The sequence below is a fragment of the Papaver somniferum genome, chromosome 1, assembly GCF_003573695.1.
Source record: "Papaver somniferum cultivar HN1 chromosome 1, ASM357369v1, whole genome shotgun sequence".
In the NCBI taxonomy this organism is placed as follows: domain Eukaryota; kingdom Viridiplantae; phylum Streptophyta; class Magnoliopsida; order Ranunculales; family Papaveraceae; genus Papaver; species Papaver somniferum.
Genome location: NC_039358.1, coordinates 203,955,618 through 204,017,612, shown reverse-complemented (window position 1 = coordinate 204,017,612; position 61,995 = coordinate 203,955,618). Strand labels below are relative to the sequence as shown.

At 38.9% G+C, this 61,995-nt stretch overlaps 4 protein-coding genes and 5 non-coding genes across 9 annotated transcripts; 2 read left to right on the top strand and 7 right to left on the bottom strand.

The window, feature by feature from the left end:
• Nucleotides 1-3,301: 3,301 nt before the first annotated feature.
• On the top strand, nt 3,302-7,255 carry LOC113312846 (DEAD-box ATP-dependent RNA helicase 53, mitochondrial-like). Its single transcript, XM_026561583.1, has 8 exons — nt 3,302-4,021; nt 4,211-4,338; nt 4,437-4,848; nt 4,934-5,032; nt 5,189-5,413; nt 5,902-6,063; nt 6,197-6,850; nt 6,957-7,255. Exons 1-7 carry the CDS (start codon nt 3,614-3,616, stop codon nt 6,836-6,838), a joined length of 2,076 nt encoding a protein of 691 aa, XP_026417368.1. The 5' UTR covers nt 3,302-3,613; the 3' UTR covers nt 6,839-6,850; nt 6,957-7,255.
• Nucleotides 7,256-8,888: 1,633 nt separating this feature from the next.
• LOC113335622 lies at nt 8,889-10,924 on the top strand. The gene is made up of 2 exons (XM_026581649.1): nt 8,889-9,125; nt 10,132-10,924. The coding sequence occupies exons 1-2, from the start codon at nt 8,930-8,932 to the stop codon at nt 10,416-10,418; spliced, it is 483 nt and encodes a 160-aa protein (XP_026437434.1). The 5' UTR covers nt 8,889-8,929; the 3' UTR covers nt 10,419-10,924.
• A 1,004-nt stretch (nt 10,925-11,928) lies between these two features.
• Nucleotides 11,929-14,398, bottom strand: LOC113358569. Its single transcript, XM_026602169.1, has 4 exons — nt 13,423-14,398; nt 12,359-12,450; nt 12,065-12,236; nt 11,929-11,999 (listed from the first exon to the last, which is right to left on the bottom strand). The coding sequence occupies exons 1-4, from the start codon at nt 14,396-14,398 to the stop codon at nt 11,929-11,931; spliced, it is 1,311 nt and encodes a 436-aa protein (XP_026457954.1).
• A 438-nt stretch (nt 14,399-14,836) lies between these two features.
• On the bottom strand, nt 14,837-22,437 carry LOC113312840 (DEAD-box ATP-dependent RNA helicase 46-like). The gene is made up of 9 exons (XM_026561577.1): nt 22,236-22,437; nt 21,656-21,866; nt 19,795-21,005; nt 19,156-19,374; nt 18,205-18,273; nt 17,351-17,620; nt 16,907-17,257; nt 16,293-16,570; nt 14,837-16,169 (listed from the first exon to the last, which is right to left on the bottom strand). Exons 3-9 carry the CDS (start codon nt 21,001-21,003, stop codon nt 15,008-15,010), a joined length of 3,558 nt encoding a protein of 1,185 aa, XP_026417362.1. The 5' UTR covers nt 21,004-21,005; nt 21,656-21,866; nt 22,236-22,437; the 3' UTR covers nt 14,837-15,007.
• A 21,876-nt stretch (nt 22,438-44,313) lies between these two features.
• LOC113342215 lies at nt 44,314-44,400 on the bottom strand. Its single transcript, XR_003356514.1, has one exon. It is a non-coding gene; the product is annotated as a small nucleolar RNA Z102/R77 (small nucleolar RNA).
• Nucleotides 44,401-44,454: 54 nt separating this feature from the next.
• On the bottom strand, nt 44,455-44,545 carry LOC113342203. Its single transcript, XR_003356508.1, has one exon. It is a non-coding gene; the product is annotated as a small nucleolar RNA Z101 (small nucleolar RNA).
• Nucleotides 44,546-44,994: 449 nt separating this feature from the next.
• Nucleotides 44,995-45,099, bottom strand: LOC113342283. The gene has a single exon (XR_003356562.1). It is a non-coding gene; the product is annotated as a small nucleolar RNA snoR109 (small nucleolar RNA).
• A 202-nt stretch (nt 45,100-45,301) lies between these two features.
• LOC113342222 lies at nt 45,302-45,387 on the bottom strand. Its single transcript, XR_003356527.1, has one exon. It is a non-coding gene; the product is annotated as a small nucleolar RNA Z102/R77 (small nucleolar RNA).
• Nucleotides 45,388-45,454: 67 nt separating this feature from the next.
• LOC113342200 lies at nt 45,455-45,544 on the bottom strand. Its single transcript, XR_003356507.1, has one exon. It is a non-coding gene; the product is annotated as a small nucleolar RNA Z101 (small nucleolar RNA).
• Between the last annotated feature and the right edge of the window lie 16,451 nt (nt 45,545-61,995).

Here is a 61,995-nt window from a genome sequence, read left to right as displayed (position 1 = left end):
ATGCTTCTAACCTGTAGGGCCAAGATCAATTCCGGATTGTCCATAATGAGTTTACATGTCCTTATAGGACAAGGGTTAGTCTTTTGAAAGATCACTTTATATCCGGATTTCCATATGAACCAGCATATTTTGGTGCATACAACTTTCTAAGGGTCAAAAGGGGTTTGAGGATGGGAGGATAGGAACCAGCTAGAGCATTTGTCATTAAAAAAGACAGTCGCGAATAACATTTTTTAAATAGCATTTTCCAGATTTAAAAAACAAAATGACCTAACAACTTTAGTAAAGGAACAATGCATAAGGGAATGTTCCTCTGTCTCAAATCTCAATACCATTCCTGCGCATATAACAGAGTGGGTCAATATGATCAATATGAACATGCAAAGAACCACTTTAAGGCACAATATTGTTCTTATCTTTCCAGATAAAGAACTGGATTTTCGGCAATACATCTGAATCCCAGATTTTCACCGCCAGACTATCTGTTTGTTAATGTTTGTTGTTAAGAAAATCATATAGAGATTTACTGGTGAAGTTTCCTTGAGGCTCGTCAATCCATCTAAGGATATCATCTTTATTCCTACCCGGGGTGATCGTTAAGATTTTCTCTATAATGTACTAGTCAAACATTTGTTGTAAATCATGCACATCCCAACCATTTTCAGAGATTAAGTGTTCAACTAAAGTATGGTTTCCATAGTAACCAGATTTAAGGTCAGATGACGGACGGACGGCCATATCAGATATTCAGTTATCTTTATGAATATAAACACTATTGCCTCTACCTATTTCCCAAATGCTATACTCTTTAACTAACATCAGACCAGTGTGAAATCCCCTTCCAAGTCCAAGAGGCACCATCATTAAAACTAGCATGGAAAGAGTTGTTATGAAGAAAATATCTACTTTTCATAGTCTTAATATAAACCGATTTAGGTTAGTGAAACAACCTCCAAGCATTCTTAGCAATCAGAGCAAGATTCATTTTATTAAGATCTTTTACCCCATTTACCCTTTTTTCTTTACTAACAACAAGATTAGTCCATTTTTTCATATAGACACCCTTAGATTCACTAGGTTCGCCCGATATCCCACCATAAAATTTTAATTATACCCCTGACTGTCTTATAAACAGGTAGGGTTTCAAGAACAAATTTAGCTAAGATTTCCTTACCGGCTAGAGTAATAGATTTCCCTTTCCAACCTTTTAAACGACCACCCATCTTATCTAACAAATTATCAAAGCAAGCAGTTTTCGATTTATTAGTGAATTAGGGAACCTATAAGGTATTTATCATGTAGTCTAACTTTCTTCATGTTAAGAATGTCAATTATGGACTTGCAGAAACTGTTACTGATGTGGGGTGTGAAAAAAATCCAGATTTGAAAAAATTAATCATTTGACCGAAGGTGTTACCATAATCCTCAGGAATTTTTAAAAGGTTTGAGCTTTGAGTGGTAGTGTCCTTGGTAAAGAAGATCTTTTAACCTATTTCCCCCTTTTACTTTACTAACAATGAAATTAGTCCATTTTTTCATATAGACGCTCTTAGATTCACCAGGTTCACCGGATTTACCGAAATCTCCAATTATGCCCGTATTTCTCTTAGTAATTTTCTTAGGAAGAACAAAAGTATACATGTTATAAGCAGGTAAGGTTTCAAGAACAGATTTAGCTAAGATTTCCCTATCATCCAGAGTAAAAGATTTCCCTTTCCAACCTTTTAGACGACCACCCATCTTATCTAACAAATTATCAAACAAAGCAATTTTCGATTTATTAGTGAATTAGGGGGCCTCCAAGGTATTTATCATCTAGTCTAACTTTCTTCACCTTAATAATGTCAAATATGGACTTAACGAAACTGTTACTGACGCGGGGTGTGCAAAAAATTCTAGATTTGAAAAAATTAATCATTTGACCCGAGGTGTTACCATAGTCCTCAAAATTTATTAGAAGGTTTGATCTTTGAGTGGTAGTGGCCTTGGTGAAGATCAAACAATCATCCGCAAAGAGCAAATGCGTTATAGCCGGTTAATGTTTATTTATCTTAAACCTTGAGATTAACCCCTGACTTTCAGCATTGGTAAGAGTCCTAAAAAGGACTCCATACACAAAATAAAGAGGTAGGGAGATAAAGGATCTCCATGCCTCATGCCTCTATAACTAGTGCTAATGCATTGGTGTATTAGGTTACACCAAGCATCAGAGAATCCCATTTTTTTAGGATACCAATCAAAAAATCTTACTCCAGGCGGTCAAAAGTTTTGGAATATCAACTTTTAGGCCAAGATAATCAGTTTTAGATTTCTTTTTTTTCCTCATGGCATGTATTATCTCATGAGAAACAACGATGTTGTCTGAGATTAGCTGATTCATAACAAAAACCAACTGATATGGGGAGATAAGCTTGTTTAAAAGAGGTTTCAACCAATTATCTAAGACTTCAGATATAATTTTAAAGGAAATATTACAAAGACATATAGGTCTATAGTCTTCTGGAGTGGTAGGATGCGACACCTTCTGTGTCAGGGATAAAAGTTTGGTTCAGTTGAGTAAGCATGTGCCCACTACTCAAAAAAGGCCTCAACAGTTTTGATTACATCACTACTGACAAGCTCCCAATTATAATAACATGAGAAGATGTGGTAAGTAAATTTTCAAAATGAATATTCAAGGAATTTTCAATATTATTCCTACCTCTATCCACACATTATTGCAGTCATACAACCCATTAATCTGGTTACGCCTTTGTCTAATAATAACATTCTGATGAAAACAGTGATTGCTTCTATCTCCTAGAAAAATTGTGTTTTCTCTACCCTTTATTTTCGACATTTCTTCTTCATAATCAAACATTTTCTGAATTTCCAATTTGGTATTCAAAATATTAGGATCGTCCAATCTAATGTTAGGAGTGTTCATGATATTATCAAGTTTATGAGTAAGAGAGAGCAGTAAGATTATTTTGAATGTTATCAAAGTAAAATTTGTTCCATTGACTAACACCATGTTTGACAGTACAAGGTTTGTTACCTATAATAAAAGCATGAGAATCCTGAAAGTGATCACTCCAAAAAAAAAATGGATTAGATCTCTACATTTCTGATTAGAAGTAAACAAATCAGAAGCTAATCTGGGAACACAATTCCGAAATGATTTTTAGAAAACGAAAAAATAAATAAATCATTTTTTCAAAAAGTAAATTGTTTTTGTTTTTGAGATTGACATATGTTTCTATAATATCTGAAGCAAAAGAAGCAAAATAAGCAGGAGCATTTGGACATCAGGTTGCTAAAATCCTAAAACACCCTTTTAAGCTTTGTAGCACTGCTCCCCGGAGACGGCTAAACCTGTAGTTCAGTCCTGTGGATCAGTAACATTCCGGTGGTGGTGGCTGAACTTGTGGTTCACTCTGTCTAGCTGGATCAACAATTGAAAAGGTCGGTTCCATCCTTAATATCCAAACAAGCCCTAAAGCAAAAAGTCCCTAAAAACCCATGAATTACACTTAAGTCCTCCTCCTCTTCAAAAACCCTCGATTGATTCGAGGTTTAACAAAAAGATCTAGCCTCTTTCTTCGTCTTCTTCATATCTAGGGTTCTTCCAAACATGAACCACCTCTTAAGGAAATCATGTTCTTCTTCAATTGCGTCAAAGCAAACACTCACTGCTTTGATGGTTTCAATTGAATCACTCCATATATTCCCATCTCCATCAAAACCCACTGTTAACAACGAGAAAAGGAGAGATTTTTCTAAGGTTTCTGAGAGATATGGAGGAAATGGGTTTCTGGGGGTTCGTCAATTTCATTTTTCAACTACCCCTTTAGAAATTAGAGCATCATCTACTTGTTTAAAATCAGCTCCGTATGCTGCTGCTGTTGCTGCTGATTTCACTGATCAAAGTGGTGTTGGAGTTGTTAGTGATGAAGGTCTTGAAATTTCTAAACTTGGGATTCATAATGATATTGTTATGGCTTTGGCTAACAAAGGAATCACCAAACTGTTTCCTATTCAGGTAAGGGTTTCATCTTTATTTTCTAGAAATGCTTTTCAATGAGACTTATTATTGGTAATGAGATTGACTGATTGTATGTTACATGAGTTCAATTCAGTATTCATAAGTTTGTTTCCTATGGTCATTTTTCGACTAGTAGTTTTTGTTTGCAATTTTGATGTATAATGTGATGATTTTGTGTTTGTGAAGAAAGCTGTATTGGAGCCTGCGATGTCGGGGCGTGATATGATAGGCAGAGCAAGAACTGGTACAGGGAAGACCCTTGCATTTGGGATTCCCATCATGGATAAAATCATAAAATTTAACGAGGCACATGGGTATGTTGTGTTTTTATCTTGTTTTATGGTTGGATCGTTGCAGTGGATGGTTGGATCGTTGCTGTGGATAAACTTCTATCGTGTTTTTGGATGTACAGGTTAGGAAGAAATCCACTGGCTCTAGTTTTGGCTCCAACCAGAGAACTTGCTCGTCAAGTTGAGAAGGAATTTCATGAATCGGCACCCAAGCTTCATACCCTATGTGTTTATGGTGGTGTGCCTGCACACCAGCAGACACGTGAGCTTGATTATGGAGTTGATGTCGTTGTTGGTACTCCTGGACGTATTATTGATCTGTGTAACAGAGGGGCGCTAAACTTGTCTGAAGTTCAGTTTGTTGTTCTTGATGAGGCCGATCAGATGCTTGCTGTGGGTTTCGACGAAGCTGTTGAAACAATATTGCAGAAGCTACCAACAAAGCGTCAGAGTATGATGTTCTCAGCCACAATGCCACCATGGATTAGAAAGCTTACCCAAAAGTACCTTCAAAATCCTTCAGTAGTTGATCTGGTGAGTGGTGAATCAACTCCCAAATTTACTTTCCTATACCTACCCGAATCATATCTATATTATTCAAGTTTACCGTGCTCTGTAGGTTGGAGATTCAGATCAAAAACTAGCTGATGGTATTACGTTGTACTCAATTGAAGCAGAGATGTACGGAAAGGCATCAGTCATTGGTTCTCTAATTACAGTAAGACTAAGAACCTTCAATTAGTTTGATGTATTCTTTTCATTTTATTGTGTGCTCTCCAGTGATATCATCACGGAATGGGTTTTCAAATGCTTCGTTTCTCGTCTTTTTGAGCTATCTCTGTCTTTATTATTTTAACTTCCTTGTGGTTGTTAGGAACATGCAAAAGGAGGGAAAACTATAGTTTTCACACAAACAAAAAGAGATGCTGATCGACTGGCTTACTCTATGGGACAAAAGTTTAAGTGTGAGGCACTGCATGGAGATATTGCACAAAATCAAAGGGAAAGGACACTATTAGGCTTCCGAGATGGGGCATTCAATGTGTTAGTTGCTACCGATGTTGCTGCTCGTGGACTTGATGTTCCTAACGTTGATCTCGTAAGTATTTATTACCAAGGCCATTGTCTTTTTTGTTATATCACTTCCTTCTCCATTGCCCATTTGATGAGTAATGTGTTCATGATTTCTTGTATCTATTGTTCTATCTTCATTACGCTAGGGACTTCTGCTGAATTCTTGTGTCTATTTTGAATTTTCTTCCAAAATAAATATTAACCTGTATTCCTCCAAAAGTTTGGATGAGGTCCTGGATTGTAGATTTGTCTTGATCTTGCTTTATTTCCAGAGCTTTGATGTTGCAACTTTACTGGTTACTTTGATGCACACCCATGCATTTGTTTCTAACTGGTACCCAGTCTCATCATACTGATTTTGGGACTTAAAGATATTCTTAAAACTGTCATCATTTCCCTTGGATACATCTTCATAATTTCGTAGAAGTACCATATATTACTTGAGGCAGATATATTCTGTAGATATTGTATATTCTTTTTGGTTACGCATCTGAATCATTTTATTCTTGTCAGGTTATACATTATGAGCTACCAATGACCTCAGAGATATTCGTTCATAGATCTGGTCGAACAGGACGCGCTGGAAAGAAAGGTACTGCAATTCTAGTCCATTCTGGACAGCAGATCAGACAAGTGCAGGGTATTGCGAGAGATGTGGGATGCAAGTTCATAGAGGTTACTAACTGTCACTTTAGACATAAGACTGAGTGGAAGTTCAAATTTTGTATGCAACTTTGTTATTGCTTTCTTATATGGTTCCATTCAATAGATTAGCCACCTCAATGTTCTTTTTTTTTTCCATCTTCAGCTCCCTAAGATTGCTGCTACGGGTGGAGGTGAGGACATGTTTGGAGGCATGGGTGGTGGTCAATATGGATCAGGTGGTGGCGGATCACGAGGTGGGTATGGTGGTGGGTTTGGCAGTGGATCACGAGGTGGGTATGGTGGTGGATCATCTAGTGGTTATGGCGGTGGATCACGAGGTGGGTATGGTGGTGGGTCGCAAGGGGGGTATGGCGGTGCATCGCAAGGTGGGTATGGCGGTGCATCACAAGGTGGGTTTGGCAGATCATCTGGTGGGTTTGGCAGTGGATCATCTGGTGGGTTTGGCAATGGTTCATCTGGTGGGTTTGGCAGTAGATCATCTGGTGGCTTTGGTGGATCGGGTTCTGGATTCGGTAACAGTAATTCAGGTCCTTCGGGTGGATATGGTGGTCCTTCATCGAGTGGATTCGGTGGTCCTTCATCTGGTGGGTTTGGCAGTGGATCATCTGGTGGGTTTGGTGGACGTTTTGGTGGATCAGGTTCAGGTGGTAACAGTTCTGGCTCCGGTTTTGGCGGTAATTCTGGATTTGGTGGCAGTAATCCAGGTCCTTCATCAGGTGGATTCAGTGGTCCTTCAGCAGGTGGATCTGGTTCAACCCCTTCTCGCTTCAGCTTCGAAGAATGAGTCCTCTTAAAGGTATGGAAAAATTGACCTCCATTCCTATGCCAAATCTCAGGCAGACATATTGCTGTTTACGTACCTGCTTTGTCGGACTGTTGTTCACTTGTTCTATTTGAAACAGGGGGGGTGCAAGGGTTTTCATGTTTTGGGCACAAAGGAAATGCCAAGTGTTATGTAAAGATTAGGAAGGAGGAGCTGAAGGGGGTGCAAGGGTTTTCATAATTTGATTGATATTCTTATATTTAGGTATAGTCAGTTCGTAACCAACGCCTCGGTATTTTGTGGGGGGGAAAATGGAAGAAAAACATAAGCTCATGTTTAACGAAAAGTTATTATTATCTCTAATATATCTGTTTCTAAAGTGGTAATCGTATCTTCTCGATCTTCGCCTGCTTAACGTGTATTTAACTGGTTCTATTAGAAATTTGTCTATACTCCTCTAGTTTGAACTGTCTTTGCAAGTCTCTGCGGTGATTACAAGAATAAATTTCTAAATTGATGGAAAAATCCCAAAACTCAGTAGTCAGTACACAGCACTGCCCAAAATACGCCCTGCCTTTCTCAGGATAAACATAGGCGCCCAGGGAAAAGTTAAAAACCACGAATTTTGTACACATTTCTGCGCTTATGACGTTTTTGTTTTCTACTCGTGCGCCTTTTACAACATATCCAAGTATACTATCGCCACCTGTACACTTGTTCCCTTACTCTCTCGCCAAGACCGAAACCCATTCCATTGGTTGTCCCAAATGGCGTTCTCGTATAGCCTCCGGCCATGATTCCTTGCAAGTGTTGATGCCTCCTCTAGGAGGCGCGGCACGACCTCTCCCTTGCACAGGGTTCATCTCCAATCCGATGCTCGTCGCATAGTCCTTGACCGTTCAGTATCTTGACCTAATTAATCTCATTTTGGGGTATGTACGCAACAGAATTTGTTAACTTAAACTCAAACTAGGGCAGAAAGAAAGAAGAGTTTAGTAGTGATTATTAGGTTAAGTTTTTTTATCCAAGGTCTACATACAACAGAATTATAGGCCAAGGTCTACTTCTCAAATCTCACAACTCAAATATGATGCCTTGTTTTTCTCTCTCTCTCAACCTTCCTCTCTCTCTCTCTCGACCTGCCCTTATATTTATAGGCCAAGGTCTACATACAACAGAATTACAATGTTGGTCACATTACATCAATTTAAATGTTCCCTATCGGACCTTCACTGCTCGGGCGACTTTCTGGCTTGACCGATAATTCTTCACCCGATGCCGAGTCTTAATCGTCATGTTAACACGATGTCGCCCTTCTCTTCTTCTCGTTCCTTTGTTTGACCATCTCCCTTCGTCTGACCGAGTGTTTTCTGATTGTTCGCCCGACCTGTCAGAGGATAAGGATCACGTCACATCCGACCCACGTGATACCTCGCACCTTGCGCCGTCTGGTTCTATCTTGTGCTTCGCCGCTCTTTGTTCTTTGGTGTATCACAGCTTAGAATCTTGCCACCTAGCCCTGTGGATTATCTACACCTACATCTTTCAAGCAAAGTTTATCCATGCACCAACCTGGTACCAAATATTAAATAGCCCAATATATAATTAAGTTTAGCTGAGTGCACAATAAACATGCATGTTTATAGCGTCAAGTTTGCTATTGTAGGAATGCACATAAATTGATGCAAAAAATCTCGATGGTTTAGATGCGCATGCTCTTTGTGTTTCTTATCCATTCATGCACTTGTTAGCACCGCAATCCTTTAGTCAGTGACATACTAGATAAAAAAAAAATAGAAAAACATGCGTAAACATTGATCTAAAACTCTAATACGGGTAAATCTCCAGTTTTTTAAAGAAAAGAAAACCTGTGAAGGACAAAACCCCATAAATTTTTGATGGGTCTGTGAATGTATTTCACACCATACAATATATTTGCTAAAACCAGCAATTTACTTTATGCGTATATACGGTCATAATTTCTAGAAATTTGTTAGCCGTATATTATACTGATTCTTCAGAGAATATGCTTTTTGCAATTAGCCATTATTCGTTGTATATATATATATATATACGTACATAAGGCACCAACATGCTCATTCAGATTCAAAAATGGGTGCCAGAAACCATTGCAGTATAAATTTCTTGTTGTTGCTATTGTTGTCAGTTCTAGTTTCCAAATGTTCGTCGATTCGGTTTGGTCCCGTCGTCGTACACGTACAGAATGATATCGAAGGTTATGAAGCTGCGTTGGAGTACCATTGCTTTTCCGATAATGACGATTTAGGTCAGCGTATTCTGCATCAAGGTGAGGAATGGCACTGGAAATTTCGTGTAATACCTGGTTTTACAATTTTTGTTTGTGATATGCGTTGGTATGATAACTGGAATTATCGTTGGTACGACGGAAAGTTTGAAGTGTACTATGCAAATGGGTTAATAGGGAACAGATTTAACGGCTTCTGCGGTGGTAATTGCCAATGGTCTATTCGTCGAGATGGAGCTTATCTGTATCGCAAGGATAGAAGGGAGTGGCAGAGAAGAGGGGAGTGGCATTGATGCAGCTTGATTCCAAGATCCACGAAATCATCATAAAGTTTTTTTGTAACTTGCTAGCTAGTATATTAAGTTAGTCTTAATGACGAAATAAAACAAACCATTAATATGAAAATGTTGGACGACGACAGTCTTTATAGTGATCAGAATTGTGCCTGAATTTGTCCGTCACACATTTTTTCCTCAACTTTTTCATATTCAATTTTTATGATCAACACTGTAATATAAATCATTTTGGCTTTGCACATGAGAACGTCCACATAAGATATGCATGCCTCTCTGAAGTCGCGTGCATTGAGAAATATATATATATCACACAATCAAAAATATGATCCTCAGACCTATCGTTAATATAAAACATAATAGGAGTGAATCATCATAATTATTTTATATTCTTACGTATACGTACACCACATATTGAAGTCAAATGGTTGCTTTCAAGATCCGATTAATAGTACCTTAGCAGATGCTAAAAACTAAATAATAATCGGAGTCGCATTAATCAATCTAACTAATCCATTTTCTTGATTCAGATGCATGTTCATTCTGGATCTTCATGTCTATAAACTGAGACATGCATTTTTAAAGTGAAACCAAACATTTCTCTTAAATTTCTTCACAAGTGTTTTGATCAATCATTTCATTTCTTCTTGCTCTTTTTTTGTTGGCTTTCCTTTCTGATCAGTAAGTTTTTCACCCTTTTTCTTTTGATTAATTTCTTGTGTTATACGTATAACTCTCTTTTGATTTGTTTACAGAGGAGGTGTACGTTTGGTCAATGCGGACTCCTATGCCTTCCCATGTTCTGGCGCCGGGAGAACAAATCTTGGTATCGGGAAGGCCCCTGATTATAAGGGATGTGCCGGCCCAGGCTGGTGGTATAACAACGTCTACTGCGTTGCCTGATTATGGCTGTATAGATGCCTGTAAAAATGCATATGGGGTCAACTATGTTTTCAGAGTGAGCATCTGCAGTGTCAGTAATGTTGTTAATTGGTGTTTCTGTTGTGGTGGTGATATGGTGTTGCGGCCGAAGGAGCCCTAGGTGGGACAAGATCTCACTTCCGTTTTAGTCATCCATAGATTAATTAGAGAGATTGCGAATTAGTTTTTATGAAGTTCGAACTCTCGACTTCCATAGATCTAGCTAGCTTTTGTGCTGGTTTGGTATCATCTTGGGTTTGGTTTTTTTAGTTTTCTTTGTTTTGTTGTTAGTTTTTTTTTTTTGCTTTTAAGAGTAATTGTTGTCATTTTCCCAAGTGCATGGAGACGTGAGATCCTTTGATATAATAACATCTTGCAGTGGCATAAAACCACACACTACATCCAAGGAAGTAGAAGATGGTTTAACACGAAGTAAAGATACACAAGCAAACATAGATACAAGGATATACGTGGTTCGGTATGATTACCTACGTCCACGCGGTGAAAGGATGAATGTTATTGTTTCTTTTCTTTGATTACTAGTTGTTCTCTCCCTTCAAATGATGAAGCTCAAAAACTCGAGTATGATGCCTTCTTTTTCTCTCTCTCCACCTGCCTCTCTCTCTCGACCAGCCCTTGTATTTTTAGGCCAAGGTCAACATACAACAAAATTACAATGTTGGTCACATTACATCAATTTTAGTTGTTCCCTATCGGACCTGCACTGCTCGCCCGACTTTCTGGTTTGACCGATAGAATCTTGGTTTTTGATAGTTCTTCACCCGAGGCCGAGTCTTGATCGTCTGGTTAACACGATGTCGCCCTTCTTTCTTCTTCTTCCTTTGTTTGACCATCTTCCTTCGTCTGACCGAGTGCTTTCTGATCGTTTGCCCGACCTGTCAGGAGATAAAGGTCACGTCACATCCGACAACTGTTGGGCCATCACGTCCGACCCACGTGATACCTCGCTCTTTGCGCCGTTCGGTTCCATCCTGTGCTTCGCCGCTCTTTTTTCGTTGGTGTATCATAACTTAGGATCTTGCCACCTAGCCCTGTGGATTATCTACACCTACATTTCAAAAGCTGCCTTGGTTTTGCGGTGGTGAAAGATAATCATACCGTCCACGGGGTTAAAGATAATCTGTGAATAAACATTTTGCAAATTATTTATGAAATTGCCTTGGTTTTGCGGTGGTAATTGTCAGTGGTCTATACGTCGAGATGGAGCTTATCTGATGCAGCTTAGAACTCCGCCGAGGTCAGGGTATGCAGGAAGGGGCGAAAAAGAATTGCGGACAAGTACGGTGTCGTGGTGGTCGGAACCTGACATGAAGCCTTACGTAGGCACAACCCAGGCTAAAACAAGTTCTAAAACTATAGCTTAAACTTTTGTATGAAATTTTAAGTTGATAGAAAAGTAAAAGAGAAAATTACACCTAACAGGAATATGCTATGCTCCCCACAACAAAGAACTGTACAAAAGCATATATGAATTGGCAGCCATTGTCGTACTAAAATACAAGATTTTTCATCATGATCAGTACTAATATTTCCATAAATTCTTTCCTTGTACAAATTAAACTGTCCTTCTGGATCCAGTGTAGCTCAATATATATGAACATCCTCCTCTTTCACAATACTCCCTCCTCACCTTGTTGTTGCCTTGGTGGCTGATTCTTGTTTCGGTAGAGATATTTAAGTACTACATCATCAAAACTAACAAGATTAAATCGTCAGTCATGTATAAACTCAGGATTAGTGGCATACTGAATGAACCCTCATCCAGCGCATCTGATATTACTCTTATCTTGTCTCTGTTATCTGTTGCAACTAAACCATCAGTCTCTTGAACATATAGTATGTTACGACCAGAGCTAAGCTGAACTCCAGGTCCTAACTTCTGACCGCTGAGGATAGTATCAGTAGGATAATCGAAACTCTGCCAAACAATTAGAGATTCCAAACAATATAAAACAAAATTACCATTATCATGCATCATTGCATATGACACTGGTTCATGTACATCGGATATTAAGGGTTTGTGTTTATTATCTGCATTACCCGCAAAACCAACTTTCCGTCGTCAGTGAAATGAATTGAAGACGGTTTATGTAAATGAAGATCTTTGTGGTTTGCTGTCCAAACTACGGTTTCTAAGGGAGATTTAACAAACCATATACCAACTACATATCTATCACTACAATTGGGGGAAGAAGAAGTCATGGAGATCTAACAAACCATATACCAAACTAGGGTTTGCTGAACCTACTGTTATGTTGATGACCGAAGTATCATTCAGAGATGAGGATTCAACAACAACTAGTAATGGAGCAAGAAGAAGTAATAAGAGAATCACTTGTACAAACATCATGGTTGGACGACTTGTACTGAAAATCAGCAAAGTTGTTTGTGTTAGCACCTATGTTGTATTAGGCGAGGCGCCAGGCCCCTCGTCTAGCGCCTAGGCGCCTTTTACAACATAGGTGAGGACAAACCTTGGCTATCAATTCCTTATATACAGATAGACTCGAGAGTAATAACACTTCATGACTAACAAGTAAATTAAGAAAGAAAAAATATACTAGCTAGGATTAGGAAATGGAAATCATCTGAATTTAGAAAGCAATACCAAATATGGAGACTAAGAATTATTTTAAACCACTTCGGTAGATTTCCTAAAATGGAACAATATGGGGAAATAGAGAGGGAATGACATTTATGCATAATAGAACTGTCTTAAGATCAGGGTCTGCATTATGCAACAAACTATCAAACAGGGATACTATCAAACAAACTATCGCTAGCATATGCCACATAGAGAAACTGACAAAGAATACAACATCTGAGTGTAATTAGAAGCCAAAGAAGCAAGTTTATAACAAGTATACGAAAGTGAGATATTAATATATTATCATGTATCGAATGAGAGACGCTACAACAAGATTTAGCAAGAGTTCAAAAGACAGTACTGTGCACCTTTGTTTTACAGAACAGCCTCAAAAACTCCAATTCCCTAGATCAAAACTTCAGCTCGCCTTACATTTTCTCAGTTTCAGGGAGCAAAATCAACCACCACAGAGACTACTATGCCCCCAATTGTTACTTTTCAATGTAATTCGACTGACCATGATACACATTCAACAATTCAGGAGCCTCTTTCTCAAACTTACTCACAAACAATTCCAAAAACACCTTGTCAGACTTCGTGGCTATCGTATTTATGTTATACTCTTGCTTAAGCAAACCCTTGGATCGCAGAATCCGAATAACCAAACACCTCGGAGCAATCCTCTTCTCCAAATTATAAGTAAACAGTTCAGGACAATGTACAATAGCCTGTGCAATATACCCCATTTCATTCACCAAAAAACTCATAACCCCATTAATCTTCTTCTCAGAAGCCATCATACAATAAGGACATTTCCTAAACGCTGTCAAAATCTCATCTTCAGACCAACCCCATGTCTTATAAACACCAACTTTCATCTCCCAGGTGGATTTACTCATCGCAAAAATCGCATGAATCGCTACAAGAAACGCAGTCTTCGATGTATCGAACCCCATAGATTTAAGCTCTTCAACAACTTCTCTAAATTTCCCAGTCTCCATTGTCAGCACCCTCGGCCGTGAAATCAGAAATTTAGACACATTGCATTCAGGCACACCTTCTTCTTTCAAAACCTCAATGTTAACCAACATATTCTCCATTAAAACATAGTTTCCGAAAAACCAAGCTCTTCGTCTCAGCGTTGTAATCACATTCTGATCAGTGTGAACAATTCCTTTGAGTATATCAAAGAATGGGATTAATTTATCTTCTAAACTAGCTATAAGAAGTGACGGGTCAGTAGAAGTTAATTTGGCAATGTCAAATCCAGAGAATCCTCTAGATTTGAAGAAATCGAATTTGGGTCTCAATGTTTTCTCAGGATCGGATTGGAGGAAGGTGGGGCGTTTATTTATGAGTTTTGTAATGTGGGGCTGAGTGAATCCGTATTGTTTTAGTAATTTTATGACTGAATTTGGTTTTGTAGTGGTATTGAAATTTACCTTTTTTGATGCGGAGATTGCTTCTTCTTCTGATAATCCACATGAATTCATTAAGAAAGTAATTACCAAGGAGGTGGAGGTGGCGGCGGTGGCGGTCGAGGAAACGGATCTGAAGCCATTACAGTTTCTTGATTGAAACAGAGTACGGCGAAGAAAACAGAACATATTGGTGATGAAGAAGAAGATAAGGAGTTAGGGTTTACGAAAGTGGTCCGTCCTGCTGCTTATATACTAAAAAGCCCTTGTTATAAGAGTTTTCAGACCATTTTTTTTCCTCACGGTGTATCGGTATCCTTTTCCGGTGAAGTGTTCACTCCTGAAAAAACCTTTTTCAGCTTTCCTAGAAAGGGAAGTATCACTTTGAAATTTGGGAGTTGTATTCTGTAGGCCAAACTCCTGAAAAACCGAAAATATAAGATTTATATTTTATATAGAGGATTTTACTTTTGTAATTCTGGTAATACTAATTAGATGAAGCAATCAAGTATGTTGAGCAGTTTAAAAGTTCACTGGATATTAAAAATGTCTGAATAACAAAATTTCAAGATATGAGTTTATATGTGAAAGAAACAGATGTATAGGAAATAATGATAACCCCATGAGAAGTTGAGAGCAATTGCAGGGACTTCCTTGGATGAAGTCCAATAGGGTTGGTTGATTTTAGCTCGAGATATCATCACTCTCAGCAACAGGAAGAAGATCAGCAGCAATGGGTTCAACATTATTACCCACAGCAGCTGTGGGATCAAAATTGTCACTTTCGTCAATAAGATGAAGATCAGCAGCCATGTTTTCGACATTATCACTGTTCTCAGCAATAGGAAGAAGACCAGCAGCCGTGGGATCAACATTATCACTCTCAGCAGTAGGAAGAATATCAGCAGCCATGGGCTCAATTGCTTCTGTTACTGGCACACACAGTGGTTCCCCTTGTGTGCCTGGGGACATGGGTTCTTCCAGTGCAGGAGCTTCATTATCTCGTTTGGTGTTTTCTCCATTTGACTTCTCAACTCTATCAGGGTTACGGTTGCGACTTCGGCTACGACTCCTACTACGGCTACGACTCCAGCTGCGGCTTCTGCTTCTGCTTCTGCTTCTACTTCTACTACTTCTACTTCTATTTCTACCTCTGCTCCTGCTCCTGCTCCTGCTCCTGCTCCTGCTCCTGCTCCTGCTTCTGCTTCTGCTCCTGCTTTGACTTTTTCGCCTGCTGCTATAATCCCATGTGCGAACTCTATCAGGACTCCTACTGTAACTTCTTCCCCTACTCCTACCATCTGAAATTCCCCTCCTGTTGTTAAAGCGCCCTCGCCCATCCATATTGTCATATCGATCATGTCCACGGTCATTTCGTCCACCGCCGGGACCAGAGAATCCCCGACCACCGCGGTTTCCACGCCCGCCAAAGAAGTCGTTTCTTCCACCACCATGGCTACCAAAACCACCATCTCTCATGCCACCACAACCATTAAAGCCACCATCTCTCATGCCACCACCTCGGTCACCAAAACCACCATCTCTCATGCCACCACGACCTCCAGAGTCGAACCGTCCACCACCTCCACCACCACCACCAGAATCCCAACGATTCATCCCCGGGCGTGCATTGCCAAAACTAGATCCACCACCGGCCATGTTGCGCACTTCTGGTGGCACTTGTTGGTTGGCCCCCTCCAACAATTTCACAAGATCAGCTGCATACTTACGATCTTGATCGCAGAAGAAGGTATATGCTAAACCAGTTGCACCAGCTCTGCCTGTTCTTCCAATACGGTGAACATAATCCTCAATTCCCGTGGGAAAGTCATAGTTAACCACCACCCTGGGGAATACCAAATTGTTATTCTTTTAGAAGCTAAAGACCATTGAAAACCTAAGTGTATTGGCACCTAGTAAACAAGATAGATAAAGCAACCAAAATCTAATACATAGAATAAGAAGTAACCTAATATCTTTAATGTCAAGTCCCCGAGCAGCAACATCAGTGGCAACTAAAATCGGGGATTTTCCGCTCCTAAACTGGTTCAGCACATAATCTCTTTCCCCCTGAGATTTATCTCCATGAATTGCAGCAGCACCAAAGCTACGGCCAATACTGCGTGCAAGTTGGTCACACGTCCTCTTGGTTGCACAGAAGATAATGACCCTGGAACCACGTTCTTGGGATCGTAGAATCTGCTCCAATCGCCTTTGCTTGTTCATTTGTGGGACTACCTCAACGTACTGCAAATTACAAATAAAATGATATTTTTAGAGACACGAGAAAACACATGTAAGCTAATTGAAATCGAAATGAAAAGAGAAACTTTGTAATATCCGATGAGACATATAATGGAACCCTTAACAAATTAATAGAGAAGTCCACGATGAACCATGAAACTTTGTGCAGTATTAGTTATAACTTTTACTGCTAGATGAGATTTCTAATCATCGACATAAGATTTCAAAACTTGACAAGTGGAAACCAAAAAGTAGTATGAAGTGATATTCTGAACTCAGGATAGTGCAGATTGATTGGCTTAGCTTATGTAAGTATTGTAAAGAGTCCATATAGGTCACCTGTGTGATAGCTTTGTTTGCGGCTAGCTCGTCAACATTGCCAATGTTCACCTGAACAGGATTCACAAGAAGATCCCCTGCTATTCTTTTGACCTCCTTAGGCCAGGTTGCTGTGTACATAAGAGTCTGTCGGCGTGGAGGTATCTCATTCACAATCTTGCGGATTTGAGGTTCAAAACCCATATCAAGCATTCGATCTGCCTCATCAAGCACAAGCAGAGAGATTTGGCGGAAGTCAATCTTTTTCATTTCAAGGATATCATTTAGTCGACCAGGAGTTGCAACAACAATGTCAACCCCGTGCTCTAAGTCCCTAAGCTGGGGACCCTTTGGAGCTCCACCATATAAACACTGAACAGGAACGTAGAGCATATAACAATATTCAGCATTCCCATAGTACTAAAAAATAAAAATCACACTAGTGCAAGGATCAAAATCACTCACTGTGCATTTAACCCTGGAAGATCGTCCAAACTTGACAGCTTCATCTTGTATCTGTGTGGCAAGCTCACGAGTCGGGGCAAGAACCAACACTGTTGGGCCATTTTGGGTACCATTTCGGCACCTCCTCAGATGCATAAAGGCAGGCATTAGATACCCCAAGGTTTTACCAGAACCTGTTTTAGCAATAGCTACTATATCCCTACTTTGCATTGCAATTGGCCAAGTCTGAGCTTGTATTGGAGTTGGAGAAGAGAAACCAGCAAGATGTATCTGCAATGGAGAAGGGGATCGGAAAAAGAACAAAAGAAAAGAAAAAAGAGACACATGAGTATATCCTGTAACACTAGATGCCCACCAATGTTGTAACTTAACAACTTACTAGATATAACTTCTACACATCAACATTATTAAGGATTGCAAAAAAGCTAATAATTACAAAAATAATTGCATGTGTCAACGGTTGCTTACTGAAGCAACTCGAGGCAGCAAAAGCGGGGGATTTCAGACTAATTGGACGAAGGCCAACCACCCTCTCAAAAATTGTCGAAAAGAAAGGAACTGAACATACATTCTGCTGTCCTAAAAGACAAAGCAATTGCCTTGTATTGGGTCCATATAGCAGTGCAGCGTACGACATATGCTCCTCTTCTGGAGCAAATATCGCACCTGCGACAAGCGACAATAGATGAGTTTAAACTTTATAATGCAAAAAGAAGGAAAAAAAACATAACCCAAGAGGAAGAGAAAATACTGTTTGAACAGAAAGAGTATACCTTACTTACAAATGCAATCTAGTAAAGTGCCTTAAAAGTCAAGAATGTTTATCAAAAGTTCACAGCTGAAGTAAAACTTACCTCTCTAAGTATCTCCGGAGGGAAACCAGTGGCTTCAAAGCTCATGAAGGGAGCAGGAACATTGTCACCCTAAGTAATTAATCAAAGTTATAAACCATTGGATAATATCAAATTGCAATTAAATAGAGTCAACCAAGCAGGATTTCACATAATAACAAGGGAAGGTTTCTAGATATCACACTAGTAAGAGTAATAATGCAAAAGTAAAGATTAAAAAGATACAGAACAGACAATAACACTAGAAGTGTAACAACTGATGAATACCAATCTGAGCTACAGTGCCAAGGAAACGATGAGAAAGTGACGATAAATCATAACCACTCTAAGTAGGAAGGCATGGATGAAATGATCAGGAAAAAAAAACTACAAATAATGATCGAGATAGACAAAGAAATCATGGACCTCCAAGAAAATATATCAGCAAGAACCAATTGTGTTCCTAGGGTTGATAGGTCAACTAGAATATTCATGAGTGACACTAAGATTGTGATATTTTCAGCAAATTAAACCTTAGGTGTCCCTTTCAGCAACATAATAAACAAACACTGTTAATTTATGAAAAACTGTTTATTAAGAACGTGCAGTGTGCAATATATCACGGATTAGACATTAGTTTCTACTGAATAAGTCTTCATTGTGTCATAAGTTCTCGAAAATCCATTGGATGCTCTTCTCTACGTTCAATAGGCATTTGACTAGAAGAAAGGTCCCTGACTCAGAATCATATATGTATCCATAGTTTCTCCAGGCAATGCCTGTACATGGCCATTTTCAGCAGAGCTCGTAACTAACTATGATTCAAACAGGCAAGTATAGCAGCATAAAACATGAAATTAGATAAATTCTACTATGCAAAACCCTGACACTTGAATCCATCCACAACTGTCGCATGAAAAAGTTAAAATTTCCGGGTAAATTAAACAAATAAAATAGATTAAGTGGCTAACAGACCGATGCAGTAACTTCATGTTGTCGTAGGTATGCGTCTACTGGTGAAAGATTTGTGGCATCTGTCATGCCAAGCATGTTTGGAGGTGGTCGTGTAGGTGTATTATTAGGAAATGCATTACCACCACCAGCATGGTTATACATGTGAGAGACCACCGGGCCAACTCCATTATTCGATCCACCAGCACGAATGGGTGCAACATTTTGAGAAATCCTCGGATCCTGGTGAAAATAAAAGCCAACAACGTTAGTTAGATATCTTTAGCGGAAAATCCTAGAATGCATCCATTAGTTAGTTATCAATTCCTTCCCCACAATGAAAAAAGTGAAATATGTATAGTAGCTTGTCATTTTCATGGTCAGTAACTTATTTCGGAGGATAAGAGCCTACAACATCTATTAGTAACAGATGATGGATTCCTCTAACATTTATGATTAACGCAACAAGTTGACAATCATTTCCAGTAAGCAGATGCTACTGATGAACCCTTGTCTTGTTGGTCGCATACATAAGGAGGATAAACAAATCAACAAAGTTATGACAACGTTATGTTTGCCTTTTCCTGTAATCCTAAACAACTATTGTCCAAGTAAACAATGAGGTAGCAGACTAGCACAAAGAAAAAAATGATAAACCACTACCTGTTGATTCCTGGTCATAGGGATTGAAGCAATCTTTGGCTGTTGAGAAACCATCATGGAACCCTCCTTGTCAGCATTAAAAGATGACCCATTTCCATCTCTTCCACGTGGATCTTCTCCATAACCCATCTTCATCCCAATAGGATTCCCACTTGGTTGCAAATTTGGTTGCCCCATCTGATTATGAACCATGGGTCCACCCATTTGTTGCCAATGCACTGAATCTGCTCCAGTTTGCTGAGCTTGAGCCCGGGAAGAATTACTTTGTGGTACATTAAGAGAAGAGCCACTAAATTGATGCTGGTTTATCGCATGATAACTCATATTTGGAGTATGAATAGAGTGGCTTTCAGCCTGAGGGTTGTGAAGGGATGAGCCACCCTGCTGTGATTGAGACCCAGAAAAACCAATTTGATTTCCTTGTTGGTGTTGAAACTCAGCTTGCTCCCTCACAGGATACCCTGAATGCTGCCCTTGTTGAGACGAAAACTGCTGCACTTGTTGAGACGAAAACTGCTGCCCTTGTTGAGGAGGAAATTGCTGCCGCTGTGGAGGCGGATATTGCTGTCCTTGCTGATTTGCAGTGTGCTGGGGCTGCGACTGTGGATGTTGTTGCCCATAGAGACTTTGCTGATACATCATCTGCTGTGGCTGTTGATTCAGAAATTGGTGTTGAGGCGCTTGCTGTGTTTGATGCTGTGCAGGTTGCTGTGATGCTTGTTGTTGTGGCACGTTATGCACTGGCTGATGTGCCATTTGCTGCCTTATCTGTTGTTGCATCATCTGTGCATCGTGTTGCATTCCTTGAGCTTGACCCAATTGTGGACCTTGCTGTGCTATTGGCATTCCTTGTTGCTGCGACATATAGTGAGTCTGTGGTTGCAGGTCATTCGATACTTGTTGTCCTTGTTGTTGCTGTGTATACGCCACTTGATGAACTTGCTGAACCATCATGCCACTAGACTGCACTGTCTGGGTCATGGGTACAGCAGAAATTTGTGGTACAGAAACAGATGGAGGTTGACTAGAAGATAATGGAGGAGCCACGCCCACAGAAGCTGGCCTCTCATACTGAGTAATATTTGTCTCAGGATTCCAATAATACAAAAGTTCAGTACTTCCATCAATCAATCCTTTCCATGGTTTTGGAAGACTCGGATCCTCGGCTGCATATCGAGGTCCTAACGAAGAAGCCTCAGTAGTTGACATACCTGAAAAATTGAATAGTTTATTGAAACGGTGCAAATACTTTCATAATTAAACATGGTACCATAACTCTGCATCTGAAGTTAAATTGTTCAGAAAGGAAAAACTGAATTGACCTCCCAAAATTTTCAAAATTTCAATCTCTCAGTGTTAGCAACAGCATCCTAAGGGAGAAGAGTGGAAATTCAGCCCATCCATAGACATGCATATCCCCAGCCTAATATATAATAGAGAAAGAACAAAACACTCATGGAAAAAATTGGCCCTCACCCACAATATACTATGAAAGATGGAGAGAAAAGGAAACTCAACAAAAGTTTAAGAATTGTTTGTTCAATAATCATTACGCTCATTCATGATTATCACGAGCAAAAAGTTTCACTAGAAGAGACCTTATGTTTGAAACAATACCCTTCAATGTGGAACAGAGATACTCTCAAAAGAAACAAACAAATATCACCAGCATATGCTGAAATTAAGAATCTGATCTCCAACTATACCAGGAGCTTACGAAGCGGTTTCATATGAGTTCAGTGGAGATAACAAGTTTAAGAAAGTCTTCTAGTGTACTGTTTTTACAATTCTGAAAGTTATGAGCCAAATAATGCTATATGTCACGAGGCAGATAGAAAAAAGAATGAGTAGAATTCAATACCTGTAAAGTTAGCTTACAGATACTAGCGGTGTGGCAAGCACGCGTAGTGTGCGCCCACAAGCTATCCTTTTTCTTCTTCTCCCTTTAACGGAATCTCTTCCCTAACTAATTTAGAAGATAACAAATATTGAGGATAGTGTTGTGTGCCCCCTCACAGTATCAAACTTATTTCGTTTCAGCTGCAGGCTAATTGTATTCCAACATATGTGACCTGCTTCGAACAAAACCAATTCAGCAGAATGAAATTCAATGTATTACAAAGCAATTACTAAAACTCCACACAGATTATCAACAAACCACACAATCTCAACTCATATAATATAATTGAACCAATTGATAGTATTGATGAAATTCTTCACTAATTTTAACCCGGAGAAAAGGCAATCGAGTTAGGGTTTCAGAAAGTTTAAGCAAAACTAGGTGATTACAGTTCGAAATTTATATATATATATATAGATTATAAACTACAGAATCAGCTCTATCTTTCAACAAATTTGCACAAAAAAACTGAGGTTTAGAAAAAATCATGATTTGAATGAATTGATGGAGAAATTCGTAAAAACTGGATAAGAAATTCTACCTTTTTGTCGATAAATCGTTTGAGATATTGAAACGAAGAAGAAGATAATATCGATACCCCAAATTTGAACCCTAAATTTCTAATTTATAGTTTCAGAGAAAGTTGGGTGCGAGAATTCGAATCTGGTTGTACCATTCTCCAACTCTCTCTGGAAAGAGGAAAAGAAGGAAATAAAAAGGACTGGTAAGAGGCTTTTATATGATTTAGGGTTTTTTCTTTGATAATAATAATAATATTGTGGTGGTGGTGGTGGTGGTGGACAGTAAACTTGTGTTCGGTAAATTTTTTGTTTTTCAACGCACAACGGTGTTTTTAAAGTTACCGAACAGATAAAAAAGCAAGATGGTTAAAGGGTAAGGCTCGACAATCTTTAAATTTGGTGTTAGTGGTAAAATTATTGAGCCATACATACTAATGGTTTGAGTTTGAAAAAATGGGAATTCTTTTACCAACAAAATAACCGGAAATTTGGTTTGTGTTAGAATTTTGAGTGAAGAATAGAATGTCTCTCTTATGGGAAAGTATTCCAATTCGAAGTTAATGACCCCAAGCGGCAAGTTGTTGTTGACTTTCCGACCATCTCATAACCTTTTTTTTTTCTTTTGAAGAAACAAGGGGAATTTGAAAAGCCCCTAAATTTTAATTATTAACTACCTCATTCAAATTGAGGTTCGAAGGATTACATAGAAGAGGTGGTACATAGATACACCCTCCTGGTTGATCATGATCAATTCCATCAAGAAACAGGACAACACAGATAGTATATGATTTACATTTGAAACTTAAAGAAACAAGATGTGAAAATCGAATTAAACTTTTGCGGCCCGTTGAAGGATTGGATATCCTTATAATGGTTTCAAGCCATTTTGTTTCCTGGTCATCATGGATATTAGATGCTTTCATAAAAGGGAAGTAATACGCCCCAACGATCTCCATATCTGACAAAATAGATCGTTTTCCTCCACAACATGCTTGATGATGATGCACATCCACCAGAAAAACCTAATAAGACAATAAGAAGACAAGTCCCGATAGTATATATTGTGAAACCATCAGACCGATAAGAAATCATAAAAATTGTTTAGAAACAATTTCTTTTATTTTTGAAGCATGTGTATTATAAAAATAAATTATATTGTTATTACACGTGAAAATTTGATACAGATAAAGTCACTTAAGAGAATTTGATTAATGAAATGTGGGGTCCCGGCCCACAAGGTTTTTAAATCGTGAATCGTTTTTAAATTTGCGAATCGAATCGTATATTAAATCGTAAATGTATGTCTATAAATATAGTTGAAGCATACAAAATAAATCCTAAGGTTTGACATAAATATTAAATAGATTGGAGTCCTAGCACCAACAATTAAGCTTGAACATTGGTTGGAGGCATGCGTGTGACGCTAGAGGTCATGTCTTCGAAACACAACACTCTCCTTTTTATAAAAGTTTTTTTGGACGATTCACAACGCTCTCTTTTTTATAAAAGTTTTTTTGGACGATTCACAATGTTTTTGTAGGAAATGGAGCGAATCGTGAATCGCACGATTTTAAAAACCATGTTGGCCCGTATTGTGGTCGAGTAATTTGTTGTTTAGCTTTCGTCGACTGCATAGTTTGTAAGACCATCTGCCTCTTAGTTTCCTTCTCGATAATTATGTTGTATATTGCAGAAAGGAATTTGCGGCATTCTTTGTTTTATTTTTTGTAATCATTCACGAGATATACTAAGGAGATTATGTCGGGATCTTATGAAGCGCGTGAAATTCTTTGAGTCCGTTTCAAACAGCACTTAGTCCACTGTCTTAACGTTGCTTATGAGGAAATGAATGACTTTCACATGAATAGAATTATATTTCCATGTTTGGTAAATAGGAATAGAGTGCGAACAAAATATGATTCCTAAAATATAAAGGAATTCAAGATCCATGAGGGCAGTGTGTTAAGGATTCCCTCTCTACAGAGAATATGATTACTGAAATGAGATTTTCTTTTCACTATCCAAACACGTCGTATCCGGAAACAAATTATTTCACAAAAATATGGAATATGCCATTCATTTTATGAGTAACTTAGAATGAAAAGAATATACAAAACTTCCTTATTGGGTGAATACTAACAATTAGCTGCCTAAATCCATGTTATTATTATGGAAGAATGGCTATTAAAGGCCATGTTGATATGGATTGCACCATCAGATCCACCTGGACATAAAAAGATCTTTTCGTAATGATTCTTGTGATAGGTAAACAAATCCCATGTTCTAATATTTCTATGAGAAAATGATAATTACCATCCGGTATCAAATAAATTCTAAAAACTCTCAAACAAATATATTAAACTTTCAGATTTTAAGAAGATATCAAAAAATCTGTTTTTAGACTTGAATATTGTTTAGTAGATGCATAACAACACGATATTTTTGAAAGACTCGTAGATAATCCAACATAAAAATCACATTTTTGTGTTTTTAGGTATTGTTTTATAGATGCATATTCAACATTATAGCTAGTAGGGATGAGAATGATTTTCCCACCTGTTATTTGTTCACGTACTTTTAGATGGGCTAGGCACAAGTCAAGCTCGTTATTTTGGCAATTAGCAAATAATTATAGCCCACTCTTGGAAGTGGGTGTGATAGACGCATTTTTGTGTCTAATTCGTCCTCAATGTTTCGTATTATTAATACTTGTTTTTGTCCTTATTATGGTATTTTGTGTGTTTTTAGGTATTTTTTGGAAATAAACAATTTTGGAAAAATCAGCTCGAAAAGTTGCCCGGGGCAACCTTGAAGGACAATTGTTATTCAGACTCTCACTATCGGTTAAGGGGCACCTCAGTTGGACACCTTCTATTCGCACCCCAGTTCAGGATAGGGGGACACCCTTCCTTCTTCTCAAATTCAAATAAACTTTTTGGCGGGAAAATATTTTTACTCTCTGGAAGATTTTCAATCAACAAAATGAAGGTGTTATAGGGAGATTAAATCGCTGAAAATTTGTGGTATTGTTCCTGGGACATTTAGAAATCTATTGCGAGTGTTGTGGTCGATTAAATTTGGCTAGAATTGGCTAGGGAAGCCACGAACTGGAAACAGGGGAGAACGTGCAGAGAAGAATTATTCACGGGATTTCTTGTATTTGCGTATGGCTGAGATGATCTGGGAGAGTTATAACTATTGTTTGATGCGTATAAAGTCTAAAAAAGGGAAGAATCAGAGCTGGAAACGCGTGGAGAAAGAAAATATCTCAAAATATTCTCTCTTCACTGCCCGAGTAAAGAAGAATTATTTAGAGTTATTGTGAGGGATTTCAGCGTGCATGTAAGTATATAAAGGCTCCTTGGGTCGACTACCAGGGGTGTCGAGAGTTGGGAGGAGAAGAGAGGAAGCTGCAGAGGAAGAATCACGAATTCTCTCTGTTGTTGTTGTTGTTCGTGATGAAGATGAAGAACATGAAGAACGGACCCGCAGCAGCAGTCGTTTATCAATAGTGAAACGACTCACAGCCGTGGGTCGTAGGTGTGGGTCTTGGAGGCACTGTAACAATAGCACTTCTTCTGTGTCGTTTATTTTGGACGCTTTCTGTGGGTCGTAGCTTCACTGTTTTATTATTTCATCTCCATTTTCATCCTTGTAAACACCCCTTGAGCAATAAATAAATATTTTGAGCGTGTTTTTATCATGATGAGCTAAACCCAACACTAGGACGACGGAGGAGGCCGAGCTTCATACATGGGTAATTTAATTAATTCTTTTTGAGACTTTTGCATTAAAAATTAATTGAAATATGATTTGATTAAATTGGGTGTTATTTGATTAGATGGGTCATGCTTAGCTTAGGTGATTTGATGTTCCATGCTTAACACTTACAATCAATTTTTTTGAGAATCTACTTTGGCAAAATAAGAGTCCATATAACTTATGTTTTGAGCGATTATTGTCGAGAATAATTCATTGAGCCCTATTTATGAAGATTGGCCGAATCATTAGTCCCATTACCTCTCGCACCAGTGTTAATATTTTTATTGTATATATTTATCTTTTTTATTAAGTTTAAAAAATTTTCCTTCACAAGTCCGAGAGTTTGAACCTCATTACTACAACCCCATAAAAATCTATAATCAGGGTGCAAAGAATCCTTCATTTATCATAGTTAAAGTTTGATTAATACCGGTTTGAAGCTTACCATAAGTATAAAAAAAAGTGTACCAATTGAAAATTCGGTGAATCTTCGATTTTAAAGGACAGATAGAGCATGGTCTAATGGAGAGAGGTTCTCTTTCTTCTCAAATGTCATTGTTTACCATCCGAAAACTAGTGTGGATAGTGATCATAATCCTATAATATTAAGTATCAGAAAAGATAATCCAACTAGAATACCTATTTGGTTTAACAACTGTTGGTTGATGGAAAGTACTTGTAAGGTTGTGATAGCTAGAAACTGGATTTCACGTGGTGATGTTTTCTATGCTTTTAGGCATACAAATGTTTGTACAATGTAAAGATGGATTTTCATTAACAGAAATTTCGTTATTTTTGAAATATTCAGAGTCATATAATAATATTTAGTAACAACTATCTGATGTTAATATAAATAGGAATGCCAATACTAGTGATGAACAAATTATTAATTTGGAGGATAGTCGTAAATATTGGTATAATGCCCCGCAAGAGTACTACATGCAAAGGGACAAGGAGAATATTTTAGCTTTTGAAGAGTAATACTAGGTATTTACATGCATGATAAGCTTAAGGTTCGGAAGAGAAGGACTCAGATTGCATAACACCCGCATTTTTCGCCTGATGCATACTCTAGGTACATCAATTGGGTGATTGTTGCTGGTGAAATTGAAAGATATATACGCTTTTGGATTAGATTTCTTTAGTCACTAATCTTTGAAAAATGTTGTTCCTTGTTGGAATACAGATTAAGTATATGCGTATTTCTTTTATGCAGATTCTCTTATAAATTAATGCATTTTTATAGTTTGATGAATGATTAATTTTACTTCTTTGCATACTTCTATAAATTTTTGTTGTTGGATATTGATTTTGTTATCGTCGTTGATAATCACAGGTAGATGAGGGACTCTGGAGTTTTTATGCCCTACTGAAACACAATATTGTTTGCTTTTAGGGTTTGTTTGTAGAGTTCACTACACCGATGATAGAGGTGGAGATTTTTTTTTTTGATGTGGGATGGTAGAGTTTGGACGCAATAATGTTTGTTTTAGGGTTTCTTTGTATCGAGAGAGGCGGAGTTTGGAACTTTGGATGCACTACTAGAAGAGTTAAACTTATCGGCTACTAATTCAAGAACTTGTGAGATTTACCGGTCTCTCAAGGTAATCTTTATAGGTCAATAAACAAGGCATGTCGATATGAGTTTACTCCGAATTAGATAGCCTATTGTTTGTGAGTTGGTTATCCCTTACTCTATTCTGTCATAACACTATGCCGACATTGTTTATTTTACAATCTCAAGTGAGAATTGTATATTCATAAAAGTTTTCTTCTTAAAAAATTTAATGTCAAAGAGATAAAATAAAGTTATTATATCTTTCAAAAAATAAAAGTCTTAAACTGACTATTTGGAAAAAAAATTTGCCATGGTATTTTTTAGCACATAAGCCACATTTTCATAATTAAGTTTGTATTTTATACGAAGTAAATACGTAAAAATATCACAAATGCATTATATGGTTTTACCATAAATTTTAAAATTTAATATTTGTAGTAACATTTATGTGGTTTATTGATTTGTTGATTCTTAAAATCGTCGGCATTAAGGTTCCGGCTTCCGACGGAACTCGGTATTACTAGTCGGACGACGACCGGAGGAGTCCTTTAGGGATGAAAATTTGTTTGTTTGTCAGTTACAATCTGTGTGCAGAAAAACGCAAAAAAAAAGAAGTTAATTTCTGGAATTTGAGAAACGTTTCGAGACATTTGATTAAATTGATGACAAAAATCCTTCATGTACCATGAAACAAACATATTTTTAGCTCAAACTTCTTACAAAAAAATCATTAGATCGATGGGATGATTCCGACTCTTATGCGGATATTTGTTTTCTGAAAAAACAGTGTTCTTCAACTGTCGGGTTAAGAAGATGAAATCTCGGTCGGTTAAAAAGTAGAAGACCCGTAAACAAACAATTCGACCCATATCCAAATGTTAGGCCAAGCAAACCCAGTTTTATAACCATTCAATTCATATTTCTCTTTCTTCTTCTTCTCCGGTGGTTAGATGATAATAATAGTGGGAGTAACAGTGTGGTTTTTAGAGAAGAATAGTTGCTTGATGAAACAGATCATATTAATTTACAAACTAAAGCCGGTGGTGTTGAGATTTGTTTGTTGAAATGCAACAGAAAAAGCCCATGGAATGGTGTGTGATTCAAAATAGATTTAAGATTGTTAGTGAAAACACAATCTGGATGATAATCTTAATTTTGAACTATTTTTTTTTGGGACCATGATCTTATTAGGTCGCCTTCCCTATAGTTATAAAAGGTGTCGTAAAGTGTTGAAATGACTAGCCTACTCTTAATCTAATTTAATTTCAAATTAACCTAATAACCACCTCTATATATATATATATATATATGGGTAAGGATCTGATGACATGGTTAGGATAACATTATCATATGACATGTGATGAGTGCCAAATATTGTATATATTTATCCCTTTTTGTTGGCATTTTAACTCATCTTTTGTGCAGTAATTCTACATTTTACCCCATATTCTGTATTTTCATTGTTTTCAAGAATAAATATTTTTATTAATTAATTTTGCATTTTTAGGTAATAAATAAAGTTCGGATGAGTCGCGGAGCAAAAAGAGCAGAAAAGTAGTGAAAAGCCGGGAGAAATCACGCAAGGAAGCCGCGAAGAATGGTGCGCACAACCTCATTTTCTACACACAAAAACGCCTCCGTTCTCAGCCATCAGATCAGTTCTCAGAAGCATCCGACGGTCGCTCCTTCATAGAGCATCAAAATCTGAAGTCTCTGCCGAGCACCACAGCGCTGAAATTCCAAGCCTTCAGATTAGATGGTAGTTGAATCCAACGGTCGCTCCCTTGCTGTTCATCAACGTTTGATATCTCCGCCTTACACTACAACACCTAACCCCATCTAGAGCCGTTAACTTCGTTGTATCAAAGCATTCGACGGTCGCTACCAGCCTCTTCAGGGATAGCCATCCGATTCACCTACCAGCTTCGTATCCAGTGGCTTACCTTCGCTGGACATCGAACCTTGATATCCCGCCTAACACCCGAGCCCTACCACCTAACCAAACACCCCCTTCTCCCAAACCATCGAGCCCCTCTCCTCCATCACCTCCCTCTGCAGAGACACCATGTCCGCCACCGTACACCACCACCTTCTCTGCCACTGCCACTCCATATCCGCTACCACCTGCTCCGCCACCCACTCTCTGTCACCACGTCAAACAATGATAAACCATCATTGTTCCCATCTCCCTAGTCCATCTACTTTACTTATTCCACACATTTTCAACCGAAACCCTAAAGTGTGAAATAGGTAAATTAGGTCGAGCTAGAGTGAAATTGAAGGCATGGAGAGGTAGAGAAGGACAAATAGAGTAATGGGTCGAGTTCAATTTAATGTTGCTACATAAAATTAGGTGAGTAATCACAAACCCTAGCCTACTGTTATTTTGGGAAAATGGGTAGAACCCTAATTGTCTGTGGGTATAAATATGTATTGTGGGATTGTTGTAAAAACTATGCTTGGAGTAGCCGACATCCAGGACTTTCATGTCCTGTTAATTTCAGTTCACATGTTAATTTCAGTTCACTTGTTAATTTCAGTTCATGTTGTTTTTTTTAGTTCAATTTGCTGTTCTGTTAAATGTTCATGTTTCAGCTCAAATTTCAGTTTTGTTCATTGTTAGTGTTTCTGTTAATGTGTTCATTGTTAGTTCAGTTAGTTATGTTCATGTTTGTTGTTGCTCACTGTCAGTTACATGTTCACTGTTGTGTTTAATTTGCTGTCACATTTGATGGAATGCTAGGCTAGATATCTGTGAAGCATTGATGTGATTGTGCAATGGAAGAAATCAGTGCTCATAGCAAGCTGATTATCTTGCCATTCTTGTTGTATGCTTAGGTTGCACTGTTGATTGAGCATTGGGAGAAACTAGTGCTCATAGCAAGCTAGTTCTCTTCCCATTCTATAGGAATGCCTGTATTCTTGCCTTAGCCTTGCTCCATTTCAGTTTTTCCTCATCCTTGCCCTTGGCCTTAGGCCTTGGTTCATCTTGCACTGTTTTATGCTTGTAGTTGCTGTGTTCTTTCCCTTTGCTATTTTGCATTGCTCTCTGCCTGTTTAGTCATTGTCCTGTAATTTTTCTTCCTTGCTGGTGCTATTGCTGCTACTTCTTTTTTTGGCTTGCTGCAACTCTGTTGCATTTCTCTTATTCCACTGCCCTGCAGCTGCTGTGCAGCACTTGTGCTGCATTGCCTTCCCTTACACTTGCAGTGCTGCTGCTTTCCTTCCCTTGCAGCTGCTGCTGCTGCCTTTCTGCAGTTCCTGCTGCCACTCCACTTCCCTTGCAGCTGCCCTTCTGCTGCTGCTGTTGCTGTTGTCTGCTGCAGCACCACTGCTGCATTGCTCTCTTCCTCTGCCAAGCTGCTGCTGCTGCTGTGCAGCACTTGTGCTGCTGCTGCTGTTGTTGCTGCTGCTTCCTGCAGCCAAGCAAAGGCCCATCAAGCTGAGCCCAATCCAATTCAGGCTTAACCAAAGCCCAGTTGTTTAACCCAAAGGCCTAGTTCAATAGCCAAGCCCAATACATTTCATTCCAGAAGCCCAAAGCCCAATTACTGTGAAAGACCATTTCACTGTTAGGGTGAAATTGAGCCCAAAGCTCAATCAAAGGCCCAAAGCCCATTTACACTTCAAAGACTAACTGAGCCCAAGCTCAGTTCATTTTATTGTTATCAAACCCATTAGTACTCAAAGCCCAGTTTAAGCCAAAAGGCTTCATAGCCCAATAGCAATTTAGGAACCCAAATAGCTAAAACACTTCCCAAAACACACCCGATCTCTGTGGATCGACCCGTACTTGCACGAGCTACAACCGACGACCGTGCACTTGCGGTATTACTGTAGGCCCCCGTTTTTATTGCGCTCAATTTCTATAACCTTCTCCAGGCCTGCCAAGTTTTTGGCGCCGTTGCCGGGGACTGCCAACATGGTGACATATTTTCAAAAAAAGTCAAATTCACAATAAATTTGGAGCTAAGGTTTTGGTGACATATTCCTCATATAAAACTCCACGTTCTTATAAAAAATGATCGTATTCTGAAATACGAAACTTCACCATCCACAAGTTTTAATTTTAACTGTTAATTTTCAACGGTTCATATTCAAAATGGCAGATGGTGGTCTTATATATTTCGGAATGTTCTCATTTTTGGTAGGAATATAGAGACTTATAAGAACAACATGTCACCAAAACCTTTGCCCCAAATTCATTGTGAATTTGATTTTTTTTTTAAAATATGTCACCATGTCGATAATGTCATCATAACCATGGCATCGGATCCTTCCCCTATATATATATATATATATATATATATATACTAGGTAGGCCGGGGATCAACCTTTTTCGATTTCTTTATGTTGTTTGGTCGGAGATTGGAGCTATCCAACATCAAGTCTATAAGCTAGTTGGGGCATGCGACCCTAGTGTTTTATTGGTCGGGTCAAATTAGTCGGGGCTTACATCCCCGGCTGTGGTCCTCTATGCAAGTTCTAGTATTTTGTTGATCGGGTCAAATTAGCCGGGCCTACGGGCCCGGTCGTAGTCTTACTCAACAAGAAATTACTGATTCGATGGTACCAAGCACGCGGAGCTTGTTTTAATACATAGAGAGATCGATGCAGTTTACAAACATATGTAGGAAAATTCTGATCAACATATCCCGGTGGTTGTTTCATGCAAACTTCCTCTTCAAGATTGCCATGTAAAAAGGCATTATGAACATCAAATTGATTAATAGGCCAGTTATGAGAGAGTGCCGGTGTAAGAATTACACGTATAGTACAAGGCTTTACTACCGGACTATAGGTTTCACCATAATCAACACCTTCCTGTTGATTAAATCCTTTCGCCACTAGTCGAGCTTTACGACGTTCAATAGTACCATCTGCTTTCCGTTTAATACGATAAACCCATTTACAACCAATGAGATTCATAGAAGGATGATTGGGTACTAGAGTCCACGTACCGTTTCGAAGCAATGCATTATACTCATTATCGGAGGATTCACGCCAGTCTGGATTTTCTTGAGCTTGTGAATAACAAGTGGGTTCAAGTTCAGAATCTGCAACAAGAGCATATTTAGATGTATTAGGCTTAAAAATCTCGTCCTTAGCCCTGGTAATCATGGGATGCCCTGTAGTCTCAGAAACAGTTGTAGTTGGCGCATTAGCAGATGAAGTAGTTGACGTAGTTGTAGACGTAGTTGGTGCAGAAACTGACAAAGTAACTGACGTAGAAGATAACGCAGGAGCTGATGAACTAGATGTCGTTGGCAGTGCAGATTCTAAAGTACGAGTGTCCATACTGACACCGAGTGATGATTCAGCTAGAGATAAATTATCAGTGGGTAGTTCAGAGCTACCAATTGGCAAAGGAGTATTCATACTGACACCAGGAGATGGTGGATTCGGCATAAAGTTATGAGAAGAACTCACAAGAAACGGAAGATCGTGCATAGATGTAGATATTACCTGATCGTTGATTGAGGGAGATGGTGTCGACGACGCGGCAAAGGGAAAAAATAGTCTCATTGAACACGACATGACGACTAACATAAATCCGACTAGTAGGTATATGAAGACATTTGTAACCTTTATGCATAGGACAATATCCTATAAAAACACAAGGAGATGATAAAGGTTCCATTTTATGAGACCTATATGGACGAAGATGGGGATAGCACAGGCAACCAAAAACACGTAAAGACTGGTAATCTGGTAAAACGCCAAAAAGAGTTTCATATGGAGATACTTCTGCAAGAGATGAAGACGGCACACGGTTCATTAAGTAACAAGCTGTGAAAAAAGCATCATACCAATAGGAAGAAGGGATAGAAGCTATAGAAAGCAAAGTAAGACCAGTCTCACGAATATGTCGATGTCGACGTTCAATTAAACCATTTTGCTCAGAAGTATGTGGACATGAAAATCTATGAAAAAAATCATTATGTTGAAGATAAGGAGTAAGTTTGCGATATTCTGCAGCATTATCAGATTGAAATTTTTTGATTTTTCGATCAAACATATTTTCGACATGTTTTTGAAACACAAGAAAAGTAGAGTAGACATCAGACTTATGAGATAAAGGAAACATCCAAGTGAACGACTGTGATCATCAATAAAAATAATGTATAATATCTATAACCTTCATTGGACAAAACATGAGAGGGACCTCAGATATCAGAGACAATTAAGTCTAGAGGATGTGAATATTGAGTCAAACTAGAAAAAAATGGTAACTTATGACTCCTATGCTCATGAAAAAAAGAGCAAAAAATTATAATTTTACTAGATACTGGAAGGGAAAACTTTGAAATAATATGACGCACAGTTCGCATCATAGGATGTCCTAATCTAGAATGCCAATTATGTAGACTTTCTCTTTCACCGACACATGCTTCTTTAGAGAATGAGGAAGCATCCAGTTCATAGAGACCACCTTTTGCTACGTCCGCGTAGAAGAACCTTCCTTGTACACCGATCCTTTACAAGACAGAAGTCAGGATGAAACTCAAACAACACATTATTCTCACTTGTAAGTCGAGCGACTGATAACAGGTTATGAGAAATATAAGGAGTATAAAACGTGTTTGAGAGATGTAACTTACGATCAGGTGTCCCTAGGATTGAGGAGCCAACACGAGAGATAGGAATAAAATTACCATTACCAAGCTTGATTTGATCAGGGCCATTATACTCTGAGTGTATATGCAGGCGAGAGAGATCATTAATAATATGATCTGTTGTTCCACTATCTGGAACCCATGGAGCAGTAAATTCATAGCCCGATGCTTGAGTAACATACGCACGGGGAGCTGAAGAGGACTGAGAAGGTGAGGACCGAGCAGGCTGACGACGAGGGGGTTGGGGATGAAAAGTCTGGTCGAACCGTTTCCAGCAAAGGTAAGCAGGGTGTCCAGGTTTATCACACAGTTGGCAGGGAGGTAACTGACGAGGACCACCACCAACTTGTTGTCCAGTACCATAGCGTTGTTGAGAATTAGGGTTGGACGTTGAAGATCTTGCAGATGATGCTACGTTCGCAACAGGTTGAGAAGACAATGATCTGTGTTGTTGTTCCAGATGGAGTTCAAAGGTGAGAAGATAATTAATGAAGTCCTCAATGGTCATAGCTGCCACGGATGTGGTAAGAGACGTAACAATGGGATCATACGACGAGTCCAGGCCAGCAAGAATGCAGTGGCGTAATTCAGTGGTAGTAACGGTGGTATCAGCAGCAGCAAGACTATCAACTATATCACGAGCACGATCGATATAGGTTCGCATAGAGAGAGATCCTTTCTTCAAGGCACGAAGTTCACATTGAAGATGGTGAACATGAGCAGCAGATTTAGAGGCAAACAATGATTCAAGGGAGGTCCAAACTTCACGAGAAGTTGAGAGACGATGAACATGTCTTAGTCCATAGTAATGCCAAGGGCAGCAACGTAGCTCAAAGCAGGGGCAATACTGGATAGTCTTTTTTATTTACTCGGTCAACAAAAAATAAAATAAAAAGCGAAACTGTACAGGGACTAGGCTATATTAGCGCTGAGCCGTTAGGCTGCACGCCAATAAGACCTATTTGAAACGAAAATAAACCTTTCCAGGTCATTCAACAGACTGAATAAAACCTGGCCTACCCTCATAAAACTCATAATTTTCCTCAGCCAACAAACAAGCTTGTTTGGCCGAGGCATCAGCTGAAGCCTCTCTGTAGCTATGAACATAACTAATATTATTGTAAAAACTCTTCGCCATTCTCCACTTCTGCATTAGCTTCCACAACAACTCCCCTTTCTGTAGAGCTAATATGCAACTCATCGAATCAGATCTGACGCATATATTTTTGACATTCCACCTTTGAGCAACAGCTGCGTCATAGATAACCGCACATACTTCAGCATAGTAATTGGTTTGCTAGCCCAGTCCAACGCACAAAACTCCCAAAACTGCCGAGTTAGAATCACGAAAAACTACACCAGAACCAGGTTGGCCCGGGTTGCCAAGTGATGTACCATCACAACAGATCATAAGCTCACCTGGATTAGGCGGCGTCCAAGTAACTTCAATTGGAACAGAGTGCTTGCAAGATCTATGCTTCACTCTAAAGAAATTCAAAATGCGCAAATCATCTAAGGTGTTGTACATGTGGCCCTTCATTCTAATTGAGTTATCACGAATTACCTGATGAACCCGTCCCTTAAATTCAAGCCATCGAACACGCATGTTCTCATAATAAGCCTTATTGCGCAGCTTCCACAATTCCGTAACTATTGCAAGATTTGCAACAAGCCACAGATCCTTTATCATCCTACTACGCCCTTTTGCAATCTTGTAAGAGGCCACAAGATCTTCATTCGGTTTCAGTTTAAAAATATCAGCCGCCCAATTCCAAATCTTCTTAGCAATTTTGCAATGCCAAGTGATATGGCTGACATCTTCGCAATCCTCCCTGCACAAGCGGCACATAGAAGGCATCTCCCTACCTGTCTTCTTAATGATGTTATCATCAGTAGCGCAACATTGTTTATTAAATAACTTCCAGTACTAAACACTTAAGGTAGGATGCACAACACTTCTAGTGAAAAGAGCTGCAGTTGGTGAAACTTCTGCAGGTGCCCTGATGGCAGCCTTAGCCGACTTGACTAAGGGTGCACACGGTACGGTTCGGCTCGGTTCTTGCCGAGACCGAGTACCTGTACCTTACACCCTTCGGTACCAAAAAAATGGACCGGTCCCGGTACCGAGTACCTCGGTTCCGGTTCCATTTTGGACCGGTCGGTTCCGGTCGGTACCGGTACCGGTTCCGGTTCCATTTCAGGGAAAAAAAAAAGAAAAAGAAACCTACTGCCCTGTTTTTTACTTTTTTACCTATTTTTCAATATCTCAAAGCAACAACTAATAAGTAGCAATATTAATAGCAAATGAGAAAATGAGCAGTAGTCACAGACTCACAGACACACACTAAGTCTTGAAAATGAGAAAATCGGATAAAAGAACAACTAGCAGTCTAGCAGTGCTGTAGTAGCCTTGAATATTGATCTTCTAATCCATGTCAGCAACACTTGTGGTGTCATCATTGTTGATAGGACCAAGTAAAGCTGCAAAAAAAAATAATAGCAGTTAGTAACCATTAGACTATATCTATTACTGCCAAACACAAGTAATAATGTAATATGTTACCTTCTTCAATTTCAACATCATCATCTGGTATGTAATCAGATAGAAGATCAAGTTGTATTGGCTTCCTTAGCCAGCTTTGTGTGCAAAGCAATGCCTCAACTGTCCTTGTAGATAAAGAGCTTCTACAAGGACTTAAGACTCGCTTTCCTGTGCTAAAAGCAGACTCAGAGGCAACAGAAGACACAGGAATGGCTAATATGTCCTTAGCCATATGTCCAAGTATCTTATACTTTGTACTGTTGGTCTTCCACCAACCCAATAAGTCAAACTCCTCCTCATCATCTTCTCCTTCACCTTGTTCATACTCGTCAATGTAATATTTATCCAACTCTGTTTTTCCCTCATCATCATTTGGGCCTTTCTTGAACCTCTTACTCCTTGACATCAACTCTTTCATACGACTTGGCCCTGTCACTGGTTTACTTACCACTGCTTTGGCTTGTCCCTGGATAGAACTACTTGACTCCTCATGAACTGAATAAACATCCTTATATTCTTCAAATAGAATCTTAAAATCCAACTTAACAAGCTTCATAACAGATTCAACCTTAGAAGAAATCTTCCCATACAAGAGATCAAGAGCAAATTGTAGTCCTTTTTCTTTCTCTCTAGGATCTAACAACATGGCAAAAAAGATTGTAGGGTTCATCTTTGCATAATCACCCCAATATTTGTTATACTTCTTAAACATTTTTCCAGCCATAGTAGCAATAAAAGGATCTTCATCTACATTATCTCTAAACTCAACTAGTTGCTCATATATGATAACTAATTGCCATAAGAAAGTGTTTGTTGTTACCTTAGTCGAGGCTGAAAATGCAACAGTGGCATCAAAGAATACTTTCAAACATTTGACAAGTCCTCTGGCAAAGATCCAGTCCTCTTCACATGGAGCAGGTTTCCTCACTACTACCTTCTTCTTCTTCTTTTGTGCCTTCTTCTTCCCTGTCACCTCAACTTCTTCTTGTTCTTCTTCACTAAATTCTTCTTCTTCTTCACCAACATTAACATCAATATCAAAATCATTAGCATCAGGTAGATCTTTCTCACTATGTTTTGGGTAATAAAACAACTGCCGATATTCCTTGTCATACCTTTCTAACCTAATAAATGCTTTTTCAAACACTTCTGCAGCCTGTAGCATCAAGAATGTGCTGTTCCACCTAGTCTTAACATCTAATATCAATGTTACCTTAGACTCTATTCCAACTAATTTTGCACAACGCTTAAGCTTAGCCAACCTAGATGGAGAACCTTTTATATACTTGACAACTGACCTGATTCTTGAAATTGATTTGTTGTAGACCCTCACAGCATCTTTAACCACAAGTGCAAGTACATGAGCTGCACACCTTACCTGAAAAGGTGAATTCAAAGTTCAAACAAGTATTAGATATTTTAATAAATAAGTAGAACTGTAGAAAGTAAAATAAATAAATAAGTCATATGACTCATATTCATATACATATACTTACATGCAAGTACTTAGCTCTCTCTTCTGCCCCTGTCTTTGAAACAATACTAGTCTTCAAATAATCCATTGCTACCTTGTTGGCACTCACATTATCCAAAGTGACAGTAAACACATCTTTAAGCTCCCAGTCTGACAAACACTTCTCTAACATCTCACCAATGTCAATTCCTTTGTGACCACTAACCTCACAAAACATAATAATTCTCTTTTGATACTTCCACTGCTGATCAATAAAGTGAACTGTTACACAGATGTAGTTGAAATTGTTTGGTGAAGTCCATGTGTCTGTTGTCAAACTAACCCTCTGCTTGGTTGACTTGAAGTAATTTTTCAACTTTTCTTTCTCTAATACATACATGTCTAATAAACATCTATAAATAGTCATTCTACTTGGCACAACAAATCTAGGCTCTAAGACATGCATCATTCTCCTAAAACCTTCACCCTCAACTGCTCTAAATGACATCTCATCAATTATAATAAATTCAACAACTGCCATTTTACATTTATCCTGACTGAAATTAGTACAGACTAACTGACCTTCATCCTCACCCAGTGCTGCAGGATTTAATGTCAGAGTTTGTTGTCCTTTTGGCCTTGGCTTGTTAGGATTCTGCTTGCATCTGTTGAAGTGCTTCCACATTCCACTTGTACCATTCTTTCCAGTATGAGCCTTTATCACCTTCTTGCAGTAATTGCATGCAGCATCTTGAACATTTAACCTCTTGAAATAATTCCAAACGTTAGAAGTTATCTTACTACCACCCTTTTGAGTAGAAGTAGCTTCTACATCTACTGCTGCTGTCTCTGGCTGTGCTGCTTCATTTGTTGGTTGCATTGAGGATCCAACAACTGTATCTGTGGCAGTGGTAGGTGTAGCAGTTGTAGGTGTAGGAGTAGCTGTTTCATGAGCTTGACTTGATGCATCCATGCCAGCTTATGACTGAAATGAAACAATAAATGAAACAAGAAATGAAATAAAGACATTGTATCATACTTCATACATATAAAAGTTCATAAATATTAAAAACATTGTTCTAAGCATAACTGCATAAGCATAAGTGTTTCATTGTTTTGCAGACTTGGAGAAAAGATTGGAGAGTTAACTACAGTTCAGACTCTCTTTATTCAGGCCAAGTTATCACCTATGCGCAACAACATACACTAATCAACATGTATAATTTGAATGTATCCAAGTCAGTTGCACTTTTCAGTTACCTGGATGAAGATCCGAATTTCAACAAAAATGGAAAGCTATACAGTATTACCTGGATGAAGAAAATGGATACAATTGCTTAGTCAAAAATGGAAAGCTATAAAGTGAGCCCAGTAGATCAATATTACCTCATCACATCTATTGCATTCTATACAAAAGTACAAAAAAAATTAACAATACTTAAGAATGCAACAATAAAGACAAAGTTCAATAGATCCTTGTACAAACATGTATGGTTCACCTTGAAGTAGAGTGAGGAAGACATAAATGACTCCAATGGGCATACATAGTACATTAGTGGGTTATAGAGAAATTGAAATTTTTGGACATAGTTTGCAGCAATGGAAAAATACCTAGGAAAATATTTAACTTAAGTAGTTTAGTTATCAAACAGTATAAATATGTAATGTTAATTCGCAGAGGACCTACTTCTCCAAAATCGTTATTTGTTCTTAAACAAAGAAATAGCTAATTCAAATAAAAAACATAAAAGAATCCAAGTAAAAAAAATTGCCTTCAGATGGATGCTCAAATCCCGAATCAACAATTTCTCTAAGAAGCTCCAGCTTTAATAGAAAATCTCTGAATCCAGAACTGTGTATCCAACATACCCCCTGCACCATCCAAAACATTCATATTAGTCTCAAACTTTAGAAGTTTACAGGTGTGCGGGGTTGTTAGAAGTACTGAACTGGTGTAATTATAGAGAGTATATGTACTGGTAATGCTAAGATGGAGATACAGGTACCTGTGAACTGAAATGAATGGAAGTATTTGATGATGTTGTTGGTGTTATGGCTCAAGTCAAGATTATGGAGTTCAGATTGCAGAGAGTATTGCAATTACAATTGGGTTGTATTCTGAGTATGCAATTGCAGATTAAGAAGAATTAGATCTGGCAGTGATGTTGAATTGGAGTTGCAAGTGTACTTCAGTAGCAGAATGGTTTTACAGCTAAGGGTGTTGTGTATGGTGGTGGATGAATTGTGGTTGGAAATGATGTGTACTTCAAATTGAAGTTGCAGATGAGGTTTTAGTTTGTGTTGTAGTTGAGCTTGAGTTATAGTATTGCTGTCAAGGATTATGTAACGCAGCTGAGGATGAATTTTAGATGAATGTTGAAATTATGAGCAAGATATGTACTCAATGCAGTTGAGTGTGTTGGAGTTGAGATAGTCTGAATGTTACCTAAAACTTCAATTGCAGGTCTGAGATGTGTAGTAACTAAGGTGATTGTAGAGAATAGTTAATAACTCCAGAACTGTGTATCCAACATACCCCCTGCACCATCCAAAACATTCATATTAGTCTCAAACTTTAGGGTTTAAATTTAACACACTACAAGAGTTCGAAAATAAAAACAAAATCAATCTCAAATACAAGACTTTTACTCTCTGCATGCTATGAGTTGAACAGCAGCTGCCAAAGCTGATTCACCAGCTTATAGACGGAAAGAAGAACAGGCTATGCTACTCTTGCAACCTTTATCAAAGCTTTATACTTGGAACCTGTCACACCAAGTAGGCATCTCAAAAACTCAACAGCTAACAAATTCTTTTCCAGATTACCATTAGATCTACAACATCAAACTCAACCCATTCCCTGTATAATCAAAAACCCATATCAGAAACAACCTAAAGCTACCTGTTGTTGTTGTTTAATTTCAATAGAACCAATGGATTCAATCCATGATATTCAAAATTGATCTCAAACAAACCCTATATCAAACATGCAATCTATAAAAACCAAATTCTCATTTAACAAATTAATCAAACCTGAAATTAATAAAAACCCTAAGTCAATCTATAGCTGTACAACTACAAATTAATCTGCAATTAAACCCAAATTCATCTCAAACCTAAATCAGGTTCAATCGTGCAATTAAACAATTAAACTAAACATGCAATTAAATATTTAGAATCCAGAGTTCATCAAACAAACTACCCAAAAGCAGATGAGTGACTTACTGATTTACCTTGACTAAATCAAATTACCACAAATCAGAGTTCATCAAACAAATTGTTGTTGACTGAAAGAAAAAGAAGAAGATTAATTTATTCATCTGAATAGTAAAGATGGTGGTGGTGGAGAAGAAGAGGCGGTGGTGGTGGTGGTGGTGAAGAAGAAGCAGCAACAGCTGGTGAACTGATTTCTCTAATTTTCTTCACACCGGAATCAAAAACGAAGAAACAGACGAAGTAACAGAGAAGATGAAGATCAGAAAAAGGGGAGAATTTCTTCTTCTTCTCAGAGAGAAGTACTGAGAAGAGGCGAGAAGAGGCGAGAAAAAAATTAAGGGAACTGAAACCCTAAGAATTTCTTCAGAGCTTATATACCCCCTATTAATCCAACGGCTGAGACAGATCCCTTATCCCCTAAATCTAACGGTCACAATTATTCGGGACTTCGGTCCGGTACGGGACGGTTCATGTGTTGGACCGTGTACCTGTACCCCCCAGAGCTCGGTTCCTATTTTTGGGACCGGTACTTGTACCTTGTACCTCGGTTCGGTCCAAAATCAGGTACGGTTCCATCGGTTCCGGTTCGGTCCGTCGGTCCGGCTCGGTTCCTGTGCACCCTTAGACTTGACAGAGAACACGCCCTTGCTGTCCAAGTCCCAAATTTTGTAATCATCTCCACCACCAATAAGAGGCAAATTAAACATCAATATTGCACCGTAAAATCAATTCCTTAGTCTTTGGAGGAATAACCCAAAATCCATCAACAATGAGATCACTAACCTTGGCCTTAAAATCATTAGGACCCTTTTTAGTGATGCCAAGTCTTTGCATTGAAAAATAAGCACACCAATTATTAAAAAATAAGAAAGTATTAGCACCATTACCTATAATTGAAGTATTAGGCAATACTGGATAGTCAGGTCCCAATAACCATGTGCAAAGCAATGAAATTGTTAGGACTAACACCGACGACACTGCTGCTTAACCAAAGCTTCGGACGCCGCCGAGAGACGTATTAGTGTATTACTGTTGCTACAGAAAATTTGCTACCAAAGCCACAAACTGTAGGCTCCAGAATTTGATGCTGCCAATCAGCTGTTGCGTCCAAATCACTTTTGCTTTCACAAGCTTCAGCAACCAACTTCTGAAACCAAAAGGGGGCATACATACATACATCACACAACTAAAGAGTTTGCAAACACTTATATTCCTTACATTTCAACGATACTGGCATACATTTTAAAATGCATATGCATACGGTTCTATTTCATACATTTTTAGTAAATCACATAAATTTTGTAAATCCAGTATAGTTCTAAATAATGCATACATTTTTGGATACTAAAACGGAGAATCGGGGCAAGCACCACCGTTCTCATATCATCACACTGGGAAACGTGCAATCTCTCCGGACTCCCCTGTAAGCGTCTATGACCGGGATTGGCCAACAGGGTGATCCCAAACATAGCACACGGTAATCCCTTACGGTTTCAAAACACTCACCGTGCTCAACGATGATGAATTCATAAATCTGCACAAGGCAGGGGCCATATAGATACTTAATGAGCCTGTTACTGTTTAGAAAATCTTACAATTTATTAACTAATCTTTATTACTTATGCCATTAATTAATTATCTTATTACATAGATTATAGAAAACATATATTTAAGAATTTCATACACTCATGCTATTTTGAAGTTACGTAAAATTTCTAAGTAGTCCAACGAAGACCATTCGTATAGATGGACTCAACGTTGCCAACAGATGAACAAGCATCGATCGATGAAGGAGAAATAAATAAAAATGGAGTATAAAATCCTCAACGTGGAGCAATCCAAGCAAGAACAAATGGAGCTAGGCTCGACTAAACCAAGTGACGTTGTGTCCGTGCGGACCTGTTACTATTTTTACCGACATGACGTTGCGAAGCTGCTGTGATCAACTAATGGAGAACCATTGCTGTTGTGCCACTGTTGCTGAGGTGACACACCCAAATCTCCTGATGCTACATACGTGCTTCCCAAGTACAAAGCCAACCACAACGGTGCAATGCCTGTAACAATGAACAAATTCCGGTGCCAATGATCAAAGGAAGTCCCGGAAGACGATCCAGATGATGACAAAGAGATCAACTCCTGCTATGAAGTACAAAACAGACAATCTTCAATGACAACAATGCAAGCTTCCACCGTTGCTCTGAAGACTCTGCGTGACCATAACAATACAAGTGGTCAAGACGATGATAGACTATACATGCAGTTTCAGTTCCTAGTCTGACTATGCAGTCCCTGCCCGAAGATAGCTCCGGTCCTAGTCTAACAATGCAGTCCCTGCCCGAAGATAGCTCCGGTCCTAGTCTAACAATGCAGTTCCAGTACGGTGGTTCAATCTAAGCCCACTGACGTAGCTCCAATGATTCATATCCCGTGGATGAAAAGTTGCCATCCAACCCTAAATAACAATCTCCCAAGTTGTAATTCATCTCCCCAGCTCCGATATGGATGTACAACCTCTACATCTCAGAGGAAGCTTCCAGCTCCTCAAATATACCGAAGCTGCTGACACATATCCAGTGCTGCTGCTGCACTGACACATATCCAGTGCTGCTGCTGCAAGAATGAGGCATTGTCATTGTGAACAGTCGTGCTTCGGCGTATCCGAAGATGCTGCGCGCTCCTCCAACCCGAAGCAGATGGGGCAAAGCTCACCACCAAGCAAAAAAAGGGCATATCAAAAGCATACTAAGGAGTCTCCAAAGCCTTTGTACGAGAAGCAGTTATTAGCATTACGGACCCGTTACCACTAATGCCCATATGTCAGTCAAGGAATGGTGCATTTGATTAACACATTAAGGTCTAGAAAATCTGTACACAACTAACTCAATCATAAAAGATCAAACTATGAGACAATAATCAACAAGCAGAGAGCACAGATTAGAGATATAGAGAATGATCAGATAGAGCTAATACATAAATTTGCCATCATATCAGCAATCAAACCAATAGGGAAATTAATCTAATCATCATATCATTCTCGCTTCATCAACTAGTACTCAAATCAAAAGTGAAAAATGAAAACAAATCTAGTTTCAGGCATCAGATCTCCAAGGTGTTTATCATCACTGAACAATAAGATGCAAATTACCCATTTGATAAAGTTGTTCCTCATGTGCCATGATCAATCAACATTCAAAGATTTGCAGTTGAAAACATAAGGGATTGGTTTGCAGAATTAACAAACGACCAAATTACTCTGAAGCAAGATGAAAAGAGACATGAAAGGATACTCAAATTCAGTGAGATTTACACATTATTTGTTATGCTACAGCCGTTGTAGAAAATCAAGATTAAAGATTTCTACTATCCTGAATCAAAATTCATCCATATTCCACTAATAAGAAAAACAAATCTGAATGGGGATACTTAGGTTATCTATAATCCAACACATTGGAGCACATCTCCGTAGATGAAATTTTCAAGGAGAAGACTCAAGCAGAGTGGATTTCATTTCGTTATTCGCACAAATAAAATCCTAAAAATCATCGTATTTTGATATCCAAGAAGAACTATGTGCGATAAATAGATAATACTGCTCTTAATCAATGATTTAATCAAAATTAGGGATAATAACTGTGAGAAGTTCGGTAAGCAGATTTGTCGATTAAAAAGAGATACAGAATATCTCAGCAACAACCGGCCAGTAAACTTCTTTTCCTTAGTTTAGCTACAGCCGTTATGGCAAATCAAGATTAAGGTTAGCTGGATTTTAACCCATGAACACTAATCTTGGTACAATATAGCATAAAATTAACAAGATTTCTAGATCTTTACATATAGAATCTATACACAAATTAATCAATCAGAATCTCTAAATCAATCACAGAATCTAAAAAAATCATAAACTATAAACCAGAATCAACCTGGATAGAGATGGAGAATGATCAGATAGAGCTAATACTAGATTTGCCATCATATCAGCAATCAAACCAATAGGGAAATTAATCTAATCATCATATCATTCTCTCTTCATCAACTATAAACAATCAGAAGTATTCAGATCAAAATTGAAAAATAAAAATAAATCAAGATTGAGGCATCAGATCTCCAAGGTGTTTATCATCACTAAACAGTCAGATGCAAATTACCCATTTGATAAAATTGTTCCTCATGTGCCATAATCAATCAAGATTTGTAGTTGAAAAACATAGTAATAACAACAAAAAGAAAACGAGAAATCAAAAGAAAAGCTTCTCGAATGTGCTTGATGTGTCGATGGCGGCTAGTTTCTGAGATGAGATGAACAAGAATGAGTTGTTTATATAGGGATATACGATTTAGGGTTTTGTACTGCTATCAGGGTTATTTAAGTAATAACGGCAATTATTCTGATATGAATCATCTTAGCCGTTTAATTATGTAAAGGTACGGAAACCGTCAGTTTGATTTCTTTAATGGCTAGCACTATGGTTAGCCAACTTAGCCTAAACGCGGCTTCACCAAGGACGGAGAAAAAGCAACCAAGTTGATATTTGGCCATATGGGCTGGAAACAGAATTTCCGCCAAATTAAAGGTGGGAAAAACTGAACGTCCGGCCAATTTAGTTTACACTCTCCCGCTAAGAGCTTCTCCAATGGAATGTATGTGAGGGAACAAGTCTTGATCCACGTATACAATCATATTTCAAAAAAATTATCTCCAACCCATTGATGTGGGGATGAGGTGGCAAAAAAAAAAGTTAGACATCCTCTAGATGAACCTGTAGTTTAGACATTCACTTAGAGAATATCATGTCTTCCCATCCTAGTCACATTTTTACTAATAAAAGTCAATGAGAACAATAACTGAATTTTTTTAATCAATTATATTCCTACAAATAAGTAAAGAAAGGTGAAACAATTTAATGGGTTGGGGATAAAATTTATTTATTCCTAATGATTTTTTACCTAGAGGATGTCTTAAAAGCGATGCCACGCATGAAACATCCACACTCACCATTGGAGAAGCTCTAAGTCCTATATATGATTTTCCAGCCTAGCATTTAGATTGGAAGTTCACGTCAGCCAGAATAACCTAATAAGTCCTACGGTCATTCCAATCTAGCATCTAGATGCGCTGAATAGAACGGCGAAAAATAAAATTAGGTCGCGGTGAATGGGATAACGCAATATTCTTTTACCTTCTGTTGGATGGAACAACCCAGATACCATGGATTATTCCACTCTGCGCTGAACCATATAGCGAAAAGTTATTTTTTGCTGCACGTAACCATTCAACGAAATGATCTCGTTACTAGTTCACATGCGAGATATGTCTAGAGAGAGAAATAGTGTTAAAATAGACAACGCTTTTTTTCTAATCTGCAACGCTTATTGTCTAATTTAGCAGCTAAATCTAGTCAATAGGACTTAGTCTCAGGCAAAGTTGTATAAGTGGACAATCCAAATATTTTAGATGAAGAAAAAATTTAGATAAAAAAAATCTAGGTGCTTGTATCATCAATAAATTAACCGAAAGCTCGCTAATCAAGTTCGTCTAACCCGTGAAAGAGATTCTAGAAGTTTCCAGAAGTCTTGTTACCCAAGTTGCTTGCATATCAAGTTTACCCGATTTGGGCATACATTAACTCTATAAATAAATGTATCCTAAACCCTGAGAAGGGATGGGATCATATGTTAGCTAACCTGAAAAAATAAAATTATATTATGATTATCAATAAAATCATTCCCTACTGGATTCTTCTGTGGATGTAGGCATCACTCGCCAAACCACATTAAATTCTTTGTCTTCTATATTCATCTTTTACTAGTTATCTAACTTTAATTTTGCATCATAATCACAAATCAATCGTGTTTAGTATCTAAAAGTAATTTTGGGTACAAACGTTAGCGCTGACTAAGGGGATTCGAGTGAAAGATCGTGTTATTTCCATTGAGAAAAGTCTGATACAAAACAACAAAAATGTTGCACGAGTTCCATGCAAAATAATAATTATTATGGTTCATCGGAAAACTATTGCGACACAGTTGAAGAAACCGTTACGAACCAGTTGAAGAATTGTTTCGAGGTTGAAGAGAGTGTTGTAAGGTTGAAGAAAGCCTTGTTGTTGAAGAAAGCGTTATGAGAGTTGAAGAAACCGGTGCGATATAGTTGAAGAAACCGGTGCGATATCAGTAGCAGAAGTGTTGCGAATACAATAGCAACAAAAATAGTGTTGCAGGCGATCCAAGTTGTTCGAGCCACTCCGAGCCAAGCTGGAATGCATCTGGCCAACTCTCAAGGAAAGCCTCTTCAGCCGACTCAAGCTGTTCGAGCTGCTAAGATCGTCAAACAAGCCTCCAACCAATCCAAGCCCAACCCAAACATGCAGTTCACTAACTGGTCCAACCGATCTGGTTTAGTTCGATCCAACCCGACCAGTTCATTCTTGGTCCAACCTGATTTGGACCTTTCAAATCCTATCAGGTGCCATGTCAGCAATTGTGGCCTAGTCAGCAATAAAATGTCAGCACACAAGTACAGTCACTCGTGTTATGTCAGCAAATTAAAACTACATATGTGTCAGCACAATGTTTACAATCAGCATTGCCACGTCAACATGTTGATCCAGTCATTAGTGCCACGTCGGCAACAACTCGCGTGCTTCGTGAAAATCTTGTTTCGTCAGTAACTTCTTCATTTTAAGTCACAATTGAATGATTTTTTGGCTAATTGGAATCTTCTTTCAATTCCCCACAATATGGAAGTAAGAATTCTTGTGTTTGAGAAACCTTAATGTGCACTTGGAGCAACAACATGATCGAGTTCGAGGTTCATGGATAACGACATGATCAAGTTCGAAATGAGGATTGCTTAGACCCTTCAATATTTAACCTTGCATCACATGGCAAGCACCTAAAGCCTCACCTTGCACGTGAGCAATTAAGTCTTGCTTTCGCAAATTTTGCACGCGAGTGTGAAAGACTTGCACCTTGGCAAGCATAAAGTCTCGTCTCGACCACGAGCCCAACGCCCGATGTCGGTCCAAAGACTCGTACTTAACATAAGAAACAACCAACCAGCCCGAGTAGCAAGCACTACAACCTTGTTACATTGTGAGCAAAAATCCTTTCCGCAATCGAAAGCACGCACACTACATTCCTATCAAGACTCGACTAGCTATCGAGCATCAAGTCCACCACGTGGAAAAAAATCTCTCATAGCACTTGAGCAAATTTATTGCAGGTTACGACAGTTGAGAGGCGTCTTTGTAATATCTCTATAAATGCTTGGGTCAAGTCACAACAATAATGGTCGACGCAGAAGGATGAACCCGTGTAATTTGGAGGGAAGGGAATTAAGGTACGAAAATTGGACAAAAGAATAATGTGGCAAAAAGCTGAAGCTTCTCTAATTCTTGTTTTGTTTTGTTTTCCCTTTACATTATCAATAAAGTTTTTCTTGAGTTTTTTCCCGTGTAAATTAAATATCTCAACTAATTTCGGTTTCTCCAATTTCTCACTCTACGTGATATATACATTATTCTGAATTGTATAGACAAATAAGAATGCATCAAAGAATTTTGCATATGGTAGCATTGTTCACTGATAGCATTTGCAGTTCTTGACCATGGGTGACCCACTCTAATAGGGATTTAGGTTTGCCGACCACTGAAGATCCCAAGAACTATAGTCATTGCCTATTGGGCGATATTTCAATTCTGCTTTCCTATATCACTCAATGTAGTGAATCTCGGATTTTGGTCTCGTCTCAATTTCTTGGAAGCTTTATCTCAGTGGGATTCCTGATGAAGCATCGAAATTTTTGTTTCTAAATTTTACACCTTAATATCAAGCAGTTGATGAAGACATTAGAGATTTTAGACTAAACTGAACGGTCGAAATATAATCCACAATTCACGTAAAACAAACAAAATTGATTTTTTTTAAAAGTTTTCTTATGTTTTTTTATAATGATAGTTCAATATTGCCCTTCGGTTCGCTAACTTGTGTTATCTAAATGAGTTTCTCGATTAGATCTCGTCTCAACAAGATTGAAAGATTCATTTAGGCCAAGGACCAAGACCGGGAATTTTTCGACGAGATCCCGTCTCAGTCGAGATTGGATACATTACTACCACTTAACGAGGGATGGGACTTTGCCTTTACCCAATAAATCAAACTCAAAATCTTCGGGTAATCTATCGTTACTATAAATTGTTAACTCTGACACAAAGTTTATTTACTAGTCGGTTAAAATCTTTTGCACCACAGAAATAAAAAAATTATATATGATCTACTAATTGTACTTGCCAGAGCTGATATATTATATCCATCGTCAGTCTTTTATGGAGTAAATACTAAGTGTTAAAACTTACGAGCCATAAGGAAAGAATATCATATATCTTATCTCTCATTCCTTATTCTTCTCCAAAAAGAGGCTACTGGCAACTCTTTTTCTACTCAGATCAGGTCCATTTTGGGTTACATCTAAGCACATTTCTTCATTTTTTTCTTACATTCTAAATTAGTTCCTCACTTTAGTTTAGTTGTTATTATCTTTCTACTTGTCTACACCATTATGGTGGCTTTACGGTGGTTTTTATCTCCTCTTTGAAGTTTTATTTTACGTTTTGATGACGATTTTTAATTATTAATTTAGGTTTTAAAATCAATAGGGATGCTCTCCAACAACGAACTTCATCTTTGTTGTCTCCACTGACGAAATCTTCATCTGAATCTTCATCATTAATTTATCCGGCCAAGAAACCTTTGAAACCGTTAACCATCACTGTCCATGATTTCTATGCACCACCAAATGCATCATTATTTGTCCTGACATTCCCTTCACCTGGTGGTGTCACTCAACCGTACAGGTGGTCGGAGAAGTAACTCTAACCAAGTTTAGACGCAGTGAATTCCTTCATAGATTTTTGATGGAATCACCACTCCTAGAGGTGTAACTTTAAACATGATTCGCCTCCCTCTATGGTTTCCTTCGAGATCATCAAGGATAATCTTACCTTGGAACTTTTTTTGGTTTTCCATTTGACTCTCTACCTTCAACAATTTAAACGAAGACAACAGAAAGAAGACCTTTCAAACAGACGCTTAAGGAAACCAACAAATTACTCCATTCAACAGCTCGACTCATCAGTTTGAGCCGATCTACCGGCGGTGTTATGATAGATGCTATTTTGAGAAGAGTTTCTTTTGAAGAGATCGTGAGATGAAGTTTCTTGTAGCTTCAACCAAACATCATAGATGCTATTTTGGGAGCTTTGAATCTTTCTAGCAACTCACGTGATCAAGGAACCTTAAGAAAAATCACCAATTTTGTGGTTAAGAGCGGACTCAAACCAGAAATCAAAACAACTCAATTTTTTAAGAAACTAGGGCCAAAAATTGCAAACCTAAAGAAAAGTGACGCATAGACATAATCTAACAACAAAAGTTCATCTTTATAGCTTCAAATGGCATCATAAATGACTATGAGCTTTAAATTTTACTCTTTCAACAACTTTCAAGGTATCTTAAAGATATTACTCGACCCCCCACGGTGGGTGCCAAAATGTAGTTGTAAGAAGTAATACATCCTACATCTAACATTCAATGAAGTGATTGCAAGATAAGTAAAAAGATAGACACATAAGAACACAAGGTTTACGTGGTTCGGTATGATTACCTACGCCCACGGGGGTGAAGTGATGATCATATTATGGTTACTTCCAAGTTACAACAATCTGACTCTCTCCTCAATAATGTTTCTCTCCTTTATCACTTACAAATTACTTTCCTTCCTCTCATTACAAGGGTCTATATTTATAGGCTGGACTGTTTATACAACGAGACTACATTGTTAGTCGTATTCTATCTTCTTTGATGATTCTTTCGGGTGTGTGTTATGGCTCTCTCCCGACATCTGGTTCTTAATCCCGCTTTGTTCTGATAGATGAGTTCCCCGATATCATTTGTACGCCCCGGTTATGCCTTTACCCAATGTCAATGACCTATTATAGCTAGATCAGATGTCGTAGTTCTTCCTGATATGAATATCTTATCTTCTACTTCGGGGCCCACCATGACTTTACCCTTTTGGTCCTCCCTCGTGCCTTGTCAGTGCATTTAATGCCTTGATTCCCGATCCATGTTCAGTTATGACTTCATACTTTACACGTATGTGCCCGTTTCTCGTGCGATTAGGTGATATTTCCGTTATTGGGGATGATTCCATGCTTTGCTTCACATTTCCTTCGATGGGTTGCCGCTTAGGAATTGCAAGTGATACAAACAAATGTGAAGGTTCTTTCAAGTATTCACCCTCGAATTCATCTCCAATAACGCAACAGAATAGATATTTCTTTAATTTGGTTGATGTGCTAACATCTACTTTTATCTTCTTAGTCACTAATTTTGATTAGAATTTTTTCTTCTGAGCTTATATATCTCTAGAATTATAAATGTTCCATCCATATTTTATATGGTTTAATGAAAGTTATAAAATGTATTGTCTTCCCTATCGCTTTCATTACTTTATAATGCCTCATATGCCATGCAAAAACCTCATTAAAAAGAAAAACAAAGAAAAAAAGATTGGGAGAAACGAAAAATTACATTGTTATTGATTTTGATCCTTTCTTACCGATTATTTTTATAAAGTCGGAAATTTTTACTCTCCGCCTGCATAAGCACCAGAAATTCACAACACACTCTCAACGTAACTTCAATACTGCAGAGTGTTCTGAGATGTGATAGATCTCGGTAACTTCAGACATGTGGTGCACTGAGTCTTTCATAACAAACACTACAAGGAAATCTAGATATTGCTACACCATATATTGCCACACCTTCAATATAGGTGTTGCAAAAGCAAATTTATAGTCACAGTACTTTTTAACTGCAGCTAAATGCTATAATTAACTGCTGCAAAATGAAACTTTTGCTACACAACTGTAGCAACAATATGAAAAGAGTGTAACAAAAAAGTATAATCTCTTGCTGCAGCAATAAAGATTGGGTGCAACAATAGAGGTTATCGCGACACTGATAAGGGTTTATTCCATAATCATTGGATGCTGCAATATATTAAGTTTCTTTTAGTAGAAATAAGTACCACGGTGATCATTATCCGATGATCTGTCTTTAAATAAGACTTTACCATTCTTGAATTCACATTGTAATGTAATGTTGCACAACTTTAGTTTTTCAACTGGGAGTTGGGAGATGAAATTTTTTGTCCAGGACTCTCTCACTTTGTGATCCTTCATAACCCATACTTCAATATTACAAGGACCAATAAAAACTACACAAAGGCACTCTTGTAAAACACATAGTTTCATTCTCTCGCAGTAGATTAGATCATAGACGTGTGGAGCAACGGAACTTCCTTGAAATTACCGCCTCTGATATCGAAGGAATAAACTGATATAGATTCTGGATCACTGGAATAAGGGCATGGATTTGCTATCTAGTAAAGAGCCCCATTGACAAACACATTACTGTCAGAATGCATCTTATAAGTAACGATGAGATGAATAAACTTGAAAAAACTTGAACCCGATCGTAATGAATAAACTTGAAATTCATAACCATGAAAAACCGTCTATGATTACTGATGTTTTATAACCGTAGACATTTATAGCTTTAACAATCTTATAATCATCAGTATCGCAGTTATAAACAAGCCCATATGTGACTCTGGAATATCTTGAAGTATAAAGCCTTGGTCCTCCATATTTGAGTTTCGAATCAACTTGATCTATTTCCTTGAACTCTTTCATAGTTGGGTTCCAAAGGCAAAGATTAATATCCTCTCCATCCTTACGACTACTCATCAAAATCAACCCATTACAAGAACCATGAGTGTTTCGATAAATTTGGATACTTGAGCAATTGTTGCTTTAATGGAATATCCATTACATTCATGGGCTCAAAGCAGTCATCTTCATATGTTGTTAGTTGTGACGATTTTCTTTTAAGCATACAAAATTCACGATAATTTCTAATTGAAAAAAAAGTTAAACTACTTGCAATGATATTTTTAAGATGCATGTTAACAAAATTAGGGTCTCCGAACAACTTACTGCACCAATGTTTGCATACACACCTGAATCGCGATAACCTCAAGAGGATCTCCACAATGATATCATCTGGGAGGAGGCTTGACGTAATTTCTTATTTTCCTCCATCTACTACTACTGGTACTGGTGTTTGCAGTGATGTTTCCCACTTTGTCGTAGTTTCTTCATACTTCCAACTGTGATACGAGATTGTACAGCGAAAGAGTTCAACTAAATCTGGTTTTGTTTTGGACTTATTTTTTACCCCTTAAGGGTGTTTGTGCAAGACCCACCAACACTGAGGGTATTTACAGTTAAACCTTTTGTTTGAGGGTAAAAACTGATTCTGCTGTTTTTGATAAATTTGGGTGTGTTGATGAGAAACGAATTCAAACCCTAAACAGATGCACTGCACAGAAGTACTTTTATATTCGAGAGATCAATCTGTAAGACTCTGGCCCAAACCAAGAAATGGTCGTTCCAGATTCAATTTGGTCACAAAGTGAAGAAGAAGGATTGATCATAGGGAGGGAAGCGAAGAAGGTGTTTGAGATGAAGGTGTGGCTGTTTTGTGACTTATATCAGAATACAGTTTCTGGATACTTGTGTTGTTGTCGAAATAGGTTGAAAACCTATTTATACAAGTCATTTGAGCGCAACCCTGATCTCCTAGGAAGTGGAAGAAGTTAAGTAATGGAGTATTGGGGCCGTGTAAGAAGTGGTGGTCATTACGTGGTCACGTATTCGTCCACTACTCTCATCGTTGTCAACCGTCCATCCTTTCCTGACACGTTCTTGTAATGAGTGTTTTGCACGTCGCACGCTGTAAACCGCCAGACCAATACTACATTAAGTATCCCCCAGTTTGTGACATGTTCGATGTCTCAAGTGAGTGGGACTTGCCGTAAAGAATAGAATATGACGTTATTGGGTTAAACAACTAAGTTATTTATGGAGCCAATGTTCATAAAATATCTCATGTGTTCTATGCATGTAAAACATCGCTTTTAATCAAGCAGCTCAAGACAATCGATGTGCATGAAGCATCATTGTTTTAGAGCTTGATTAAATAAGTCGCGGATTGAGCGTCTTAAAAAGGTGGCATGTCCAACCACCTTTGGGAGATCATTTGAGGGCCGTATGGACGAGCCATCTCTTGGTCGATCGCTCCCTGTGAAAGAGATGTGGTCGATGATCATTGAGGTACCTCATTGATCACTTAACACTTGATCCAAGCCGTCCGACCAAGCTAGCGAATTCGGACGGACGAGATGGTTTGCGGCATATGTTTGTCGCCGTTGATTCAAATTAGGGATTGGAAACCATGTGGCCAACCCTAGTTTGGCTAATCAAACGTGAGTATTGGATGCTAATAAGAGCAGGTCGATCGTCCATGTGTGAAGACGGGACGTTGGCGTGCATATTAACATCTCCTAGGCCATTTAAAATCAGATCTAGGCCACTCGATTCAGCCGACGAAGATGAATGGTCATGATCGATTTGCGACACAAGTTCACTGCCGCAAACGTGAATTAGGGTTTAGAATAGCCACGGCTACTCTAGTTCAATCGAGCGACTCGATGCATCATTGACTTCCCACGGGTAAGTCGATCGAGCAGGAATACTGTTGGGCCGGTGGTGAACTCATGTGCACCTCCTTGATTGTCCAAAATGCGATCTAAGTCGTCCAACTAGGATGGCTAAGTTGGATGGTTGCAATCGATTTAAGACGCTAATACATTACCGCGACCCAAATTAGGGTTTTGAAAACATCGTGTTTGCCCTAGTTTGGGCAAACGATTTGTGGCTCTACGAAATTGATGTGGATAGGCCGATCGAGCAAGGGGAAAGTTGAGCCGCCAGTGTGCATGCTGGCACTTCCTTAATCATCCGTGGGAAGATCCAAGCCGTCCAACTAGGCTGGCGAAGTTGGATGGTCGTGATGCTTCTGAGACCGTTTTGTACGGTCTAACTCGTTCGTGCTTTCCTTCAACAGCGTGACCACTCCTATTTGGGGTTGGCGTTTGACAGTGCTAGAATGTGTTAAACAAAGTCCGACCGGTTGGGGCACTAGTGGGCCCGCTGGCGGTCAATGTGGTTATTACCTAGTCCCGTCGGGATTGGTCTAGGTTTGCCGAAACACGCGGCCAAATTGAACAACTGTGATCGTTTCTGAGACTGATATTAACAATCTAGATTTTTCTTAAGGAATTTAAGCGTGATCGAGATATCTTTAATTAAAAGTGCGTTTATACGAACATCTCTTTGTCAGACAGTGATGTAGCTTGTGTGGGTATTTTCATGCATATCTCAACACTGGCACTTCGAGAGATTCATGCTACTCTGCTGAGAGTGAACACTTAATCGTCATTTCATGTCAATGGTGAGAGTTCGGATAAGAACATAGCACGGAAAAATACTAGGCAAATCATGCATTAATTAATAATGCTGGTATAAATAGAAATCACAAAATATTTGGGATTGCTACTACGCGCACCATTCTGAGTGAATTTCATATATATTGAATCGCTCAATGAGCGAGTAGGGTTTTTTTTTTGCACTCGTCACTTTTAAAAATGACTTTACCCCTTGCAGGGTGATAGGAATTAAATACAGGTTTTACAATTTTTTCCTTGAACTAAAACCCACCATTAACATTAAGTCCCCTGCTTAGCACGTAATGATAATGTTGTTGCGGGGTAAGCACTAGACAGTGACGAATAAAGATAAAACTTATGAGACAAAGTTAGATGTTACCAGGAGAGATGGGTCAGCCTGTCCTTGCAACATGTCACGTTCAAGAGGCGTCCAAGTGAACGTTCCCCTAGCATGATGTCGGTTGGCCCCAGGTAGATTAGGCATACGGTTGGTTGGGATCTCAAACTATTCATGTCGATGTCATAATCCTCGACTCTTATGTGAACGAGCCCTATCAGGAAGAATATCCTTAAAAGGATGTTGAAGCAATTTATGAAAAGATGTTGAAGCAGCTCCCAAAGAGAACGTTGACGTAGCTTCCGAAAAGCGTGTTGAAGCGGCTCTGTAGGATGTTGAAGCGGCTTCGAGAGAGGACGTTGAAGCAGCTCCTGGAGAGGATGTTGAAGCATCTCCTGGAGAGGACTCTAGTGAAGGCGCCCTTGGCCCTGACGTTGATGACACTTCTTTGAAGTCTTTGTTTCATGCGGCTGGAGCCAGGGCTTGATCAAATAATAATCCCTCATTCATGATGCTCTTATCACTGGGTACTGCGCCACCGTCTCAATGTTGAAGCAGGCTGCTTTTAGGGATATCTTCAAGGACTTCGTTCCAAGCGACATCTTTTGAACCGTATTCTAAATCTTGAATGGTTGTATGGAATGGGATGCGATGAGCAGTCCCCGGTTACACTTCAGATTCGATGACGTGTCTGGATATGTGAAAATATCTTGTACTTGTACTTTTGGAGTCTTTGATGCACGTGTATGTCTTCATGTTAAGAAATTTATGCGGCTCGTAAAGCTTCAGCAGTGATGATGCTGATATTAGAAATAAACCAGTTGAGGGACGTGAAGGCATCCTGTGCTGACAGTCCCCAGGTGTAATTATCCTGAGCTTATTTTCTCTTGAAAGACGTATTTCCACGGTATTTGCTGCTAAAGTGGTTGACGAATTGATAAAGACGGAAATCTTTTGGATTCGACATTTTTTGATCAATGGGAGAGAGTCGCTCTTGATAGATCTGTATTGTATCCAAACTTTTGGCAGCCCATGTACCCCTCCCATAGGAAATTGGAAATCTTGAAACACCGAATCTGACTTTGACGACGATGTGGTTGTTGATACGAAGCTTTATACAGGCCTTGGGTAGGCGTCACCGAGTTCAATGGAATGCATGATTCGGTCGGTCTGGCTTGCTGATGCATTGAAGCGGATTCGGTCTCTGAAGGGAGCGCTGAAGGGGCTCAGGTGAGAGCGCTGAAGCGACTTCTTCTGGAAAGAGCGTGCGTTAAAGCGGCTTCTTTTGGAGAGAGCGTTGAAGCGACTTCTCCTTCAGTTTGATTTTCCCTTGCAAATTACATGCTTCTTGATTGACCGTCTCTCTTGTGTTGAAGAAGTCCTTGACTGACGGTGAAGGAATTTCATGCTGAGTCTCAGTCCCCAAGCGTGAGTTACATGGCTCTCTGTCCGTAGTGGTTGTTGCTATGGTGAAGCTCTGGAGAGCAACAACGATTCTTAGCAGCAGCTATGATCAGAAGAGACTTTCAGGGAGAGGCATGGTAGATAATTGCACGAACTTGGCAGTCTTCATATTATGGTAGAGATCGTCTCGTTATTAGAGGGAGAAGGAACCGATAGCTTCCTTGATGTTTCTTTATGGAATGGAGAAGAGGGAGACAGTCCCTTGCCCACGAGTATCTTTCAACTTGATAGATGCCATCATGCTGGGTCTCTGAAGAAATTATTTGGGATAGAATTGGAGTTGAACCCAATGTTTATGAGGATCATACGAGTTGTTGATCATGAGGGCGTCTTTGCGTCTACGTCGCGTTTCATAGACGTCCAGGCGTATCGCTGGTTTTTGACAATACGTTTGCTCTCTTAAGTATGTCCTCATCTTTGGACATCCTGGAATCATAATGATAATGTGCTTGTGTTTCTCTAAATTCAACATCTTTGAGATGGATAGTGTTGAGCAGTCCCCAGCCACACTCCTTTGCTTTTATCATCTTTGGATCGCGTCTTTGAGGAGTATGGAAGTTCCCTCACGCGGATGACTTAACTAACAGGTTGTGCAAATATGAATAAGCTCTTGACATGGAGATTTCGTATGTACCTCTTAAGTCCCGGGTGCAACCTCCTTCGGTAATGCAACTACTTCTTCTATGGGAGACGAAATTTTGAAAGCGTCTCTCACCGATTTTGTTGCCGTCAAGCCAGATATGGTATATCTCGGACGTTGTTTTATCATTGTGATAGTCGTGCATGTGGTACTGAGGTTGGAGTTGGCGGCTTTGGACGCGCAGGATATTGTATCTCGGTGGTTAATTTTTCTCTTGCTGCTTCAGTGAAGTTGCTTACAGAAGGCTGAAGGTTGTATTGCTTGTTGGTGAGATGTATGCTTACACGAATATCATGAGTCTCTTCATTCCTGGAAGGCCTAGTTCTTTCTAGTAGGGAAGGTGCTGTTGTAGACGAGCGTTTAATAGCTTCACGAAGTTCAGAGGATGTCTGAAATTGTAGATTCTCCAGCATAGCATGATAGATGGGTACCATCCTATTAATGCATAGTTCCACCAATCGTTGTTCAATCATATTTGGATCGTGACAATACAATGCCTGGGTTTTGAACATCTTGACATAATCATTTGGATGCTCATTGTTTCGTTGGAACATCCTCCCCAAATCTGAAAAGGTGATTTGCTCGGATACGGAGAAATACTTCTTGTAGAAAGAGGTTACCATCTCACACCAGTTGGATACGCTGTTTGGTGCAATGTTGTTGTAACAGGTGTGCGCTCTTCCAGTAAGTGACTTTGAGAACTCTTTCAAGCGGTGTACATGATTGTATTCGTTCTCTCCTAATGACTCCAGAAAATGAGAGGTGTGTTCACGATCATTACCAGTTCCGTCATAAAAGGAAAATTGAGGAGAGGAGTATCCTCTCGGAAGAGGAACTCTTTGCAAAACTGGAGGATAAGGAGGCTGATGCTGGTGCAGGTCTACCGGATTTTCCTCTCCTCGATGCTAGAGAAGTCGTTCTAGATCTTTACGCGTGATGAAATTGGATGGCTGATTCATTTCCCTTGAGCGCTTAGGAGTAGCACGAATCTCTTCATCTATGAATTCACACCCTGTTGAAGTGCTTGCGCCAAAAGTGTTGAAAGTACTCCTTATTGGTTCTATGGACTGACACGGCTCTTGTGGTAGTCGATCCATTAGCGTCTTGAGGAAAGTGAGGACCTCTTTCTAAGTTGTAGCCATGTCCATCTGAGCCTTAGAGAGAACTTCCCGTCTTTCCATTAAATCAACAATGGTGATAGGGGGTTGGCCTCCTCTGGATCCTCCAGTATCTCATCCTGATGGGGAAGTGGCAGTAGTTCTGTCTTTGGTGATCGGAGGTGTCACATCTAAGGGAGTGTCTCGTTGTTGTCCGGGTTGACATAATAGGCGAACCCTTTATGATGATTTGAAGATGGGTCAAGCCTCCTTTGTTGTTGTAGATGTACGAATTCTCAGAATTACGCCATGTTCTAGATCTACACGTTTTGTTGATGAAGTGGTAGCGGATATTCCTGACTTTAAGTTGGTAACAGTGGTGGAATAGAGATAGACTTTTTATTTTGTGATCTCTGCAGGTGTCTCCTTAGGACTCCAATGGTGTTGAGATTTGTTGTCGACTATCTCCATACTGGAATAACAGCTACGCGAATCTTCACTTTGTCTTTTTGGGTGTGGACCCTTCGAGGCATTTCTGCCTTGCTCCATACAACACTTGTGGTGTTTGCAGAAAAGGCGATTGCTCCATCCGGATCTCCAGAGAAGCCGTTGCGTTCTTCTATGCAGTAGTCACGTCTTCATGTGTCCCCACGTGGTTTTCTGGTCCTTTCATCTGGAGATTTACTGGTGCTCAGCTATCCAAGGCATTTATAGTAGTATTGCTTGAAAAAGCATTTTTATGAAGCTTCTTAGCGAATGGAACACCGGAATTGAAATTGGTTGTTGAACCTAAATTGAATTCAACGATTGAATTGGATCTAAGATCCACCCTTTTGAAATTGAGAAAACTGGAATGAACATTGAAATATTGATTTTGCAACCGAGAGATCAATCTCCCACTGTGGTCGCCAATTGTTTGAGGGTAAAAACTGATTCTGTTGTTTTGGTAAATTTGGGTGTGTTGATGAGAAACGAATTCAAACCCTAAACAAATGTACTGCATGGGAGTACTTTTAGATTCGAGAGATCAATTTGTAAAACTCTGGCCTAAACCAAGAAATGGTCGTTCCATATTCAATTCGGTCACAAAGTGAAGGAGAAGGGTTGATCTTAGGGAGGGAAGCGAAGAAGGTGTTTGAGATCAAAATGTTGAATTATGAAGGTGTGGATGTTTTATGACTTGTATCAGAATATGGTTTCTGGTTACTTGTGTTGATAACACTTGTGTTTTTTTCGAAATAGGTTGAAAACCTATTTATACAAGTCATTTGAGCGCAACTCTAATCTCATAGGAAGTGGAAGAAGTTAAGTAATGGAGTAGTGGGGCCGTGTAAGAAGTGGTGATCATCACGTGGTCACGTCTTCTTCCGCTAATCTCATCGTTGTCAATCGTACATCCTTTCCTGACACGTTCTTGTAATGAGAGCGTCGCGCGCCGCACGCTCTAAACCGCCAGACCAATATCCCTGTAAGTATCCCCCAGTTTGTGACATGTTCGATGTCTCAAGTGAGTGGGTCAAGTCGTGGGACTTGCCGCAAAGAATAGCATACGGTGCTATTAGGTTATAAAACTAAGTTATTTATGGAGTCGCTATTCATAAAATAATGCATGTCTTCAATGCATGTAAAGCATCGCTTTAAGCAAGCAGCTCAAGACAATCGATGTGCATGAAACATCGTTGTTTTAGAGCTTGATTAAATAAGTCGCGGATTGAGCGTCTTAAAAAGGTGGCATGTCCGACCACCTTTGGGAGATCGTTTGAGGTCCATATGGACGATCCATTGATGAGTGCCAAATAATGTATATATTTATCCCTTTTTGTTGGCATTTAACTCATCTTTTGTGCATTAATTCTACATTTTATCTCATATTCTGTATTTTCATTGTTTTCAAGAATAAATATTTTTCTTACTTAATTGTATATTTTTAGGTAATAAATAAAGTCTGGATGAATTGCGGAGCGGAATAGAGCAGAAAAGTAGTGAAAAGCCGGGAAGAAATTACGCAAGGAAGCCGCAAAGAATGGAGCGCACGTCCAAAAAGCTAGGAATGGGCTCAAAAAGGAAGAATTGTTCTTAAAGAAGATATGGGCTTGGCATACCCAAAGCCCAAAACCCTTACCCAAACCCATTTTCTATATCCATACGCCTCCATCTTCAGCCGTCGGATTGGATCCATCTCATCATCCAATGGTCGCTTCATCGTCGTTCATCGAAATCGGAAGCTCATGTCTAACACTACAGCACCTAACTCCATCTAGCACCGTTGGTTTTTTTGTATCACTTCATCCGACGGTCGCTCCTCGCTTACCTCCGCATCGCCGTCAGATCTACCTACCATCTTCACATCCTACGGCCCAGATCGCATAACATCTTCACTCGCTGCAACTGCTCAACACCCTAACATCCGAGCCATATACCCCTACCAAACACCCCCTTCTCCTTCTTCCATCGACCTCTCCCCCTCCATGCCTGTTGCAGACCACCACCATCTTCTCCACCTGCTCTGCCTTCGCAACCACCACCTCACCTGCCTCAACTACCCAAACCAACCACACCCATCCTTCTCCCATCAATCCCCTACCCCTCTACCTATCTAATTCACTAATTTCTCTTCTCATCTTTCTCTGAAAACCTAGAAGAAAAATTGATGAATTAGGTTGAGTTAGTAGAGTAAT

What these genes read in the sequence shown, in the direction of transcription:
- LOC113312846 (XM_026561583.1), top strand. Translation starts at nt 3,614, where the DNA reads ATGAACCACCTCTTAAGGAAATCATGTTCTTCTTCAATTGCGTCAAAG. An exon ending in CCAAACTGTTTCCTATTCAG is followed by an intron (nt 4,022 to 4,210) that starts GTAAGGGTTTCA and finishes GTGTTTGTGAAG; the next exon opens with AAAGCTGTATTGGAGCCTGC. An exon ending in TGGGATGCAAGTTCATAGAG is followed by an intron (nt 6,064 to 6,196) that starts GTTACTAACTGT and finishes TTCCATCTTCAG; the next exon opens with CTCCCTAAGATTGCTGCTAC.
- LOC113335622 (XM_026581649.1), top strand. Translation starts at nt 8,930, where the DNA reads ATGGGTGCCAGAAACCATTGCAGTATAAATTTCTTGTTGTTGCTATTG. An exon ending in TCAGCGTATTCTGCATCAAG is followed by an intron (nt 9,126 to 10,131) that starts GTGAGGAATGGC and finishes ATTTGTTTACAG; the next exon opens with AGGAGGTGTACGTTTGGTCA.
- LOC113358569 (XM_026602169.1), bottom strand. Translation starts at nt 14,398, where the DNA reads ATGAATTCATGTGGATTATCAGAAGAAGAAGCAATCTCCGCATCAAAA. An exon ending in ATTGTTGAATGTGTATCATG is followed by an intron (nt 12,451 to 13,422) that starts GTCAGTCGAATT and finishes AATCTCCCTTAG; the next exon opens with AAACCGTAGTTTGGACAGCA. An exon ending in GCTGGATGAGGGTTCATTCA is followed by an intron (nt 12,000 to 12,064) that starts GTATGCCACTAA and finishes TTGATGATGTAG; the next exon opens with TACTTAAATATCTCTACCGA.
- LOC113312840 (XM_026561577.1), bottom strand. Translation starts at nt 21,003, where the DNA reads ATGTCAACTACTGAGGCTTCTTCGTTAGGACCTCGATATGCAGCCGAG. An exon ending in AACATGAAGTTACTGCATCG is followed by an intron (nt 18,274 to 19,155) that starts GTCTGTTAGCCA and finishes TTAATTACTTAG; the next exon opens with GGTGACAATGTTCCTGCTCC. An exon ending in CAAACAAAGCTATCACACAG is followed by an intron (nt 16,571 to 16,906) that starts GTGACCTATATG and finishes TGTAATTTGCAG; the next exon opens with TACGTTGAGGTAGTCCCACA.